Source organism: Hordeum vulgare, chromosome 5H, assembly GCF_904849725.1.
Source record: "Hordeum vulgare subsp. vulgare chromosome 5H, MorexV3_pseudomolecules_assembly, whole genome shotgun sequence".
Classification (NCBI taxonomy): Eukaryota; Viridiplantae; Streptophyta; class Magnoliopsida; order Poales; family Poaceae; genus Hordeum; species Hordeum vulgare.
The window spans coordinates 85,687,952-85,760,040 of record NC_058522.1 but is presented as its reverse complement, the minus strand read 5'-3'; the positions used below and the strand labels follow the sequence as shown (position 1 = coordinate 85,760,040).

Sequence of the window (72,089 nt, the reverse complement as noted above, 5' to 3'; positions counted from 1 at the left end):
AGTTCATTAAATAATTTGATTAGATGAACTTAATTATCATGAACTTAGTCTAAAATTGTCTTTACAAATATTGTAGATCCAATGGCCAACGCACATGTCCCATTCAACTTCAACGCGTTCCTAGAGAAAACCAAGCTGAAAGATGATGGGAGCAACTATGCGCACTGGGCTCGTAATTTAAAGCTCATCCTCATGGCTTCCAAGCAGGCCTATGTCCTTGATACTCCGCTAGGTGACCCTCCCATTCCCGCGGCAGCCCAGGACGTTCAAAACGCTTGGCACTCGCGGACTACTCTTTGGTTTAGTGTGGCATGCTTTACAGTTTAGAACCGGGGCTTCAAAAGCGTTTTGAGCAACATGGAGCATATGAGATGTTCGAGGAGCAGAAACTAATTTTCCAAGTGCATGCCCGGGTCGACAGATATGAAGTCTCCGACAAGTTCTTCAGTTGTAAGATCGAGGAGAATGGGTCTGTCAGTGAGCACATACTCAGAATGTCTGAGTTGCACAACCGCTTGTCTTAGCTGGGAGTTTAACTTCCGGATGACACGGTTATTGACAGAATCCTCCAGTCGCTTCCACCTAGCTATAAGGGCTTTGTGATGAAATACAACATGCAAGGGATGGAGAAGACCATTCCCGAGTTGTATTCAATGCTGAAATCAGCAGAGGTGGAAATCAAGAAAGAACATCAAGTGTTGATGGTGAATAAGACCACTAGTTTCAAGAAATGCAAGGGTAAAAAGAACTTCAAGAAGGACGGCAAAGCAGTTGCCGCGCCCGGTAAACCAGTTGCTAGGAAGAAGCCAAAGAAAGGACCCCCAAGCCTGAGACTGAGTGCTATTATTGCAAGGGAACTGGACACTGGAAGCGGAACTGCCCCAAGTACTTAGCAGACAAGAAGGCCGGCAACGTCAAAGGTATATATGATATACATGTTATTGATGCTCATGGGTATTTGATACCAGTGATGTTGCTCATATTTGCAACTCAAAACAGGAACTGCGGAATAAGCGGAGACTAGCAAAGGACGAGGTGACGATGCACGTCGGGAATGGTTCCAAGGTCGATGTGATCGCCGTCGGCAGGCTACCTCTACATCTACCTTTGGTATTAGTTTTAAACCTCAATAATTGTTATTCGGTACGCTTCGAGCATGAACATTGTATCGGGATCTTGCTTGATAGGAGATAGCTACTCGTTTAAATCTGAGAATAATGGTTGTTCCATTTATATGAGTGATATGTTTTATGGTCATGCCCTGCTGGTCAATGGTTTATTCTTGATAAATTTCGAACGTGATGTTACACATATTCATAGTGTGAGTACCAAAAGACGTAAGGTTGATAATGATAGTCCCACATACTTGTGGCACTGCCGCCTTGGTCATATCGGTGTCAAGCGCATGAAGAAACTCCATACAGATGGACTTTTGGAGTCTCTTGATTTTGAATCATTTTACACATGCGAACGGGCCTCATGGGCAAGATGACCAAGACTCTGTTCTCCGGAACAACGGAGCGAGCAACCAACTTGTTGGAAATAATACATGCCGATGTATGCGGTCCAATGAGCATTGAGGCTCGCGGTGGCTATCTTTATGTTCTCAACCTCACTGATGACTTAAGCAGATATGGGTATGTCCACTTCATGAAACACAAGTCTGAAACATTTGAAAGGTTCAAGGAATTTCAGAGTGAGGTAGAGAATCAACGTGACAAGAAAATAAAGTTCCTATGATCTGATCGTGGAAGAGAATATTTGAGTCACGAGTTTGGCACGCACTTAAGGAAATGTGGAATTGTTTCACAACTCACGCCGCCTAGCACATCACTGCGTAACGGTGTGTCTCAACGTCATAATCGCACTTTATTGGATATGGTGCAATCTATGATGTTTCTTACTGATTTACCGCTATCATTTTGGGGATATGCACTGGAAACTGTCAAATTCACTTTAAATAGGGCACCGTCTAAATCCGTTGAGATAACACCGTATGAATTATGGTTTGGCAAGAAACCTAAGCAGTCGTTTCTGAAAGTTTGGGGCTGTGATGCTTGTGTGAAGAAATTTCAACCTAAGAAGCTCGAACCCAAAGCGGAAAAATGCGTCTTTATAGGATACCCTAAGGAAACTATTGGGTATACCTTCTATCTTAGGTCTGAAGGCAAAATCTTTGTTGCCAAGAACGGATCCTTTCTAGAGAAAGAGTTTCTCTCGAAATAAGTAGTGGGAGGAATGTAGAACTTGATGAGGTAATCGTACCTCCTCTCAAAACAGATAGTAGCGCAGCACAAGAAAATGTTTTTGAGGTGACTGCACCGGCTAGAGAAGAAGTTAATGATGATGATCATGAAACTACACATCAAGTTGCTACTGAACCTCGAAAGTCCACAAGGACACGTTCCGCACCACAGTGGAACGGCAACCTTGTCATGGAAATCATGTTGTTAGACAGGAGTGAACCTTCGAACTATGAAGAAGCAATGGCGGGACCGGATTCCAACAAATGGCTTGAAGCCATGAAATCCGAGATAGGATCCATGTATGAGAGCAAAGTATGGACTTTGGTGGACTTGCCCGATGATCGGCGAGCCATAGAAAATAAATGGATTTTTAAGAAGAAGACTGACGCGGATGGTAATGTGACCATCTATAAGGCTCGACTTGTCGCTAAGGGTTATCGACAAGTTCAAGAAATTGACTAAGATGAGACTTTTTCACTCGTAGCGATGCTGAAGTAGGTCCGAATCATGTTAGCAGTTGTCGCATTTTATGATTATGAAATCTGGCAAATGGACTTCAAAACGGCATTCTGGAACGGCTTTCTTAAGGAAGAATTGTATATGATACAGCCGGAAGTTTTGTCGATCCTAATAATGCTCACAAGGTATGCAAGCTCCAGCGCTCCATCTATGGGCTGGTGCAAGCATCTCGGAATTGGAACATTCGCTTTGATGAGGTGATCAAAGCGTTTGGGTTTGTAGAGACTTATAGAGAAGCCTCTATTTACAAGAAAGTGAGTGGGAGCTCTGTAGCATTTCTCATATTATATGTGGATGACATATTGTTGATGGGAAATGATATAGAACTTTTGGAAAGCATAAATGCCTATTTGAATAAGAGTTTTTCAATGAATGACCTTGGAGAAGCTGCTTACATATTAGGCATCAAGATCTATAGAGATAGATCGAGACGCCCCATTGGTCTTTCACAAAGCACATACCTTGACAAGAGATTGAAGAAGTTCAATATAGAAAAGGCCAAGAAGGGTTCTTGCTTGTATTACAAGGTGTGAGGTTGAGCACAGCTCAACGCCCGGCCATGGCAGAAGATAGAGAAAAGATGAGTATTGTCCCCTATGCTTCAGCCATAGGCTCTATTATGTATTTAATGTTGTGTACCAGACCTGATGTGAACTTTGCCATAAGTTTCGTAGGGAGGTACCAAAGTGATCCAGGAGTGGATGACTGGACAGCGGTCAAGAATATCCTAAAGTACCTAAAAAGGACTAAAGATATGTTTCTCATTTATGGAGGTGTCGAAGAGCTCGTCGTAAAGGGTTACGTCGATGCTAGCTTCAACACAGATCCGGATGACTCCAAGTCACAAACCTGATACGTGTATATTTTGAATAGTGGGGCAGTCAGCTGGTGCAGTTGCAAGCAAAGCGTCGTGGCGGCATCTACATGTGAAGCGGAGTACATAGCTGCTTCGAAAGAAGCTCAGGAAGGAGTCTGGATGAAGGAGTTCATCACTGACCTAGGAGTGATTCCCAGTGTGTCGGGCCTGATGACTCTCTTTTGTGACAACACCGGTGATATTGCCATTGCCAAGGAGCCAAGGTTTCACAAGAAGACCAAGCACATCAAGCGCCGCTTCAACTCCATTCGTGGATATATCCAGGATGGTGATATAGATATTTGTAAAGTACATACGGATTTGAATGTTGCAGATCCGTTGACTAAACCTCTTCCACGAGCGAAACATGATCAGCACCGGAACTCTATGGGTGTTCCATTCATCACAATGTAACTAGATTATTGACTCTAGTGCAAGTGGGAGACTCTTGGAAATATGCCCTAGAGGCAAAAATAAAGTGGTTATTATTATATTTCCCAGTTCATGATAATTGTCTATTATTCACGCTATAATTGTATTAACCGGAAACTGTAATACATGTGTGAATATATAGACTACAATGTGTCCCTAGTGAGCCTCTAGTTGGCTAGCTCGTTTATCAATAGATGGTCATGGTTTCCTGATCATGGACATTGGATGACATTGATAACAAGATCACATCATTAGGAGAATGATGTGATGGACAAGAACCAATCCTAAGCATAGCACAAGATCGTATAGTTCGTATGCTAAAGCTTTTCTAATGTCTAGTATCATTTTCTTAGACCATGAGATTGTGCAACTCCCAGATACCGTAGGAGTGCTTTGGGTGTATCAAACGTCACAACGTAACTGGGTGATTATAAAGGAGCACTACAGGTATCTTCGAAAGTGTGTGTTGTGTTGGTACGAATCGAGACTGGGATTTGTCACTCCGTGTGATGGAGAGGTATCTCTGGGCCCACTCGGTAATGCGTCATCATACTGAGCTCAATGTGACTAAGGAGTTAGCCACGGGATGATGTGTTACAGAACGAGTAAAGAGACTTTCCGGTAACGAGATTGAACAAGTTATAGGGATACCAACGATCGAATTTCGGGCAAGTATCATACCGGTAGACAAAGGGAATTGCATACGGGATTGATTGAATCCTCGACATCGTGGTTCATACGATGAGATCATCGTGGAACATGTGGGAGCCAACATGGATATCCAGACCCCGCTGTTGGTTATTGACCGAAGAGGTGTCTCCGTCATGTGTGCATGTTTCCCGAACCCGTAGGGTCTACACACTTAAGGTTCGATGACGCTAGAGTTCTAATGGAAATAGTATGTGGTTACCGAAGGTTGTTCGGAGTCCCGGATGAGATCCTGGACATCACGAGGAGTTCTAGAATGTCTGGAGGTAAAGATTCATACATAGGAACTGGAGATTTGATCGCCGGAAATGTTTCGGGGGTCATCGGTATTGTACCGGGACCACAGGAAGGGTTTCGGGGGTCTACCGGAAGAGGCCACCAGCCCCGAAGGGCCACGTAGGCCAAAAGTGGAAAGGCACACAAGGGGGCTAAGGGGGGAAACTCTAGGGCGTGGGGGCTGCCTTGGGTGGCAAGCCACCCCTAGGGCGTCGCCCCTCCTCCTCTTGGGCCACCACCCCTCCCATCTAGGGTTGCACCCGCACCACCTCGGGAAACCCTAGGGATGGCACACCCTCCTCCTCCTCCTAGACACACAAGTTTCATCCTCCCTTGGCACAGCCCTACCTCTCCTCATCATCATCCTCCGTAGCACTTGGCGAAGCCCTGCCAGCATACCACGCAACTCCACCGTCACCATGTTGTTGTGTTGCCGGAGCTCTTCCTCAGCTTCTCCTCTCTCCTTGCTGGATCAAGGTGAAGGACACGTCATCGGGCTACACGTGTGCTGAACGCGGAGGCGCCGTTGTTCGGCGCTTAGATCGAAATCTTCCACTATATGAATCGCTACGAGTATGAATCCATCAAAAGCATTCTAGTAACGCTTCTGCTTAGCGATCTTCAAATGTATGAAGATGCTCTACCCCCTTGCTCGTTGGTGGTATCTCCTAGATAGATCTTGGTGTGACGTAGGAATTTTTTTGAATTACTACTATGTTCCCCAACATAAACTGGGTCAAGAAGAACTGAAAGAGTTGAAGAAGAAGCTTGATGAGCAAGAGCATTTGTGTCTGATCAGACCAAGCTCATCTCCTTGGGGTTGTGGAGTTCTTTTTGTCAAGAAGAAGGATGTCACAGACTTACTCTGTGTCGATTACCGTCCATTGAATTAGAAGACAATCATAAACAAGTATCCACTTCCCAACATCAATGAATTATTCGAGCTATTGAAAGGGGCCAAGATTTTCTCTAAGCTTGATCTCCGAATGGGCTATCATCAGATCCGCATTCATGAAGAAGACATTCCCAAGACTGCTTTCAGGACAAGCTTTGGCTCTTATGAGTACAGAGTGATGTCTTTTGGTCTCGCCAATGCTCCGCCGACCTTATGTCGGATGATGGATTATATCTTCTCCCCATTCAAGAATGAATTTGTCTTACTGTATCTTGATGACATTTTGGTCATTTCTGAAAGTGAGGAAGAGCATGAAGAACATCTCCGGCTTGTGCTTGATAAGCTAAGAGAGCATAAGTTCTATGCTAAATTTTCCAAATGTGGGTTCTGGTTGAAGGAAGTTGTGTACCTTGGGCACATCATCTCTGCTGAGGGCATCAAAGTTGATCCTAGAAAGGTGCAGGCCATTTTTGAGTAGGAACCTCCTCAGAATGTGAAGCAACTTCAAAGCTTTCTCAGTCTTGCAAGCTATTGCAGAAGGTTCGTTGAGAACTTCTCCAAGATTTCTAAGCCTCTGTCCAACCTTGTTCAGAAGAGTGTGAAGTTTGTCTAGTCTCCAAAGTGTCAGTTGGCCTTCGACAGACTCAAAGAAATGCTCACTTCAACTCCAGTCTTGACTCCTCTTGATGATTCCAAGCCTTATCAAATGTTATGGTATGCCTCTCTTCAAGGTCTTGGTGCAGTTCCGATGCAAGAGAAGAAAGTGGTAGCTTATACCTCCACGCAGTCGTAGCCAAGTGAGAAGAATTACCCCACTCATGATCTTGAGTTAGCGGCAGTGGTCCATGCTTTGATGACTTGGAGACATCTCTTGTTGGGCAGACAGGTTGAGGTCTACGCCGATCACAAGAGTCTAAAATACATCTCACCCAGCCTAGTATCAATCTTCGGCAAACTCGTTGGGTGGAAACGGTCCAAGATTATAATCAGAGCATTGACTTCACTCCACGAAAGCAAATGTCATTGCACATGCTTTGAGCAGAAAAGCTTACTGCAATAGTCTCATACTGAAGCATCTTGTAATGCCCCAAGTGTGTAACTTGCCATAATTGGAACCTTCTCTATGTGGGTCCACCTTGTCATTGCAATGAGAGCATGTGCATGTGTTATTTCATGTGTCACCTTGTTTTGTTCTTCCTTTGCATGCATGCATTCCATCCATTCCATGCTTTGTATTGTTGTTCTTGTGATGGATGTTTTGGGTGATGTCATGAGATGATATGTGGTATATGTGAAGGTGTGGAGTAGTGTTGTTGAAAGTAGGAAGCTTGTGGATTTCAACTAGGTTTTAAAACCTTCTTCCTCTCTTTTATCTCAAGCCCAATATTTACTTGCCCCATCCCTATTTCAAAAATGCCTATGTTTTAGTATGTATTGTGGTGATTGTGAGTATGTGAATTTGTTGTTTTAAAAATATGTTTCAAAGGGGCAAATATTCACAAAACAGGTCCAATAAATTCTGTTTTGTAAATATTTAATTCCTCCAAATATTTCTTTTTCCTTTTATTTAAATAGGTCATAATTCCTTATGACCAGGGGCATTTTAGTTTTGTTTTTAGTCTTAACAGATTTTCCTTTGCTTTATTTTCTTTCTCTAGTTTTTTGTAATTAGAAAACCCCAGGGGTTTTATTTTTCTTCTATCTGGCGCCAACTAGTGGGCCTCCTCCCACTAGCAGGCCCACCTCCCCTAGCGCGTGGCTTACTCCTGTAGACGTCGTTTCCCCTATCTCCTTCCTCCGTCAGGCTTCTTCAAAGAGACACAGGCAGAGCGACGGCAGCAGACGCCGTCACGGACGTCGAGGCGCGTCCCTCGCCTCCTCCTTATAAGTTCCCCCCTTGGCGTCCGTGCAGCCTAGGGTTCCTCCCCTTGCGTCGCCACCTCTCTCCCATCTCCTTCGTCCTCTCTGCGTTGACAATAGGTAAGGGGATCGAGCTCCTCCGCCATGGCCGTGAGCTGAGGAGGTCCTCGTCGTCGCGCCCGTACACCTGCGGCCTCCCCAACACCTCAGCGAGCACGCGGGATCTTCCAGGAGTCCATTCCCGCAGCTAATTCGACGAGATCAGCCCTGCTACAACTACCTCAACGACGACGGCCTTCCTCCCCGACGATCTCCCCCGAGCTGCTCCTTCCCCTTCTTCCTCTACTTCCTCTCTGGCCCACGCGACCACCTCGACCAGTAGGTGAGGTAGAACCTTCCCCTCTCTTCCCTGTCACCGGATCTAGCGCCTAGGGGCCGTAGCTTCATCGTCGTTCCTTTTCTATCGCAGGCGCCATCGTGCCTCGTCGAGCTGGTGCTGTCGGTCCTCTCGAGTAGGTTTAGTTAGGGAAATGGAACCGTGGGAGCATGGGCTTCTTTCCATCAACTAGTCGTAGCTTAATTTTGCGTGTAACGCCGGCAAGCACCTTCCCCTGTTCCAGCCACCGTCGGACAGAGGAGCTGCATGAGGGGGTTTCTCAAGAGGGTTAACTCCCCTCCTCTATTAAGTATCGATGCAGTAGCAGAATGGTAGTGGTCTTTTGGTGCAGTGGCTAGTCGGGGGTTCGAATCCCCTCGGCGCACCTTTTGGTTTTTGTGGATTTAATTGGCACAGTAGTACAGGGACTACTTACCTTGTTTGCACCCCCTGTACTGTCGAGCAAGTGGCATATAGCAGAGTGGTGCTAGCTGTAGTTGGTTGTGTGGTTGATCTAGGGGGTCCTGGGTTCGAAACCTACCCCAACCTTTTTTATTTTTCTTTTTCTTTTCTTGCTGTTTTTCTTTTGTTTGTTACGTGTGTTGCTATGGTGTGATTTACACCATGTGGGGATTTTATTCTCCTCACAAACAGCATGTGTTGCTAGTATTTTGCTAGCTTAGTAGATGTATGTTCATGCTTAGGAGTTATGCATATGTGCCATGTGAGCTAGATATCCTATGTGTGTATATGATACATGTGTGCAAGGCGTAGGGATGATGCACTAGCTTGTGCTAGTGTGTGATCTTGTGTGTGTGTGAGGGTTCACCCCTCCCCACATACTTTGTGGTGTAGGAATAGTGGCTCCTATGTGTGTGTGTAGATGTAGTGATCATATGATGTTGTGTGTGCTTGTGTGTGTGAGACACACACATGCCAAGGCATGAGTGCCTTGATGAGCTCAGGTGCAAGTTAGTGTGTGTATGTGTAGGAGGCATGATGTGAGTGTAAGTAGAGTGTGGTGATAACTAGCATGTGTAGGTGCTTCTTATGCATGTGTTTGATGTATGTGTGTGTGTGGTGGTGTGCTAAAGCACAGGAACATGAGGTCCACCCCTCATGTGCACCATTGGGCTTGTGAGAGTGTGCATATGCTTGTATAGGTGTCGTTCTAGTGAATAGCACATGTGATGATGCACTATTCACTCTATGTGATTCCATGTAGATTTTCCTTTCAAGTTTGTGCCCAATCATTCTATGCAAGTGCCTATGTATTATATATGTTTTTGGGGTAGAATCATCCAAGGAATCCAATGGTGGGTTCAGATTCCACTTTGGAACACTTTCTGGGAATGTCATATTTCAGTTTTGTTCCATGTTTATAGCTTGATTCCATGTGATGTGATGAGCCCAAGAGGTTGATTCTTTGTTGTGGCAGTAGAGGGTGAACCCCTCTACCACATGTTGGTTTTGTTCCATTCTTAGGAGTTCATGTGTGCAAGTTGTGCCTAGTCAAAGTAGGCATGTGGCTGAAATTCCAGTTTAGTGAAAATCACATCTGCTTATATTTTCTTCTCTTGTTGTTGTGCTTGTAGAAGTCCATGTGTTGGGAATCAGCCTTTTCTATCAACTGGAAAGTTGTAGCTTTTGTGTTTGTCTAGCTCTCTTTCAATTGACATTCCATTTGGACCCCTGTAGATATTGTTTTGGGTGCTGTCAAAATGCTTCAAAGCATAAACAGCTAGTGAGAAACTAAGATTTTCACGAAGTCCCTGAAAACTGATATTTTTGTCCAAGTTAGGAGTTGTGTAACTTTCTGTGTGAAACTCCTTTGTATTATATTTTTGCTTGTGCTTGTAGAGATTTTGAATAGATTCTGCCACATATCTTATTTGGCATATTTGGGTGGCTGTAGGTGTTTTGCATGTAGCCCTCAAACTGCTATGATGTTGTTTATGGGAGATTGTGTAGTTTTGATGTTTTGATGCTTGTGAGTGCATAGATGATGTTGTGGTGAAATTTCTTTGCACCACCCCATCCACTCTTGTTTGTTTTGTGATATGGAGACCTGGGAACACCAGGAGTATGCCATTGGAGTGTGGTGTGATGATTTTGATACGTAGGACTTCATTTCTTGTTTCGTTGTTTCCCGTTGATCCGTAGCTCCGATCATTACGTTCTTTATATATTTTTTGCATCGTTTTCGCGTGACGCATCTGTTCATGTCATCCTCATGAATGTCAAGATAGCTTAGAGTGCAGTTCTGTCCAGGAACTTGTATTTTCTTCTCATGCTTATGCTAGTGACTAGAATAGAGATGCATGTTCATTTTCATCTCATGCATCATGTGCTTGTTGCATCTTGTTGTGCTGTTGTTCGTTGGATGTTATTCTTATGTTCGGGAGCACCGGGATTGGAGAACGAGTACGTGGATCCGGGAGAGTACGTGCAGGACGAACAAGAGCAGTTCCAAGCTGAGGACATCACAAGCAAGATGATATGACCTTGATTCCATCTCTAGACTTGTTATGCTAGATTACGTTTCTTTCGTCATATGCTCGCTGCCTACCACTGAAATAATTGCCTCCTGAATTGCCATGAAACCCAAACACTTATACCTTCCTAGCAAATCTTGAATGGCTAAGTAGGTTTGCTAAGCTTCTAATGTTAGCGTTGCTAGTTGCAGGTGCCTTGTCTCATGTGATGACATGAGTTTGATATCATCATGTTAAATCTGTTATTTAATTAATGCACCTATATACTTGGTAAATAACGGAAGGTCTAGCCTGTTGCCGGGTGTTTTGTTCCGTTATTGCCACCATAGTTACCGGCTACCGGTGTTTGATTCCATAACTGATCGCTCCTAACACGTTCGGGGTTGTTATGGGGCCCCCTTGATAAATCGCGTAGTGTTAAGACTTGTCCGGCAGGACCCAACATTGGTGTTAATTTGCTAATCACTTAATAATAATCTGCATAGGGAATGGCCTCCCTGAAGAATTTAATCAACAACCCGGGTCGGTGCTCCTCATGAGTGTTGGTCCAAACTAGAGCACCATGCGGGGCCATCCCGGGGCAACTCGGGAGATTTCTCTGGCCACTGTACGCTTCGCTTATCCGGCGTGTCCTGAGACTAAGATACGCGGCTCTTATGAGGGTCGTCGACACGTCAGGAGGTCCTGCTAGTCTTGTCTTACCTTAGCAATATATCTTGCGTATAGGAATCTCGGTGAAGCTTTGGTTCTCCCGAGAGTTGAGGTTTTCCTCTAAGGAATCCGACGAGATCATGAGATTCGTGATAGAGGATTACTTTGCAGCCCGTGATAGTTTGTGATGGACTAGTTGGAGCACCCCTACAGGGTTAAATCTTTCAGAAAGCCGTGCCCGCGGTTATGTGGCAACTTAGAATATTTGTTAACATCCGATTATAGATAGCTTGAACCTAATCTAATAAAATTGCCAAATGAGTGCGTAACCGTGATTGTCCTCTTCGTAGACCTCTCTTCGGTCGGGAACACGTTGGGGTTATGATTGACGTAAGTAGGTGTTCAGGATCACTTAGTGATCAGCTAAACATCGACCGCTAGTATAGACCACCTTCAATACTTGCTCTACGTAAGTTAGCCACCATATATGCTTAGGATGCTGCAACCTAAATACTCCACCTTCCTTACCTAATAACTTGACTAGTTCTGTCACCGAGGTCATAGATTGTTGAGTCCCTGTGGCTCACAGATTCCTTCAACACACCAACAGGTACAGGTACCCCCAAGACAGGTGATCCCGACGGCACGCAGCTGGCGTGGCAGTGCGATGAGGAGAACGACTGCCTGTACGGAACTATCCAGAAGACTGAGGCGTGGTCGTGATCGTGGGCAAGCGTGCAGGGTAGCATAGCCATTCCTCATGTTTTGTAGTCCATAGCGGAACTACCTTATTTGGATGCATGATGTAAACTCTGATATTATGTATGAGATGGCAGTTGAATCCCTAATAGTCATTCTGTTATTATGTATGTGTTATGTTACTATGCTTGCGAAACGCTTAGATGCGCTTCTTTCCTCTTTGGGGCCTCGTTCCCCTAAACCAGAAAGGACCGCATCTTAGTCGTTACAAGTTGGTAATCAGAGCCTTACGTCCATAGGAACCTTTGTGTGATCGTACTTGGCCGAGTCGAGTCTAGTAAAATGTTTTGAGTCTTAGTTATATCGGAGAGTAGGATTCTTTTTTCTCCTCTTCCACGCTGTGGTAAGGTTCCCGACTTAGAAAATCTTTATTCTACTCCTCTTCTAGCTCAAAAAAAAATTAGGATCACGCGGGTATTTGTGAAATCTATATGATTTTGATGTGACGGAGTTCTGTCTTGGTGCCTCATGTCTGCCTTGATTTCTTTCGGGGAGTTGAGCTCCAGGGGATTCTTGCGCACATCGCCATCATTCATATTTCTGAGTATCTAAGAACGAAGGATGTTCGTAATTGCTTCAATACTAGTAGTGGCGACATAACCCCAATGTCCCTAGTACTCGTGCAGATTGTTTGGGAGTATTGCCATACTTTGTATCGTTGTGATCATGAGGGTCTGATGTAGATGAAGGTCCTAGATTCTGGTTATGTGTTGACGGATGTGATACAGGTGACTGGTTAGTATAGGAGTTGTGTGATTATTACTCCTTGTATCCGTGTACCAGATTGCATGACCAGATATTTCAGGAATTCATAGGTGGGATATCAAGTAGTAACTTATAGGACAATCTTCCTACAGATGCATGATGTGAGGTTGCGGTTTGATATTCAGTGGGTATGTTTGTTCACGGTCGTCTTACAGCAGCTCACGTTGTGTCTTAAAGAGTCCTTGTAGCTCGCTACGACTCGGGGATACTTCGTAAGTCGTGTGCACTACCTTGCACAGGATGGCTACTGTAAATTCGAGCTCGTGCGATCTTATCCACGAAGATATCGGATGAAATCTCGATCATATGTTTGTTCCGAGCAATTCTAGCTCATACTTGTTTGCAAGTGGTCTTAATCGGAATTTTTGTCGACCTTCACTTTGAGGAAGCATTCTTAATATTTTATTCGAGTGCAATTGCTATATTCCTGTTCAGATATTCCTGCCGTTTTTGATTCAGCTATACCTTCAATTTACTCTGTGGGCTAATGTGTTGTCCGTCTTCAGGATGGCTCCACCAACTCGTCACAATCCCGGGCGTGAGGATGTGCCGCCACCACCTCCTCCTTCGGAGAATCCTCCTCCGCCGCCGCCTCCCCCTGCAGAGGCTTGGCAATCGGTGATGGCTGCTACAAATGCAAACACTCAGATGCTGCTATAGTTGTTGCAAGAGATGGCTAATCAGCAACAAGGCAATTTCCAGCATGGTGGCAATCAGTTTGCTAATCTGAGTTAGTTCCTGTCAAATCAGCCGAAGACTTTCACTTCCTGTGACCAGCCGTTTGATGCTGAGAATTGGATCCGTGACATGAACAAGCACTTTGAATGTAGCAATGTTCGTCCTGAGGATTTCGTCAAGTTTGATACATTCCAGCTGAAGGGGCAAGCATCTATCTGGTGGCAACAGTTGAAGGATTCCAGGGGTGCTAGAGTGATCACTTGGGATGAGTTCTGTCGTGACTTCAGATCCCACTACATTCCGTCCAGCTTTGTGGAGGAAATGCGTGAGAAGTTCACGCGCTTGAAGCAAGGTGGTAACTCCATGTACAAGGACAACGTCGAGTTCTACGAGCTAGCCCGATACGCCTTGCAGGATATCCCTGATCAGAAGAGCAAGATTTATCAGTTCAGAGGTGGCTTGAAAGAAGATTTGCAGTTAGCTCTCCCTTTGCACGATCCTGAGGAGTTCGACAAGTTTTACAACTTAGCTCTCAGGGCTGAGGCAGCTTTGCTCAGGGTGGAGAATTCTAAGAAGCGCTTCAGAGATTCCAGCTCCTTTTCCTCTACTCAGGTGATTCAGAAGCAACAAAAGTATTGGGTGTCTCCTCCTCCTCCTCGGCACACGCAGCAGTTCAAGCATTCTGGTGGCCGTGGTTCTTCCCACCCACCCAACCCAGTCTTTCAGCAAAGATTCCAACAACAGAAGCAAGGGCCTCCTCAGACACAGTACCGTCAGCCAACACAGGTTACTTGTCACAAGTGTGGACAGAAAGGTCACTATGCCAACAAGTGCACTTCTCAGCTCCGTCTTCCGCCTCCTCCTCCAGGCAAACCTCCAAGCAATGCTCTCGTGAAGTTCAACCCCATGTCAGCTCGAGTCAATATGGTGAACGCAGCTGAAGCAGACAACTCCTCTGATGTGATCATGGGTAACCTTTCAGTCAATGATTTTCCTGCTAAAGTCTTTTTCGATTCTGGTGCTTCGCATTGCTTTATGTCAAAGTCATTTTTTCATCAAGCATGATTTCCCCTCGAGAAGTTTGCATAGACCTTTGGGTGTTGTTTCTCCAGGTGCACAGATGAGGTCAAATTCTAGAGTTCCTGATGTTTGTGTCAAGATAGGAAGTTATTCTTTTCTGGCTTCTCCGTATGTGTTGGGCAATTCCGACATTGATTTGATCCTTGGTATGGATTGGTTGGCCATGAACAAGGCATCGATTGATTGTGAAGCTAAAGAAGTGAAGCTTACTCACTCTTCGGAGGACGTGATTATATTCACGGCGTGCGATGATACAATCCGTCTGTTCTCTTTGAATGAAAAGGGTGAGATTAATCCTATTTCGCAAGTCCCGGTGGTGTGCGAATATGAAGATGTTTTTCCAGAAGAGCTGCCGGGAATGCCTCTGCACCGAGAAGTTGAATTTGTCATTGAGCTTGAACGAGGTACTGAGCCTGTGTGCAAACGGCCGTACAAATTGGGTCCAGAAAAGTTGAAGGAACTTAAGAGGCAACTCGATGAGCAGGAGCGTTTGGGTTTGATCAGACCGAGCTCGTCTCCGTGGGGATGTGGAGTTCTGTTTGTCAAGAAGAAGGATGGCACGGACCGATTGTGTGTCGATTACCGTCCATTGAACAAGAAGACAATCAGGAAAAAGTATCCACTTCCGAACATAACTGAATTGCTCGAACAGTTGAAAGGGGCTAAGATCTTCTCCAAGCTTGATCTCAGAATGGGCTATCATCAAATTCGCATTCGCGAAGAGGATATTCCAAAGACTGCTTTTAGGACTAGTTTTGGCTCGCATGAGTATACGGTCATGTCTTTTGGTCTAGCAAATGCTCCTCCGACATTTTGTCGATTGATGAACTACATATTCTATCCGTTCAAGAATGACTTCGTATTGCTTTATCTCGACGGTATTCTGGTCTTTTCTGAAACTGAGGAAGAACATGAAGAACATCTCAGATTGGTGCTTGATAAGCTGAGGGAGTACAAATTGTATGCCAAGTTTTCCAAGTGTGAGTTCTGGTTGAAAGAAGTCGTCTATCTTGGGCACATCATCTCTGCCGAGGGCATCAAAGTTGATCCGTCGAAGGTGCAGGCCATTGTTGAATGGGAGCCTTCGCAGAATGGGAAGCAGCTTCGAAGCTTTCTCGGGCTTGCAAGCTATTGTAGAAGGTTCGTTGAGAACTTCTCCAAGATTGCTCAGCCTCTCTCAAGTGTTCTTCAGAAAGGTGTGAAGTATGCTTGGTCTCCAGAGTGTCAGTTGGCCTTCGACACACTCAAAGAGAAGCTCACCTCTACTCCAGTCTTGGTTCCTCCGGATGATTCCGAACCCTACCAAGTGTTCTGCGACGCCTCTCTTCAAGGTCTTGGTGCAGTTCTGATGCAAGAGAAGAAAGTGGTTGCTTATACCTCCAGGCAGTTGAAGCCAGAGGAGAAGAATTATCATGTGCATGATCTTGAGCTAGCAGCTGTGGTACACGCTCTGATGACTTGGAGACACCTCTTGTTGGAACGTAAGGTTGAAGTGTTCACCGATCACATGAGTCTCAAGTACATCTTCACCCAGCCTAACCTGAATCTCCGGCAAACTCGTTGGGTGGAAATGCTCCAAGATTTCAATCCGAGTATTGAGTACACGCCAGGCAAAGCTAATGTCGTGGCAGATGCTTTGAGCAGGAAGGCTTACTGCAACAGTCTTATTTTGAAGCCTCTCCAGCCTGGCATGTGTGAGTCTTTCAGGCTCAACCTTCAGTTAGTACCTCAGGGATTTCATGCAAATCTTTAGATCTCTCCTACCTTGGAAGATCAGGTCCGAGCAGCACAGCTTCTTGATGCAATGGTGAAGAAAGTCAAGATTGGAGTGGCAAAGGGTCTTCCCAAGTATAAGTGCTTCAGTGTTGATGCTAGAGACACGTTGTTCTTTGAGGATCATCTTGTCATTCCGAAAGGTGATCTCAGAAAGGTAATCATGGAAGAAGCTCATAACTCCTTGCTCTCAATACATCCAGGAAGCTCCAAGATGTATCAGGACTTGAAACAGACCTTCTGGTGGACTCGCATGAAGCGTGAGATTGCTCAGTTCGTAAATGAATGTGATGTATGTCGAAGGGTGAAAGCAGAGCATCAACGTCCAGCAGGTCTTTTGCATCCATTGCCCCCCGAGTGGAAGTTCGACCATATTGAGATGGATTTCGTCACCGGGTTTCCGAAGTCCAAGAAGGGTAATGATGCCATCTTCGTCGTCATCGACAAGTTGAGTAAAGTGGCTCATTTTCTTCTAGTCAAGGAATCCATTTCGGCAGCTCAGCTTGCAGAGTTGTACATTTCCAGGATAGTGTCTTTGCACGGCGTGCCTATGATGATCTCTTTGGATCGCGGAAGTATCTTCACTTCCAAGTTCCGGGACTCTTTTCAGTCTGCAATGGGCACGAAGATACGCTTCAGTACAGCTTTTCATCCTCGGACTAGTGGTCAAGTGGAGCGAGTCAATCAAGTTCTTGAGGATATGCTGAGAGCATGTGTTATCTCTTTTGGCATGAAGTGGGAAGATTGCCTGCCTTTCGCTGAGTTCTCGTATAACACCAGTTATCAAGCTAGTTCGGGCAAAGCTCCGTTTGAAATTCTCTATGGCAGGAAGTGTCGTACCCCGCTCAACTGGTCCGAAACCGGCGTGCGTCAGATTCTTGGGAATGACTTAATAGAAGAAGCTGAGGAGATGTGTCGGGTCATTCGGAACAATCTCAGAGCAGCTCAGTCCCGTCAGAAGAGCTATTATGATAGCAAGCACCGTGACATGTCTTATGAGCTCGATGACTTCGTCTATCTCAAGGTGTCGCCTATAAAGGGTACGCAGCGCTTTGGCATCAAAGGCAAGCTTGCGCCTCGTTTTGTTGGCCCTTTCAGAGTGGTTGGCAAGAGAGGTGACCTTGCGTATCAGCTTGAGCTCCCGTCAAACTTTGCAAATGTGCATTACGTGTTCCGTGTCTCTCAGCTCCGGAGGTGCTTCAAGAACCCCGAGCGCACTGTTCATCTTCAAGACATCAACCTTCAACCCAACCGATCCTATCATGACCATCCAGTTGCGGTTCTCGAGGTGACTGAGCGCAAGACCCGCAACAAGACTGTCAAGTTTCTCAAGGTGCAGTGGTCACACCATTCCGATAAAGAGGCTACTTGGGAACGCGAGGATCACCTCTGTTCTGAATTTCCGGAGTTCTTTCAGTCTTAGATCTCGGGGTGAGATCTTTTTGTAGTGTGGGAGAGTTTGTAATGCCCCAAGTGTGTAACTTGCCATAATTGGAACCATCTCTATGTGGGTCCACCTTGTCATTGCAATGAGAGCCTATGCATGTGTTATTTCATGTGTCACCTTGTTTTGTTCTTCCTTTGCATGCATGCATTCCATCCATTCCATGCTTTGTATTGTTGTTCTTGTGATGGATGTTATGGTGTGATGTCATGAGATGATATGTGGTATATGTGAAGGTGTGGAGTAGTGTTGTTGAAAGTAGGAAGCTTGTGGATTTCTACTAGGTTTTAAAACCTTCTTCCTCTCTTTTATCTCAAGCCCAATATTTACGTGCCCCATCCCTATTTCAAAAATGCCTATGTTTTAGTATGTATTATGGTGATTGTGAGTACGTGAATTTGTTGTTTTAAAAATATGTTTCAAAGGGGCAAATATTCACAAAATAGGTCCAATAAATTCTGTTTTGTAAATATTTAATTGCTCCAAATATTTCTTTTCCATTTTATTTAAATAGGTCATAATTCCTTACGACCAGGGGAATTTTTGTTTTGTTTTTAGTCTTAACAGATTTGCCTTTGCTTTATTTTCTTTCTCTGGTTTTTTTATAATTAGAAAACCCGAGGGGTTTTATTTTTCTTCTATCTCGCGCCAACTAGTGGGCCTCCTCCCACTAGCAGGCCCAGCTCCCCTCGCGCGTGGCTTACTCCTGTAGACGTTGTTTCCCCTGTCTCCGTCCTGTGTCAGGCTTCTTCAGAGAGACAGAGGCACAGCAACGGCAACAGACGCCGTCACGGACGTCGAGGCACGTCCCTCGCCTCCTCCTCCTTATAAGTTCCCCCCTTGGCGTCCGTGCAGCCTAGGGTTCCTCCCCTTGCGCCGACACCTCTCTCCCATCTCCTTCTCCCTCTATGCGTCGACAACAGGTAAGGGGATCGAGCTCCTCCGCCATGGCCACGAGCTGAGGAGGTCCTCACCGTCGCGCCCGTACACCTACGGCCTCCCCAACACCTCGGCGAGCACGCGGGATCTTCCAGGAGTCCATTCCCGCAGGTACTTCGACGAGATCAGCCCAGCTACAACTACCTCGACGACGACGGCCTTCCTCCCCGACGATCTTCCCCGAGCGGCTCCTTCCCCTTCTTCCTCTACTTCCTCTCCGGCCCACGCGACCACCTCGACCAGTAGGTGAGGTAGAACCTTCCCCTCTCTTCCCTATCACCAGATCTAGCGCCTAGGGGTTGTAGCTTCGTCATCGTTCCTTCTCTGACGTCGGCGCCGCCGTGCCTCGTCGAGCTGGTGCTGTAGGTCCTCCCGAGTAGGTTTAGTTAGGAAAATGGAATCGTGGGAGCATGGACTTCCTTCCATCAACTAGTCGTAGCTTAATTTTGCGTGTAACGCCGGCGAGCACCTTCCCCTGTTCCGGCCACCGTCGGACAGAGGAGCTGCATGAGGGGGTTGCTCAAGAGGGTTAACTCCCCTCCTCTATTAAGTATTGATGCAGTAGCAGAGTGGTAGTGGTCTTTTGGTGCAGTGGCTAGTCGGGGGTTCTAATCCCCTCGGAGCACCTTTTGGTTTTTGTGGATTTAGTTGGCACAGTAGTAAAGGGACTACTTACCATGTTTGCACCCCCTTTACTATCGAGCAAGTGGCATATAGCAGAGTGGTGCTAGCTGTAGTTAGTTCTGTGGTTGATCCAGGGGGTCCTGGTCTCAAAACCTACCCCAACCTTTTTTATTTTCTTTTGCTTTTCTTGTTGTTTTTCTTTTGTTTGTTATGTGTGTTGCTATGGTGTGATTTACACCATGTGGGGATTTTATTCTCCTCACAAACAGCATGTGTTGCTAGTATTTTGCTAGCTTAGTAGATGTATGTTCATGCTTAGGAGTTATGCATATGTGCCATGTGAGCTAGATATCCTATGTGTGTATGTGATACATGTGTGCAAGATGTAGGGATGATGCACTAGCTTGTGCTAGTGTGTGATCTTGTGTGTGTGTGAGGGTTCACCCCTCCCCACATACTTTGTGGTGTAGGAATAGTGGCTCCTATGTGTGTGTGTGTAGATGTAGTGATCATATGATGTTGTGTGTGCTTGTGTGTGTGTGATAGACACATGCCAAGGCATGAGTGCCTTGATGAGCTCAGGTGCAAGTTAGTGTGTGTATGTGTAGGAGGCATGATGTGAGTGTAAGTAGAGTGTGGTGATAACTAGCATGTGTGGTGCTTCTTATGCATGTGTTTGATGTATGTGTGCGTGGCGGTGTGCTAAAGCACATGAACATGAGGTCCACCCCTCATGTGCACCATTGGGCTTGTGAGAGTGTGCATATGTTTGTGTAGGTGTTGTTCTAGTGAATAGCACATGTGATGATGCACTATTCACCCTATGTGATTCCATGTAGATTTTCCTTTCAAGTTTGTGCCCGATCATTCTACGCAAGTGCTTGTGTATTATATATGTTTTTGGGGTAGAATCATCCCAGGAATCCAATGGTGGGTTCAGATTCCACTTTGGAACACGTTCTGGGAATTTCATATTTCAGTTTTGTTCCATGTTTATAGCTTGGTTCCATGTGATGTGATGAGCCCAAGAGGTTGATTCTTTGTTGTGGCAGTAGAGGGTGAACCCCTCTACCACATGTTGGTTTTGTTCCATGCTTAGGAGTTCATGTGTGCAAGTTGTGCCTAGTCAAAGTAGGCATGTGGCTGAAATTCCAGTTTACTGAAAATCTGTGGTTTTCACTAAGTCTCAGAATGTGCTTATATCTTCTTCTCCTATTGTTGTGCTTGTAGAAGTCCATGTGTTGGGAATCAGCCTTTGCTATCAACTGGAAAGTTGTAGCTTTTGTGTTTGTCTAGCTCTCTGTCAATTTTCATTCCATTTGGACCACTGTAGATATTGTTTTGGGTGTTGTAAAAATGCTTGAGAGCATAAACAGCTAGTGAGAAACTGAGATTTTCACTAAGTCCCCTAAAACTGATATTTTTGTCCCAAGTTAGCAGCTTTGTAACTTTCTGTGTGAAACTCCTTTGTATTATCTTTTTGCTTGTGCTTGTAGAGATTTTGAATAGCTTCTGCCACATATCTTATTTGGCATATTTGGGTGGTTGTAGTTGCTTTGCATGTAGCCCTCAAACTGCTATTAGGGATGCAAGAAAAGCTCGAGGCTCGTGAGCAGCTCGAGATCGACTCGTGTTTTGGCTCGAGTCGAGATCGACTCGAAAAGGAACGACTCGTGTAGAGGAAGTTTAGGCCTTATGGTACGTGATCGTCTGTGTGTTAATATCCTGTTGTTTTTGGCCAGAACTCTCAAGCATATGCTCTTCCATTTTGTCTTTCTTTCACGAAGACCATCATCTGCTACAAGCTTGCAAGATGAGCTCTCCTGAGAACGATGAGATGGTTGTACAATCGACCAAAATAAGCCCCTTTTCTAAGATCCGAGTTATGGTTATATATTCACGTTGTAAAATACTCTTACGTGCACGTGATTCAGAGTACAACCCAAGGCCCTGCTTGGGATGTCGTTTCTATGTCAAATACACTTGTAAAAAAATACACACCTCTATCCGTCGGTTTAGTTTAGCTGGTTTTATACTTATAACCGGTATAATACCTCTGTAAACTATTACACCTGTAAAAACAAAACGGCATCCCAAGCAAGGCCCAAGTGACAATCTTGTACTAGTATAGTCACCGCTCCACAGATTCAGAACACATCCTCATCCATCAGTCCAACACACATCCGCCTCTGATCCTTCGCCTTGTTCCCCACCATGACCATGCCTCACCATCAACCGACGGCGTGAACTTGCGACCTCTTCTTTGCCCCAAGACCAGCAGTCCGGCACTCCGCGCGCCCACGCCCGAGGCTGCTCCTCATCTTCTTGGTGGCTGGAGCGGAAGCTTGCACGCCGCCACATCCACGCGGCACTTCCACACTGCCATGCCGGCAGCCCGACACCCGCGTCCGATGTTGTCGCCCTGGTCGCTGGATGGGCGGATTCCCTGCTTTTGGTTAGGTGTGTGTATGCACTGTCAACTGTTGGTTGAATCTCTTTGATTATGCGTGGGTTTTCAAGCAGGTATGTTGGTTGCGATGCGATTGTTCTTCATCTATTGTTTGACATACTGCAGATTTTCCAATATGTCCAATAGTTTAGATGTTCTTCTAATCTTCTAGTAATTTAGATGTCCATACAATCACTTAATTTATACTTACTAGAAAATGCAATCTGTTTTTAAAAGAATAGAGGATGAGGACATTGCCGAATGTCCATTAGCTCCTGATCTTGATGCCCAGTTATCAGAAGACATCAAGAGCCACCATCAGAAATGATTGTTTGCAATTTTTTAAGTCCCGAAAGGAAACACTGAAGAAGGAACTTAAGAATATTCGCAAAATTAGCCTCACGTGTGATCTATGGACCTCGAACCAAAGTCTCTGTTATATGAGCTTGGTGGAACACTATATTGATTCAGAATGAAATATGCAGTACCGTGTGATTAGTTTTCTTGAAATGGAGCCACCACACACATGTATGGTGATATCTCAGGCTATATTTGAGTGCCTTTCTGATTGGAAGATTGAAGACAAAATTGCAACTATAACTCTTGGTAATGCTTATTCCAATGACGTGGCTGCTCGTCAACTCATGTCCAAGTTTAAGGCCACAGGAAATGTGTTTTTCCATGGTAAATTTTTTCACGTCAGATGCTTTGCTCATATACTCAACATTTTAGTATCAGATGGCCTAAAAGCTATAGAACCACTCATTGAAAACATCAGGCAAACTGTCAAGTATTTGAAGAAGTCGCCATCTCGGCTCTACAAATTTGCTGAGATTGTCAAGTCACTTAACATGTCAACCAAGATGGGGTTGTGTCTTGATGTTCCAACTAGATGGGGATCCACATACAAGATGCTTGAGCGTTCCTTTGCTTTCAAAAATGCATTCTTACATTATGCAGATTTGGCTGCCAATTATAAGTGGGAGCCATCTAGTGAAGAGTGGAGGTTGTATGCTAAAATAAGGGATATTTTAGCAGTGTTGAGCATGGCAACCACTGTGTTTTCTGGATCAACCTATCCTGCAGCTAAGGAGTTCTTTCTTCTCATTGTGAATATTAAGAAGGTCCTCGATGATGCATTTATCTCTACCGATAAATTCTTGCATGATATGAGAAATGCTATGCTTCAGAAATTTGAGAAGTATTGGAAAGAGTGTAGTACTTTGCTGGAAATAGCATCAATTTTGGATCCAAGGTACAAGATGGATCTAATTAATTTTTGTTTTCCCAAGATATATGTTGCTAGTGATATTGAACACATCATTGACTCAGTAAGTTTGGCGCTGAAGGAGTTGTATGAAATTTATGATAGTGACCACACAACCAATTTAGTTGCAGCAGAAAAGGAAGCGGATAATCACGTCCTGGTTTCAGAAAATGGGACATCAAGCAATACTCTTATGGCAATTTCAACTCAGTTTCGTACCTTCATGAAAGCTACTGCTAAAAAGATTTCCAAGTCAGATCTAGTTGCGTACTTGGATGAGGATGCACTTACTGATCATTCAGAAGTCTTTGATGTGCTACTTTGGTGGAAGCAAAATTCAGCAAGGTATCCAATACTATCCAAGGTTGCGAAGGATATACTTAGTGTGCCAGTCAGTATTGTTTCTTCGGAATCATCATTTAGTACTGGAGGTAGAGTGCTTGATAATTTTCAAAGCTCTTTACTTCCAAATACTATTGAGGCTTTGGTGTGTTCATCTAGTTCGATTAGGGGCTCCCAAAAGAAGAAGAAAGCTAACAATGTGAGTTCCTAAATACTCTGTTTATGCCATATATTTCAAATAGTCTAGCATGTATATATGTACATCTTACGATTTTGTTGTGCACAAATACTCTCAGGATAAAGAACACCAGGATGACTTACTTGAACTTCCTTTTCTAGATAAAGATCCTTCAATCGTTTCTGTGGACTAGTAAGAAACTAATATAATATGCTGAACATTCATTTAAATTGTTACATAGTTTGTATTATCTTGCAAACTAATAAATTGTAATATGCAGGCCAGTTGCGCTTCTTGGTATGTTGATGGAGAACTACTTCAAGTCCTACGAACTCCAAGACCATCTACGGCCTACACTATACAACAACTTTTTATGATCTTCGATGAATAATTTGTTTTCCCAATTATATATTGGTCATGAATTGTCATCTTATGTTGATGCTAGACTGTTGGTTATTAGAGAATAAGTCGAACTACTTTGAATAAGCTACATTATCATCGTATTGATTGGAATAATATTTGTAGTGCTTTCTTATGTCGTGATGTGCCTTATCTAGTTGGAATCATCCTCGAAGATTTATATTTTTTACTGTCTCATTTAGCTCGAAACTAACTCGAGACCGACTCGAGATCGTTACAAGCTGAGCATGAATCATGTTTTAGAGCTCGACATTGAGCTTCACTCAATTTGAGCTCGCTCGGATTTTAATATGAGCTGAACTGAGCCAAGTACAACTCGCTCGAACTCGACTCGTTTGCAGCCCTGACTGTTATGATGTTTTTTATGGCAGATTGTGTAGTTTTGATGTTTTGATGCTTGTGAGTGCATAGATGATGTTGTGGTGAAATTTCTTTGCACCACCCCATCCATTCTTGTTTGTTTTGTGATATGGCAACCTGGGAACACCAGGAGTATGCCATTGGAGTGTGCTGTGATGATTTTGATACGTAGGACTTCATTTCTTGTTTCGTTGTTTCCCGTTGATCTGTAGCTCCGATCGTTACGTTCTTTATATGTTTTTGCATCGTTTTCACGTGACGCGTCTGTTAATGTCATCCTCATGCATGTCAAGACAGATTAGAGTGCAGTTCTGTCCAGGAACTTGTATTTTCTTCTCATGCTTGTGCTAGTGACTAGAATAGAAATGCATGTTCATTTTCATCTCATGCATCATGTGCTTGTTACATCTTGTTGTGATGTTGTTCATTAGATGTTATTCTTATGTTGGGGAGCACCAAGATCGGAGAACGAGTACGTGGATCCGGGAGAGTACGTGCAGGACGAATAAGAGCAGTTCCAAGCTGAGGACATCACAGGCAAGATGATATGACCTTGATTCCATCTCTAGACTTGTTATGCTAGATTACGTTTCTTTCGTCATATGCTCGCTGCCTACCACTGAAATAATTGCCTCCTGAATTGCCATGAAACCCAAACACTTATCCCTTCCTAGCAAATCTTGAATGGCTAAGTAGGCTTTGCTAAGCTTCTAATGTTAGCGTTGCTAGTTGCAGGTGCCTTGTCTCATGTGATAACATGAGTTTGATATCATTATGTTAAATCTGCTATTTAATTAATGCACCTATATACTTGGTAAATAACGGAAGGCCTAGCCTGTTGCCGGGTGTTTTGTTCCGTTATTGTCGCCATAGTTACCGGCTACCGGTGTTTGATTCCATAACTGATCGCTCCTAACACGTTCGGGGTTGTTATGGGGACCCCCTTGATAAATCGCGTAGTGTTAAGACTTGTCCGGCAGGACCCAACATTGGTGTTAATTTGCTAATCACTTAATAATAATCTGCATAGGGAATGGCCTCCCCGAGGAATTTAATCAACAACCCGGGCCAGTGCTCCTCATGAGTGTTGGTCCAAACTAGAGCATCGTGCGGGGCCATCCCGGGGCAACTCGGGAGATTTCTCTGGCCACTGTACGCTTGCTTATCCGGCGTGTCCTGAGACTGAGATACACGGCTCTTATCAGGGTCGTCGACACGTCGGGAGGTCCTGCTAGTCTTGTCTTACCTCAGCGATATATCTTGCGTATAGGAATCCCGGTGAAGCTTTGGTTCTCCCCAGAGTTGAGGTTTTCCTCTAAGGAATCCGACGAGAACACAAGATTCGTGATAGAGGATTACTTTGCAGCCCGTGACCTTTTGTGATGGACTAGTTGGAGCACCCCTACAGGGTTAAATCTTTCGGAAAGTCGTGCCCGCGGTTATGTGGCAACTTGGAATATTTGTTAACATCCGATTATAGATAACTTGAACCTAATCTAATAAAATTGCCAACTGAGTGCGTAACCGTGACTGCCCCCTTCGTAGACCTCTCTTCGGTCGGGAACACGGTGGGGTTATGATTGACGTAAGTAGGTGTTCAGGATCACTTAGTGATCAGCTAAACATCGACCGCTAGTATAGACCACCTTCAATACTTGCTCTACGTAAGTTAGCCACCATATATGCTTAGGATGCTGCAACCTAAATACTCCACCTTCGTTACCTAATAACTTGACTAGTTCTGGCACCGAGGTCATAGATTGTTGAGTCCCTGTGGCTCACAGATTCCTGCAACACACCAACGGGTACAGGTACCCCCGAGACAGGTGATACCGACGGCACGCAGCTGGCATGGCAGTATGATGAGGAGAACGACCGCCTATACGTGAACTATCCAGAAGACTGAGGCGTGGTCGTGATCGTGGGCAAGCGTGCAGGGTAGCATAGCCATTTCTCATGTTTTGTAGTCCGTAGCGGAACTACCTTGTTTGGATGCGTGATGTAAACTCTGATATTATGTATGAGATGGCAGTTGAATCCCTAATTGTCATTATGTTATTATGTATGTGCTATGTTACCGTGCTTGCGAAACACTTAGATGCGCTTCTTTCCTCTTTGGGGCCTCCTTCCCCTAAATCGGAAAGGACTGCATCTTAGTCGTTACACATCTCCAGCATAATCTTTGTGAATCTTTCAGGAAGCTCAACCTTCAGATGGTACCTCAGGGATTTCTTTCTAATCTCCAGATTTCTCCTACCTTGGAAGACCAAGTTCGACAAGCTCAACTTCTTGATGCGATGGCGAAGAAAGTTAAGATTAGCTTGGCAAAGAGCATTCCGAAATATAAGTGCTTCCGTGTTGCTGACAGAGATACCTTGTTCTTTGAGGACCGCCTTGTCGTTCCGAAAGGGGAGCTCAGGAAAGTTATCATGGATGAAGCCAATAATTCCCTCCTCTCGATACATCCAGGAAGCTCCAAAATGTATCAGGATCTAAAGCAGACCTTTTGGTGGACTCGCATGAAACATGAGATTGCTCAGTTTATGAATGAGTGTGATGTGTGTCACGGAGTGAAGGCGGAGCATCAACGTCCAGCAGGTCTCCTGCATCCCTTGCCTATACCCGAGTGGAAATTCGATCATGTGGAAATGGATTTTGTCACTGGGTTTCCGAAGTCCAAGAAAGGCAACAATGCCATCTTCGTCCTCATCGACAAGTTGACCAAAGTTGCTCATTTCCTACCAGTCAAAGAGTCTATCTCGACAGCTCAGCTTGCAGAGTTGTATACGTCAAGGATAGTCTCGTTGCACGGTGTTCCTATGCTCATTTCTTCAGATCGTGGAAGCATCTTTACTTCCAAGTTCTGGGTTTCCTTTCAGACTGCGATGGGTACTAAGATCCGTTTCAGTACAGCTTTCCATTCTCAGACAGGTGGGCAAGTTGAGAAAGTCAATCAGATCCTTGAAGATATGCTTGGAGCTTGTGTGATTTATTTTGGCATGAAGTGGGAAGATTGCCTACTGTTTGCCGAGTTCTCATACAACAACAGCTTTCAAGCAAGCTCAGGCAAGGCCCCATTCGAGATTCTATATGGCAGGAAGTGCCATACCCCGCTCAATTGGTCAGATACTGGTGAGTATCAGATTCTTGGGAATGACATGATTGCTGAAGCAGAAGAAATGTGTCGTGTCATTCGGAATAATCTCAAAGCAGCTCGGTCCCGTCAGAAGAGCTACTACGATAGCAAGCATCGTGACATGACTTTTCAGCTTGATGATTCTGTGTACCTCAAAGTGTCTCCCATGAAGGGCACTCAGTGCTTCGGCATCAAAGGAAATCTCGCTCCTCGCTTTGTTGGTCCTTTCAAAATTGTTGGCAAGAGAGGCGATCTTGCATATCAGTTAGAGCTTCCATCCAACTTTTCCAATGTGCATGATGTGTTCCACGTCTCTCAACTCCGGAGATGCTTCAAGACTCCCGAGCGCACAGTTGATCTCGAGGATATCAATCTCCAACCCGACCTATCCTACCATGAGCATCCGATAGCAATACTTGAAGAGACTGAGCGCAAGACCCGCAATAAGTCAATCAAGTTCCTCAAAGTGAAATGGTCACATCATTCAGATAAAGAAGACACTTGGGAGCGCGAGGACCACCTCCGTTCCGAGTACCCAGAGTTCTTTCAGTCATAGATCTCGGATCGAGATCCTCTTGTAGTGTCGAAGAGTTGTGACAGCCCCAATGTAATCCCCCCCCCTTTGTACCTTTGTATGGCAACCTTGGCATGTTAATGAGATGTGGTGTGAGCCCAACATTGTGTCATCATTTCATGTGCATCATGCCTTCATGCATTGCATTTTATTTCTTGTGTTGTTGTTGTGTTGATGTGGGTGAACTTATTGTGACGTGCAAGTGTTAGGTGGTTGTGCCTTTGTGTTGTCGAGGTGTGGGTGCAACAAGTGCATGTCAAAAACCACAAATTGCACCATAGGATAAAACCCCTTCTCTCCTCTCTATTTTATTTTTGTGGCAGATTTAAAAGCTCTGTTTTTCCCCAACAAAAATGTTCTTCTTTTCCTAAAAATCTTCTTATTAAATGTGGAGGCAACCTCTGTGACTTTCTTTATTTTTGCTTCTGTTTTTATTTAAAACAGAACCTCATTTTAGAATAAAAGGTATTTAATTTTTTATTCTTTTAGCCTCTAGGTTTACTTTTCACTTTTGTTTTCTCTTTTTTTTAGCCTCTGGGTTTATTTCAAACCTGAGTATTTTCTTATTTGCGAAGGGGTTTTCTTTAATCATAGGGAGAGGAAAGAGGCCCACCAGGTTAGTTTCGGTCCACGCCCAGCCAACGACCCCTTCTTCCTCCTCGCATGCGTCATCTCTGTACGAACAGAGCTCCACCACCAAATCCCTTCTCTCCTCCATCAGACAGCCACTAGGGTCGTCAGGGCGAGCCACCTGGCGTCGCCAACGCCATGAACAGAACCTGGTGAGCTCGTTAGCAGCAGCAGATCGAAGGCCGTCTTCTTCTCGATCTTGACTAGGAGCTTGTGGAGGGTAGTGGGGTTCCATTCCCGCGGCAACTAGACGTCAAGGTCGACGCCACGTCCCCCGACGATGAGCGGCAGCCTTCTTTCCCTCCGGTTACCTCCTCTACAGCAGATCGTTGCCGCCGTACGTCTCTATCACGCGACCACCTCTCCTCTGCCCCCACTGAGCCGCATCACCTCCCCCGCATCTCCGTTTTCCCCTTTCCTTATGCATCCTCGCGAGACGCCGTGTAGCCCAGCCGTCGCTGCCGTGGCTCTGTCTCGAGCAGAGCATCAGCAGTTTTAGTTCGGGCAGCAGTAGCAGCATGCAGTTTAGTAGCGCGATAGCAGCAGCAGCCGTGCGTGGCAGTGAAGCGAGTAGTAGCAGCAGATGCGCATGGCATAAGTAGCTAGCAGGCAGCTTCAGCTCGCGCAGTAGCTTCAGTGCAACCCAGCTCTCCCTCACGGTGTGGTGCAAGAGCTGCACCAGCAGGGCCGTCTCCGGCGCTTCTCTCAAGATCAAAGTAATTTCCCCCTCCGTTTACTTACCTAGAGTGGATCCCCCTTGCAGAGCAGAACCATCCCTCCTAGCCCACTTGCAACCGAGCCGGCCACGCAACGCCGCGACCTGGGTTCGAGTCCCAACGCGCCCTTTTTATTCGGTGTTTGGGATTTTTCCCCTCTGTTGCACCTACAGTTGATAGATTAGGGAGATTTCTTCCCCTAGTAGAGCAGCTAACCGAGCCTAGCCCAGTGGATGTCGACTGCTTGAGGTAGTAGGAGGAGGAAGGTTCGATTCCCTTCTCTCCCCATTTTATTTTAGCTGCAGGTGTTGTTGTGAGTGCCACTAACAGTGGGTCCAGGGCCCACCTATCATGGAGTAGGGACCCTAGTGAGTATGACCAGTGGGACCCTCCCCTGTAGATGCATGTGTGATTGTTTTTTTTGATGAATTTCCAAATCTGGAATGTTCCTAGAATGGAACTGCCTATTCTGGCATATGCCAAATAGGGCAGGCTCAAGAACAGCTCATTTCTTGACTATAGGTAGTTTGATTCTGTGCAACTTTTATTTTACTATTTGTGGTGTTTTCTGCATGCAAGCATGCTAGTATGGTATATGGATTTGGGGTAAAAAAATCCCAAGGAATCCAATGGTGGTACTGGAATTCAGTTTTGAGCATTCCTATAGAAAAGTCTCCTTGTGGTGAGGTGGCACTAGTTTTTATCTGTGTAGGGTGGTTTATGTGCATGATCAGAGGTTGTGCATGCATACATCATTTTGTATGTTGCATCATCATTTGCTAGTGTTTATTAGTTGTTGTTTCTTTTGGGTAGCTACTGGGGCCGGAAACGAGTTCGAAGAGTCCGGTGAGTTCGTGCAGGAAGATCAGGAACAGTTCCACTCTGAAGAAATCACAGGCAAGATGATCGTAACCTTGACACCGTTTCTATCTTTGTTATGCTTAGTGATTCGTTTTTATCGGTACATCTCCGCTGCCTACCACATGATATATAGGCCATCAAACAATGCCATGAAACCTCTTACACATCCCCTCCTAGCAAATATTGTTTGGCTAAGTTAGGCTTGCTCAACCACTAATTTATTAGTGTTGCTAGTTGCAGGTGCCAGCTGATCCATGTGATAACATGGGCATTTGATATCATCCTATTTATTTCTATTTAATTAATGCACCTATATACTTGGTAAATAGCGGAAGGCATAGCCTTTTGCTGGGTGATTTGTTCCGCTGTTGTCGCCTTAGTTTTGACTACCGGTGCTTTATTCCATAACTGAGCACTCCTAACACGTTCGGGGTTGTTATGGGGACCCCCTTGATAAATCGTTTAGTGTTAAGGCTTGTCTGGCAAGACCCAACTTTGGTTTTAATTTGCTAACAACTTAATAAAAAGCATAGGGAAAAGCTACCCCAAGGAATTAATCTACAACCCGGGACAGTGCTCCTCATGAGTGTTGGTCCAAGACAGAGCAGCTTATTAACACTCCCCGGGGCAACTCGGGTTTTGGCGTGGTAACCATAGATCATCTGCCGTGTCCTGAGAACGAGATATGCGGCTCCTATCAGGTTCGTCGACACGTCGGGAGGTCTTGCTGGACTTGTCTTACCTTAGCGATATATCTTGCGCATTGGGATTCCGATGAGACTTTGTGTCTTCTCAGAGTTGAGGTTTTCCTCTAAGAAATCCTACAAGACCGCGAGTTTCGTGGTTGAGGATTACTATGCGGTATGTGGTAATTTGTGATGGACTAGTTGGAGCACCCCTGTAAGGTTAAATCTTTCGGAAAGCCGTGCCCGTGGTTATGTGGCAAACATGGATATTTTTTTTAACATCCGGTTCTAGATAACTCAAATTAACTTAAATAAAAATTGCCAACTGTGTGCGTAACCGTGACTGTTTCTTTCAGAGCTCCTTCTCTGATCGAGAACACGGTGGGGTTACGAATGACGTAAGTGGGTGTTCAGGACCACTTTGTGGTCATTCGTTGATCTCGTCGTCTTACGTAGACTACCATAGCTTATTTCTGTTCTTCGTAAGTTAGCCACCATATATGCTTAGGATGTTGCAAACTCAAATACTTAACCCTACCTCACCCATTAACTTAGTTAGACTCGATACGAAGGTCATGAGATTGCTGAGTCATCATGGCTCATAGTTTACTACAACCACCCACAGGTACAGGTACTCCAGATGCAGACGTCCCTGAGGATACCCAGCTGAGGTGGGAGTTCGACGAAGACAGTGGCAGACTGTATGTGACGTATCCCGAGGATTAGAGGCACTTGGTCGTGATCGTGGGCATCGCAGAGCGGGATAGCATGATTTGAATTCAAGTGTTGGCCATGCTAGTCTCAGAAACCGAATATGCAAGGTAAATCATGAATGCATATGCTTCTAGTTTCACATCCATAATTTAGGAAAATTTGGGTTGTGACAAATACTACTCCCTCCGTCTGAAAATACTTGTCCGGGGAATGAATGTATCTAGATGTATTTTAGCTCTAAATACATCATTTTTATGACAAGTAATTCCGAATAGAGGAATATAATTTTAGGCTACACTAAAGAGACAATAAAATCCAAAATACAACACAAAAGACTCATTTTTATCTATTTATTTGCCTTTCTTGCATACACCACATATGTGTTGAATTATACACGGGCCTAGGGCGGCCATGTATGAAATAATTCCTAAAATCCCAAAGGACCATGTGGGATGTCATGACAAAATGGTGAAAAGTTTAGTCTCCATCTCGTGAGTGGAGGAGGGTGGAGACAGGACGATGGCATTATTGTACTTTAAAATATATTTTCAAATTGCAAAAAATATCAAAAAAAATTGTACATGCACAAATATATATATTACACGTTCACGAAAATTTTCAGACAATATACTTTCATAGGTGGTATAGACAAAAGAAAACAAATACATACATGAAAATGGGCCATTTTCATTTATCTTTTGTTTGTGCAACTTGCAAATCAAAAAAAAATCTGAAGGAAATTTTATAGATCCTCATGTTCCACAATTCCATCATGTAACTCCGTGCATGTCGTACGGGGGAGCAGACCAGAACCCTGTCCTCTCTGATCCTGCACCAGTAGAAGGGGCGATTATGTTTTTTCAGAGCGTCTCCAATACAACTGTGTGCTACTATTCTTCGATTTTATTAGGCCACTTTCAATGCATCGGTGCTATGATGAGGTGCTAAACACATTAAATAATTTAGCAACTAAAGTCCTCAATGCATAGTTGCTTAGTTTATTATAGCTAAGCCTCCTTATTTAATGTTTTTGCAATTAAAGTTATGCATGCATTGATGCATTTCTTTCATTTAATTGTTTTAACTAGGTTCACGCGCTTAGCATTGTTTCTTTATAGGATCATCACACTCATCTCTTTCCTATTAATTAGCTTGTCACATCAGATTTTTTACCTATATGGCAGCCTTAACACATGTATATGGTGGAGCACGCTCGTAGCTGGACACCACCAAATTCAAGAAGAGGTCTCTAATACGACTGTGTGCTACTGTTCTTCGACTTTACTACATCCTGGACACCACCGAATTCAAGCTAGTTTTTTTTAATATTGCATTTTTTTATTTATTTTTTTGAAAAATAATGCACCGAATTCAAAATTTCCAAAAGTATACCTGCCTCGGCCACCCTGTAGCCGACTGGAGGCTGTCGGCTTTGCTGCGGCCGACACGAGGCTGTCGGCTTTGGCGAGGCCGACAGGGGGCTCTCGGCCACGTGGGAGCCGACTAGTGGCCGACCACTGCCACTCGGCCTTGGGGAAGCCGATAGGGCATTCGGCCTAGCCGTGGTCGACTAGTGGCCACGAGCCAGCCCCAGCCCTGCCCTCCCCCCCCCCCCCCCCTCTCTCTTTGTTATTCCTTCCTTGTAGCTCCTTTCTCTATTTCTTATCTCCCTCCTTCTCCCATTCTACCTTATCTCCTTTCTCTATTTCTTCTCCTTCTTTCTCTCCCCCCACACAAAAAATATTCCATTTCCACGTTTATGTAAAAAACTTATGTGTATTTTGAACGTCTCACTCGCGATGATATTTTATGTTGTGTAAGGAGGAGGGCATCCAAACTATCCGTCTCACTCGCGATGATATTTTAGGTAAGAAACTTATGTGTATTTTGAACGTTAGCTATTTTGCCTACTCCATTTCCCGCCCATATTCCCCCAATCGGCCACGCCATTTTGTTCCCTCCTCCGTTCCGACTAAACATCGCGCAAGCCATTCTGTCAACTGACTAACAGACCATGTTTTAGGGGAGGACACCTGCACCTCTGTGTACTGAAATTCACTAAGATCAGCTCCCATCTCATTTGTTTGAACGGTACCACGACCATAGTGCAAACATAACGTCACTAAATCAGACATCTCTGCTGACCTAACATATTATTCAACAAGGAAAAAAAATAGAAGAACGACAAACCGAAATATATTTTTCAAATCTATCGGAGAACCTAAAAACATTTAAACTACTTCATTTACTAAACTAAATTTATACTAATCTACGGGAGCACCTAAGACTAGTTAAACAACTAAATTTATACTAATCTACCGGAGCACCTAAAACTAGTTAAACAACTAAATTGATACTAATCTACCGGAGCACCTACAACCAGTTAAACAGCTTAATTTATACTAATCTACCGGAGCATCTAAAACTATTTAAACAACAAAAATATTTTACCCTTAAAGCGTGCGCAGAAACGATGAACGGCGAACGACTCTTGACGAACACCGAGATTTATCCCACACCACCACCTCCAACTCCACCAAAACAACCAACTTCACCCACACCACCACCATCACTACAACCTCCACCTCAACCTCCACCACCACCACCAAAAATAGCTTCAAAACAAGCACCACAAACTACCCCATCGCGAGTGAGACGGATAGTTCGGATGCCCTCCTCCTTACACAGCAAATGTACGGTTCAAAACGTGGAAATGGAAGATTTTTTGTGTGTGGGGAGAAGGTAGGAGGAGAAAGAGAGAAAGGAGGTAAGGTAGAATGGGAAAAGGGAGAAGGAAGAAAGAGGAAGGGGGGAGAAAGGAGGAAGAGAGGGAAGGGCTGCCTCGGCTGGCTGTGGCCACTAGTCGGCCTCCCCCAGGCCGATAGCCTTATCGGCTACGCCAGGGCCGACAGGCAGAGCCGACTGGGCTATCGACGTGACCTGACCACTAGTCGGCCGCCACATGGCCGAGAGCCACTAATCGGCCGGACCTAGGCCGACTGGCCTCCTGTCGGCCACACCGACGCCGACAGCCTCATGTCGGTCACGCCAAGGCCGAGGCAGGCATACTTTTGAAAATATTCAAATCGGTGCATTATTTTTCAAAAAGAATTAAAAAAATACAATATTAAAAAAAAAAAAGCCGAATTCAAGAAGGACGCCACCACCGCTATGTCTTCTTCTTCTTCTTCTTTTTTTGACTTGGCTAACGGGAGGGTACAATCCATTTATCCCTCTCATCTTTATTCTTATGTTAGCTATATTAATTGTTTACATGGATGTTTCTACTCTATGCATAGTATGTGTTTTGCATGGTTAAATATGAGTTTGAGATTAATATTACTTGTATCATCATCATATTTTACTTTGATTAAGTCAATCAAAAATTTGATAATATATTCAACAATGTGAAACTATATACCGACAATAAAATTCATACTCAAGGCCAGATTAGATTTAAGACAAACACCTGCCCGACCAACAAATTGGAGATGCCTGCGTCACGCGCATCTACTTGGATGAGCTAATTATTTGGCGTGCAGGGGTACATCTGCTGTTGCAATTTATTTGTTTGGAAGAAACAGTAGATTTGTCATGGCTAGCAGCGGAATAATCTACACACATATACTTTGAATATATATTTTTGACGTGTGGGAAAAGGTATATATACTTTTCAAGAACTTTTTTAGGTGCAGAAAAAAAATTGACATAAAAAAGGATAGCAACCGTGCATTCTTCCAAGAATCCCTTCTCTCGTTATAACACAACCCTTTTTTCCGTCATTACACGACGTTGCTCGGCGTGGTGGCTGAATTAGGAGTCAATTTAAGAATAAAGAGAGAAGAGATATAAGTCACAACACAGTAGCACCTCCAGATTATATACAACAATAAGCAGGCAATTGCATGCACAAAAACCAAACTAAAGAACCTACTACTAGTTCGCTTGTACCCATTTCTCTCCATGACAGCCCATCATAATGAACCGCACCCACTTGGCCGGTAAAGGAGGATTAGCACCGAGAGCATATATGTTGCAAGCAGCCATCATCAGTCAAATATCTCTTGGGCTTCTATTTTGCTGTGTTGTCTGCAGGGTCCAGTCAAAGGTAATATTAGCACCGAAAAACATAATACTTAAAAGTATCATTGCACAAATTTATGAATATTATGCAAGAAACCAAATAATATCAGCAGGTATGCACGCACTCCAGACAACTTCAACATGCCTCTTAGGCCCACACGATTCTGAACAAAAACGCAAGAACCATAGAATTGCAATATAATGAAATACAGAACTGAATTTGCAGGAATGCTTGTTTTGATTGCACCAAAGAGAGGGGGAAATGATTCTTCCCAATGGATTTTTTCCTATAAAAAATGTAATGCGGTAGAATTCTTAGGAAAAATTCAATGCGGTATACAATCCTGGAAATCTAACAACCCTCATAAGGCCTTGTTTGGCACAAGTGGTTTTCAAACCCCAAAGGGGGTGAGGATTTCAAGGGATTTGGTGAATCCCCCGCTTTCACTCAATCCCCTCAAATCCCCTTGAATCCCCGGTTCGGAGGGGTTTGTCCATTCGCAAACCCTGTGTACCAAATGAACTCATGGGGAATTTTGGAGGTTTCTGTCCCCACAGGGATAATCCCCTCTGAACCCCTCCAACCCCCTTGTGCCAAACGAGGCCTGGAGATTTTCAACCGTCCAGAATTCCTATGAACACCCTTTGAAATTTGAATCAAAGAGGCCTTACACCGACGGAAGTGCAAACACTGGAAGCTCAGAAAAATATGCAATAGACAACACTGGATGAACTTACTGCTCATCCTTGGAGATCCGGTAATACTTCTCCGCAAGCTGCCTCTGACCGATAAGCTGAGCAAACCGCTCATCATGGGTGATTATGATCAGCTGGAAGTTCTCCTGGCCTTTTCTGCTCTCCATTATTCTATGGCACACACAAGAGACTGTTACTGGTAAAGCTCCAAATAATAATAAATCGGCATGCCTGAAAGTTTACCTCAATAGAGCAGCAGCTAGGCTCTCAGCATTGGGTCCATCAAGATTGGTGGTTGGCTCATCCAGAGCTAATATGCCACAATTCAGACAGAATGTCTCTGCCAGTGCCAGTCTGATTATAAGAGAAGCAAGCACCTGAAAAGCAGTGGAGACAACCATGAGATATGATTCTGCGTGCTTAACGGATTCATATGATCATGCTAGCTGAAGTTTATGACGACAGAGGAAACAAAACAAGTTTACCTTCTGACCAGCACTGCATCGCCCTCGCATTTCCAGCTCCGCACCACCATTTTGCATGACAACCTACAATGTGGTTCAAACAGCCAAATGAAACAGCTGTCCAAGCTAATCAATTAGTAAACATGTAGCTAATTTAACTTACACGGTAGCTATATGATCGAGTGCCTGCACCCTCAGAATCAGAATTGATGCTTATGCAATCAATATCTTGGCCTCTGTATGTCTGCTGCCACAATTCCTTAATTATTTTATTTATCTCCTCCATTTTCATGGTATGGAACCGCATAAGGGCCCTACAGAAATACAAGTGTGCCATCATAAAGAAAGTTACGGAGCATCCATATACTTTATGGATAATTTTTCTTGTCAACAAAGTTCCACAAAAAACAGAGTTTTCTTATATCACGGAATTCGGAATGTGACCATGGCCCACCATCAATGCAATATCCATTTCCAGAATTTAAGAAAATCAGAATCTTTCTCTTGTTGACCTCTGAAGGTGGGCCACAACTCAGTTCTTAAAAAGTGTGATGGTTTTCTGACATAATAATATAAAAGAAGTTGTAATTTGAAAAACTATTCAGAAGTGTAGTTCAGTGACAGTTTGGCAAAAAAGGAAAAGTTTTAAGAAAAATACTCTATGTTGTATGTACTACTCCCTCCACCTTGCCGTATTTACCATGGTTTCACAATTTCTTAATCTATTCAGAAAGAAAAATGAGGACTTAAATTTTGAAATTAGTGAAAGTAAAGTAAGAGACGATATTGGACAAGTGAAATGCCCACCTTCAACAGATACAACACAGTTTCAAGCTCACATGTCCGTAGTTACTACTGTTTATGACTACTGACTGGTGACTACTAGGGTTAAGCCCTATTACCTCAAATTCAACGCTGGTAAACGTCCAGAACTAGTCATGTGGCAGTGTGATGGGTATTATGGTCCAGTTTTATGGACTCAACGCTGATGCCCAAACTGAAATAACCGGCACCGAAACCGAGTACTTCGGTAGTATGTTCGGTTTGCATTTGTTGAAAACCGGACTTAGCTCGGTGAATTCGGGTTTATCCCTCTAATACCCAAGTGGACCGAAAACCGAGTAAACACACAGGTCCGACCTGCGTGCCTGTTGCTACTCAGGTAGTATTTCTGTCCGCTATCTGCCCAAGTGCACGAGCCTACAGCCGCATTGGGAAGATGTGAACCTGATCCAGTGAACCGTCCCCACTATAAATTTTGTGTAAAAAAGAGTAGTCCACTACCTGTTTGCTTAAATTCGTTTCTACATGGAGTACTTTACCTAGTGAGCGGCCACCCCTAATTATACAGAGTAATAAAGTTTCGCTCGGAAGAATCAATAGGACGGAGTAGCCAAGGAGACTAGCCTTTAGTAGCTAGCTAGTAGGCAGAGCTACACGCACTGTACATCAGAATAAAGTAGCTATTGCTGCTACTAGTACTGGCAACAGGTAGCAATTCCGGAGTAGTATATCTCGGTGCTGTTCGGTAGAACCGAAGACCGAAGCGAAATTTCGGTACAGAATCTTCGATTAGCTAATTTTCTATTGAGCGATCGTTGGTATTTAGACAAAACTGAAATCTTAAATAGGCCGAAGGACCGACCCAAACGGTTCGGGGGAACCGAACGCCCAGACTAACATATTAGGTTGCATGAACCAACCCAAAAGCAAGTTCTTTTATACTGCAGGGTACAAGCTCATTTGTTAGTGTTAATCCAGTATTGTGTTTCCTTTATTTATGAGTCACACATACTTCTATAGAGAATAGCCCAATGGTAACATCAGTAATATTACATCAAACGTCTAACCCATTTCCATAACAGGAAGTATGTTTGAATTTGAAAATTGGGTCCATAAAGGCAGGAGCACAATTTACATGAAAATATGGAAACTTGCAATGTTTTGAGTTCACGAGGTGTTCGACATGTTAAGAATAATGGTGTAACCCGCCATGTTTTCAGCCTATCACTACACTGAAGGGAAGCAAGTCTATCATTAAGGCAAAGAACAGAAAAATTACTCCCCCGTTCCAATCTGAACTCAAACCACGACAAGTATTTGCACGCTACGTTTTGCTCAAAAAGTCACTAGTTTTTTAGCAACGCCATTGACCATGGCATTTACCCATCAAAGCTAAACATCATATCATGCTAAAATTTCTAGGAGGGGTCATTTTTGCCTCAATATCACTGGAAGGTCAGATTTGACGTTTTTGCTGTGAAAGAACACTCACTTGTCCAAAGCAGCATAGTATCGGTCCAAGTCCTTATTGGCCATCTCAGTTGTCTGCAACCCATAAGTTTTCTCATCAAGTAATAAGATCACAAAGCTGGAGAAACTGAACCTGGGAGATCATGCCAAATACCTTAAGTTGAAGAAGTTGATTAAAATATCTCTTCTCAATATCCTTGTATTGTGTCTGTTTAAGCTCAAGTTTGTGCTTTGAAATATTACTTTGGTAAACAGAAATTGTTCCTTGACACCTATTATACTGCAGGGATTGCCAAGAAAATCAAAGATCAAAGGTGTCAGCCATATTTGACAAAGTTTCATACTAAGAAATAGAGTAAAATGTATGGTGTGCCATTGAACTTCCAAAGTTGTGTCACTTAGATACTTGCTCTATGAAATTGCTCATTTTAGACTTCTGTGCATTACGCAAATCAATTAGGCCAGGACATCTGATGACTCACTAATTTACCATAAGGACAAACACATGCATTTCATATTACCAGGACCTGGGTGACATGCCTCTGAAAAGTTGAAGGACGGGCGTACATTTTTACTCTTGTAAGAAATATGTAATATATGTACTATCCGGCCAAGTGCATGTTCATGATTCCCAAAATAGGTATGAAAAAAGAATGGCATCTTATTAGAGACAAGTTTGCCAATTATTAGGAATGAGAGGATCACAATACCTCTGAAAGAAGCCTCTCCTTTTCTTGAGCATGCCGCTTAAGATCAGCTTCTATAGTAGACATGCTGCCGATGGAAAGCACATTATCTTCAAGTAACTCGATATCATGAGTAAGTCGATCCACTTCGGCCTTTGTTTTCCTGTAGTTCAGATTGTCATCAATGTTTCTTTTCAATTGATCTTGGCTCCGTAATAGCTGTTTGCTCTTGTCAAGCTCAACCGATATGTCTTGCTTTCTTGCCTCACATTTCTGTAACTGAGACAGGGATAGGGTATGCCTTTCCTGAAATTCATTAAGCTTCTCTACTTTCTTTGAATCCAGGTACCTAAGAGGAAAAAAAATTAGACAAAGTAGTTAGTACAGGGGGACAAATTGAAAGAGCTGGAGTGGGAAATTATACCCTTTGATGCGTGTGTTAAGGGTTCCAAGTATATCGATTTCTTGCTGGAATCCCCTTTTTCTTTCTGCCAGCTGATCATACTCCTGATCAAACCTTTCCTTCAAAGCTTTATACTCTTGCAACAAGCTTTCTCTCTCTTTTGACAATGGAACAAGAGCTTCTTCTAAATGCTGGTCCATAAGAAATAAACATTTAGCATGTATTAGATCATCATGCACTGGATGGCAATGGGTAGGGTATGGGTGGGTACAACCCCTTCCCCTACCCAAACCCATACCCGCAGAAACTTTCTATACCCACCCATTTCAATACCCATGGGCACAAATTGACACCCGTGCACAGACCCATTGGCTATCCTATACCCAATGGAGGCGGCTGTGGAAACTACGGATCGCTGGTCCGAGAGTTGGACAAGACTCCGTTGTGATGACTCAAGATTTCATCGTTTCTAGGGGTCACACAGGACATAAGAGTGGCAAGCTTGTGGCTACGGGCCTATGAGCTATGGTTGGTTGAGGAAATAAGGTATTGTGGGTTGGGCCATATGAGTTGGATGTTGATCTCACATCTCAGAGGAGTTATTTTCATTTATTAAATTTTCTGGGTATCCATGGGTTATCCATGGGTGTAATTTCATACCCATGCCCTACCCATATATTTTTGGGTATGGGTAGTCATTACCCATGGGTACAAAATCTTGTCAAGTCTTGCCCAGGCCCACTGTTTTCGGGTAGGGTACCCAACTACCCATACCCATGGGCAAAACTGCCATCCCTACATGCACAAGTGCAAGAGTTGGAGTGTCATTGATGCACAAAACTACATAGGAATACAACAAAAAGAATAATGAGATCATGCCTTCAGGGTTAAAATCTAGGCCAACAGTCACAAGTTAATTTGCATGCACCCAGTACTTCCCAAAGTTGGTGTCACACCCGCATCCCCCTGATGCGGTGGACAGTGACGTGCGGGCCAGGGTGTGGCCCCACTGGTCAGAAATGGGAGCCTCTTCCCTCACCTAACTTCTCTGTATCCTCATCTACCTCTGCAATAAAGCAAATCTGAACTCATCCCCAATTCCCCTTGTACCGATCCTAGATCTCTGGGTTCGTTACAGTTGGTCAAGTGAGCTATAAGCCCATGACATTAAACTGATCAAACTAGTGTGTGGCGAGACCTGACTGTTAACTAACAGTAGGTTAATGACCAGCACCAGCCAGTTAATATTACCCTGTTCCATACAAAACAGTGACCTACAACTGCACAAGTTTTTTTTCGAGAAAACGCAGAGAGTGCGTTTCTTTGTATTGAAAAGGTAGAAAGTCGGTCTCAGAGGAGACGGTTACAACAGATTACACGCAATTCAGTGGACATCCCAGGATGGGGGCAAAACTACCCTAAGCCCCTTGTCCCCAGCTCTAGCCCAACATCTCATCTCATCTTTGATCCCCTCCGCGAGCTCGGGGAGCGACGGAGTGGCATGATCAAATACACACGCATTCCTATGTTTCCAGATCATCCATGGGACTAGCAGTGTGGTGGACCTCAGCGCCTAGGGCAGGTTTCTGACGTCACTACAGTAGCTTACTTGTGGTTTTGCAATGCTAAATAAATATAATACATAACTTGTGCAGTTGTATTATATTTATTTAGCATTGCAAAACCACAAGTAAGCTACTGTAGTGACGTCAGAAACCTACTTTCGAGGTCACCAGACATGGGGTTTAGCTATTATAAGTTTTTCAGGTTGGCCTGTGTTATGAGCTCAACTGTAGGGCAAATGGGCAATGGAGAATGGGGGTGAGTCATGGTTTAGGGTTTGAACGCATGCAGTAGTGAGACTCGTTCCATGAGCATGGTTAGGTTCCTCACTGACCATGAGGCGCAAGAGTCTGAGCAACTCTGAATTGGGACAACTGCCCTAGGTTACTTCATGATGGTTATAATGATTGAGCCTCCTCAATTTATAGAACCTCCTTGACAATTTTAGCCAAGATACAAGGAGCCCAAACAACTAATCTGATACGAATCAAAACAATGGAACATATAAAAAGAACACTACAAAATACTCTCTCCGTCCCAAAATAAGTGTCGCTGATTTAGTACAAAGTTAGTACGTATAAAGTTGTACTAAACCAGCAACACTTATTTTGGGACGGAGGGAGTAGGAAACTAGAGACAGCTTGGGATATGGACAACTAGTGCCTCGTCGGTCATGCATGGCCTGCGGTGCTTATGCAAAGGTGGTTAATGTGTGTACAACAACTGGATGCTCTAACCAAGAGTCAAAATAGTAGGCTGAAAGCACCTAGCAGGTGGCTTGCCTAATCATTCTGTCAAAGAAACAAGATATGAAAAAGGTACTGCTCGCCTCGGTAACATAGACACTCCGTTCGTATGTCAGAATTAGACATACAACTGAGGAATTGGTATTGTGATTTCAATTCAAAGACTGGGTGTTTTGGAATTCAACCTGGGTATTTGACTCCAGTTCCACGGGACATCGTCATAGCTGCAAAATGGGCTCTCCGAATAGACTCAACAAGCTCTGTATTGGATGGAATTGATCACCAGACTACCATTCGGAATGAATCTTACTCAGGATGAACACGATTAATAGTACCACCTCGATTCTTCACACCTAATGCCATCAATTTATATACATATGCAAATTGCCTGGAATATCAGCAAGCCTTCTCATGATCCAAGAAACAGAGAGAACGGAGAGAAAGACTCGATAAAGGAGGGAACATGCATGACTTCACCAAACTAGATCATGGCCCGGAAGGAATTAACTCCCGAAGATTGTGTGGGGCTGCCATGAATATCAAGGGAGGACGTTGCACCATCAAAGGCATTAATTGCTGTAATCAAAGGCGGGATTGTGCGACACGATGATACACACGGGAAACAAGGAGAGACAAGGTCACCTAAACCTCTATACGTGCTATGATGGTTAGATCCCTAATTAAACAGATTGGAGGATAATTAAACTGGATCCATGAGACATGTGGGTGCATAATCAAAGAAGAATGCACTTTTTTTTTAAATCAGGAACACGTTGCATGATGCAATTCCATCTGTTGTGGTTTCCTAGGATTGTGAGGGCCTGTATGGATACATATGGTGTTTAGCCCGTAATTAAACGGATTGAGGGCCTGCATGGATCAACTAAATCCCCTTGATCAATGATTAATTGTTTCATGATTATACTGTAAAACTGATATGAACTTATGGGCCATTGTGTCGCGCTGGCGGGTGTTTCGGTGGATGAAGAAATTAGTGTTCTCTTTTTAACGAAACATATGATGGTGTGCTTACACATATAATTCTCACTGTTGTACACCACAATTTTCTCTCCCATTGCAAAGCACAGGCATATGTACTAGTCACTAAGGAAAATATTAACTGGACCCACAATGCAGAGAAATGGAAGTTCAATGAATACCTTCTGATCTAGGATCAGTTGCTCCTTTTCCTCGGCAAAATGTACTAAATCTTCTTCAGCCTTTTTGAACTTCAGCAATACACTTGAGGCTCTTAGTTTTTCTTCCCTAAGAGCATGCCAACGCATCTGAGCATTTGATAGATCCTCGCTAAGCATTTTTTGCTGATCCCTGAGATCGTCTACTTCACCAGTCAATGTGTCCCTGCCAGCAGAAGTAGACAAACCAGTATAGTTGAGCCTCCAAGAGCAAGTCATAAAAGAAGTAAGACTAAACTAATTCAAATGTTTCATGGGTGACAGATTGAATATTCAACATTTGAACGCACTTAGCATATGTTTGGTTGATCACCAAAACCAACCCTACCAATATTTCGTCAATGACTAATGTTTTGGCTCTTTCTTGCATAATGTCAAACATACATGCCGGCTCATTGGCCAACTCTAGTTCATATTTCTTGCCAGCATTGGCCAAAAAATGGGCCCAAAAACCATTTTTTTTTGTGAGACTAGCAAAAGGGCCCGTGCTTTGCACCGGGTGTACAAAAAATATATATACTTAGACAGTTGAAAAAAAATATGCTTAGTCAATATGAAAATCAGAAGTTAAGCCATTATATATTTTTATATTTACATGTTTAATATTTTCCAATTTCATGGTCAAAATTTATCAAACCATATTTAGTTTTTTATACACATTCTATATTTTTTCATATACATCAGGAATATTTTTTATATGTGTTTGATATTTCCCAAGTACATGATTAGCATTTTTTTTTCATATTAATTTGTTATGTCTAATTTTTTACATATACATTATATTTTTTTGTGTATGTTTTTTATACATTGGAAACATTTTTATATGCACATTTAATATTTTTTAAATGCATGATCGAAAAATTCAAAAAGAATTAAAAATTATATAGTTATTTTTCATTACGCATTGTACCTTTTTCTATATAATGATTTTTTTATTCAATTTTGGCATTCCTTCAGTGCATGATTAACATTTTATCAAAGTTTGCATATATAGGTGATTTTTATAAATAAAATATTCAGAATATATCCAAATAAAAAAAAATTAAGAAAAATAAGTGCTCAAGGCCATACTGGACCGGCCCAGTCTCGCAGTTGGCGACAGAGAAAATAGGGGGACAAAAGTGTGATGGAGAGGGATCGAACCGGCATCTCCAGGTTTTAAGCGCGCAGCTCCAACCACTTGGGATGGCCGTGCTGTTGTGATATCTTTGTGGATCTGTTCTTGTTGAAGGAGAGGAACGGCCGATTTATTAGAAGCAGACAACGAATCGTTTTTTAACTTACGGATGGCATTGGTGGGTAATTTTTACCGATTTTAAGGGCAATATTAATGACGGACGACAGAAGCATTAATAGCTTTATTAGTAGGTAAAGATAAAGATAAAGATTGGCTTGGGCTCAAACCAAACACACCCTGCGAACACTATGGATGCAAGTAAACCTGTTTCATGTGCAAATCCGGTTGAGTCTGATCATTGAGTTGTTTGATGTTGGCAGTACATTTTGAACTAACATCTACATTTTGCAGGCCTGGCGGGACCAACTCCTGCAGGCCTAGTGCACATAGTTGCAGAATGTGTACACCAAAAACATTTAAACATTCCTAATAACATGTCTTTGTGTGCTTAGTTGTATCGGTAGCCAGTAGAATATGGACCTCCACATACAAATATGAGACAGATAGTTATCTCTGTAGAAAAAGGCAGTATCAATGAGAATGCAGCATGAATCCTTCACCAAATTCAATTGATAGCTATATAGCAAATTAATCAGGGTAAAAGTGTATCCATAAAAAAATGTGTGTCGCAAACGGAATACCCTACTCCATTGGCAAATCAGAAAATCTTAAGCACTTGTTTTCATTTCAGAGGCCAACAAAAAAGGAATAGTCTATGAACATGATAGAAGCACATAAAGAAAAGGTGGCCGAGCTGCTGCACACTTCCCTCGCCCTGCACCCCGGCGACTTCTCCGTGCACCTCCACCGCCCGGAGGACTTCCTCATCGTCCTCGCCTCCCGTGAGCTCAAGGACCGCCTCGCCGGCGACCACTTCATCTCCGGCCCTCGCTTCTCCCTCTCGCTGCGTCCATGGTGCAAGCTCGCGCACGCTGGTTCCGGCAGGTTGGACTACCGCGTTGAGCTTGAGCTCCGCGGGATCCCCGCCCAGGCCTGGCACCTCTCCACGGCGGAGCACATCCTGGGCAGCAGCTGCTGGATCGAGAGGCTGCACCCGAGCAGGCGCTCCCGCGCCGACCTCGCCACGTTCCGGCTCTCTGCCCGCACCGCAGACCCGGCTCGCATTCGCCGCCATGCCATCTTGGAGATTGTCGAGTCGCATCCCTCGCGCCACCAGTCGGACGCCCCTGCCATCTCCACCCTCACGTTCCGGTGTCCATCACGCTCGCCCGTGCCGAGCTCGACACCCCAGCGCCGTGCAGCCCCGCCCCTGCGGACGACCCCGACGACGGCCAGGGCGGCGACCAGGGGCGCCGCGACGACGACCCCGCCAGGCGCGCCCGCCAACGTCGTCGTGGTCGCAAGAGGCGCCGCACCGGCTCCACCCCTGCTGGTCGCGCCGACGGCATGCAGATGGGCGACCTCCCCTGGCCGCGCAACCTGCGCCCGCAGCGTGCTGACAGCATCTCCATTGTTGATGGTTGGGCCTCGACCTGTGAAGTGCGACGTACGGTCGCGCGGATGGCGGCGCCCCGCCCGTTCCGCATCATCCGGCCATGGCCTGGCCTACGCGGGGCCGTCGCCCACGCCAGCCCCCTGAAAAAGTGCAGGACAAAGCGGTCAAACCTGCTGCGCCTATGATCCCTAGGCCGACAGGATCAGAAGCCGCAGAGGTGGAGCCCACCCCTGTGACCCCCGTGGCCCAGGATCGCTCGCAAGGCCCCGTCATTGGCAAGGGCCCCAGCACGGATTCGAACCCACAGCTGCCCGACGCGGTAGTGGAGGACATCGGAACACGGTAGTGGGGTCCCTCTCTTTGCCGCTGGGCCCCGAGGCAGATCCACTGTCCCAACAAAGTGACGCTTCCCCTGCTTCCCCTCCATCAGCTTCTGCCACGGTGAGGGCCCACCCCTGACCAGCCCACGACGCCAACTGGCCCTCCGGGGGGAAAATCGCGGGAAGAAGCGGACGGATTTCAAACGACGGGTCCCACCCCACCACGCGAGGAGCTCCTGGATGCTTCCACTGGGAAGGATCTGAGCACGGGCAGCCCCACCACTGCCCAACTAGCAGCCCAGAGCGGCCCAAGCGCCAGGCCCACAACGCCGCCTCCACTGGATGACCCACATGCAGGCCCCACCAATGGAAGGCCCACTCTGGGATCTCCTACACGCTTTGTATCGCCAACGATCACCATGCGCCGCTCCCGCCCACGCGCTGCGCCAATCGCGGCATTGACGCTCGGCGACTTCTTGGCTGCAGATTCCAGGCAGCTCTGCGCAGCCCTGCCGACCCCAGGAGCGAGGGCGCCCGCCAAGCTTCTCCACCCCTAGGCGCGGGCACTCTGCTTCATCAGTGCCATGCAAGGCCGCCGGTCCACCCACGGCCGAGCAGCGTGCGCAAGTCCACATCCTGCGTGCATTGGGAATCGTCGGGATCCACCAGCGGATCACCGATGCCGAGATGCAAACCTACGACGGGCTCTTCGCCACCCCGCTCCCCACAACCGTCCTCGCCGCCATCGCCGCGCTGGTTGATCGTGAGCTCCCCTCCGATCCCACAACGGCGCCGATCACAACGGTGATCGCGAGCAGCCCGATCGAGGCATAGCTGCACTTTGCGCCCCTCCGTCGATACATGTCCCATGAATTACGGCCCCAAGATCCTTGTGTGGAACGTGCGCGGACTGAACATGCGCACCCGTCGTCTCGCCATTAGATCACTGATTGTAACCACTAGTGCCTCGATCGCTTGCTTTCAAGAAACAAAGATGGAATTGATCTGCTCGTCAATTGTCCTCGAGACCCTAGGCTCGGAATTCGACGACTATGTGTACCTCCCCGCGACTGGGAGCCGTGGCGGCATCCTGCTGGCATGGAAAAGTAGAGAGGTGGCCATCACTGAACCTTCTTTCACTGCCAATATCCTATCTGCTAGGGTCTCCACTCCGGCCGGAGCAAGTGCTCCCTGGTGGATCACTGTCGTCTACGGCCCACAAGAAGATGCTGGCAAGATCGCCTTCTTACAGGAACTCCGCGACGCTCGCGTCGAGTGCCCCCGGTCGTGGATGTTGTGTGGTGACTTCAACCTTATCTACCGAGACGAAGACAAAAACAATGGCAATGTCAACCGCCGGATGATGGGTCGATTTCGACGCGTGCTCAACGACCTTGCGCTCAAAGAGGTTTACCTCAATGGACGCCGCTACACATGGTCGAACGGGCAATCGCCCCCGACGCTTGTCCATCTGGACCGGGTCCTCTGCGCTGCGGATTGGGAGGAGCTCCACGGCGAGTGCCACCTGCGTTGCCTCGCCTCGGTCGTCTCCGACCATAGCCCTCTCCTGCTCGGCTGCTCCCCGGTAGCGCCAACCCATCGACGATTCCACTTCAAGGACTTCTAGACACGTCTCGATGGCTTCCAAGACATGGTTACGGAAGCGTGGGTCTCCATCCATGACGACGATCCCTTCCGACGCCTCATGCTCCGCATGCAGGCCACTGCACGCAAGTTAACGAGCTGGAGCTCCAAGACAGTGGGCAACGTGCGCCTCAAGCTCGCAGTCTCCAGGGAGATCCTCCTCAAGCTCGACACTGCGCAGGAGAGCAGGATGCTATCCCCGCATGAGGATTGGCTCCGCCGTCAGATTAAAGCATCCTACCTTGGCCTCGCCTCCCTCGAGCGCTCCATCGCCCGACAGCGAGCCCGCGTCGCGTTTCTCAAGGATGGCGACGCCAATACATCCTTCTTCCACCGCCAATGCACGTACCGGCGGCAGAAGAACAGGATTCACAGCCTCGCCGTGGGCTACGACGTGGTTACCGACCCCAGCGACATGGCTGCTACGGCCTTCGCACATTTCGACGACCTGCTTGGCTCCACGGTGTCTCGAGAGTGCACCCTCGACCTCTCAGACCTCATCACGCCGACCAGCCTAGATGACCTCGATGCGCCCTTTTGCGCCGAGGAGATTTGGCAGGCGGTGAAGCGGTTGCCAGCGCGCAAGGCACCAGGACCGGATGGCTACACCACCGAATTCCTGCACGCCTGCTGGCCCATTGTTCGACAGGACTTCCTCGACGTGTTCCAGCAGTTGTACGTGCTAAGGGGACGAGGTTTCAGCTCCCTGAACCAGGCCCTCCTCATGCTGATCCCCAAGCGCGCGGACGCGACTGGCCTCGCTGATTATAGGCCCATAAGCCTGATCCATCTCGTGGCCAAGGTCTTCGCGAAGGTCCTCTCGCTACGCCTCGCCCCCAAGCTCAATGACCTCGTTAGCGCAAACCAGAACGCGTTCATCCCAGGGCGCAGCCTACACGACAACTTCGTCCTCGTGCAGCAATCTACGCGCCTACTACACCAACTTGGAGCCCCTCGCGTGCTTCTGAAGCTGGACCTAGCACGCGCCTTCGACTCGATCAGCTGGGCGTTCCTCTTCGAAGTCTTGCGCCAATACGGCTTTGGCGATCGCTTCCTGGACTGGCTGGCGATTCTTCTCTCAACAGCCAGCACCAAGGTGCTCTTAAACGGCGCGCCTGGCCCCACCATCTGGCACCGCCGCGGTCTACGACAAGGCGACCCCCTGTCACCCCAGCTCTTCGTGCTCGCGGTGGACACCCTAGGGCGCCTGCTGCACCACGCCACCGAGCTCGGCATCCTGCAGCAACTGCACCCCCGCCGCTCGATTCCTGTTGTCTCGCTCTACGCCGACGACGTGATTCTCTTCTGCCACCCCTCGCACGGCGACATCGAGGCGGTAAAGAGCATTCTGCAACTCTTCGGGCGCGCCTCTGGACTCCAGGTGAACTTCCTGAAGAGCTCTGCCATGTTGATTCGCTGCGACCCTGTCGCGGCCGCGGCCGTTGTCGACCTGCTTGGGTGCCCCAATGTGGACCTGCCCATCACCTATCTGGGCATCCCATTGACAATCCGGCGCCCAACTGCAGCCCAGCTACAGCCCGTCGTCGACAGGACCGCCGGCATGCTCCCGTGCTGGAAGGCGCGCCTCATGAACAAGGCTGGTCGCCTCGCATTTGTTAAAGCAGTCCTGAGCGCGATCCCTATTCACCAGCTACTCATGCTCGCGCCGTCAAAAAAGACAGTCAAAGCGCTGGTGAAGATCCAGCGGGGATTCCTATGGGCAGGGCGCACGGATGCCAATGGCGGCATCTGCCATGTCAACTGGCAGGAGTCGCGCGCCCAATCTCATTGGGTGGCCTCGATGTCCGCGACCTGGAGCGCTCCGGCCTTGCGTTGCGCATGCGCTGGCTGTGGTTCAGCCGCACTGATAACACCAGAGGGGCTCCACCACCATGCAGCCCGGCAACGGCCAGCAGGCACTTTTCTGGGAAGACAGATGGATTGAGGGACGTGCCATCCGCGAAATCGCGCCCCTGCTGCATGCATGCATCCCCAAGCACCGGCGCAAGCTACGGACCGTGGCCGACGGGCTGCAAGCTCACAAATGGGCACGGGATATCCATGGCGTGCTCGGGATCCAAGAGGTTGGCCAATACCTACAGCTCTGGCACAAGATCGAACCCACGACGCTCTCCAATGAGCCTGATCACCTGCTATGGAAGTGGACCGCAAGCGACACTTATACCGCGCAATCGGCCTACAAAGCTACCTTCCACGGCTCCATCTCATGCGATGCCTGGAAGCTCACCTGGAAATGTTGGGCGCCGCCACGCGTCCGATTCTTCCACTGGCTCGCCCAGCTCGATCGCTGTTGGACGGCTGACCGGCTAGCCAAAAGAGGGCTACAGCATCCCCCACGGTGCCCCCTATGCGACCACGAACCAGAAACCATGCACCACCTACTCGCCTGCCCATTCTCCCGGCAAGTTTGGCACGAGGCCCTGGCCTGGCTGAGGATGCCCTGTCGCCCACCCGATGGCGAGGAATCACTCAATGCTTGGTGGACCACCGCGAGGCGGACTACGCCGAAGCTGATGCGCAAAGGCCTCGCATCCATGACCCTGCTCGTGCCTTGGATGACATGGAAGCACAGGAATGACTGCGTGTTTGACAGAGGTCGCCCCTCGACCACCAGCCTGATAGCGAAGATCAAGGAGGAAGCAGCGCTTTGGGCCAGAGCCGGCGCACAAGGCCTCAAAGCCGCGATCCCACAGACCTGGGACGTCCACTGATTTTCTTTCTAGCCCTGTAACTACCTCCTAGGAGGATTGTAACTCAAACCCCTATCTTTTCAATGAAATGAAACGCAAAAGTCTTTTGCGTTTTCTCGAAAAAGAAACTATTCTCAGTCTTTCACTTATGTGAGAACATGCTTTCTTTAATTCCCATCCGGAGAACCAAAGGATAATGACTGATAAACTACAAAACTAAAGCAACACTGACGGCACACATGCATCATGAAAGTAAAGAAATGGAGGAGCTGCAAGCTCTTCTCAAAGCTTCGCCTAGACTTCCATGTATAGATCACTGCATAGCCATGTCTCCTCTGCCCCCTACCTTTGTAAAATTCTCTCCTCTCGTAAACATTTTTATGTTTCTATCTCTATTTTCTTTCGTAAAATTTACTGTCAAGGCCTCCCATACAGTTTTCAGTTGAGAAAAAAAGGAAACAAATGGAGAAGAGAACACAAAAGGGCAACAAAAAAGGGTAAGTTTGGTTGGATGATGATGTGGATCATGGGTGCGAAAATAAGAAGAAAATGAAGGAGCTACACAGGAACGCTGAGATTAATTCTTGCATGCAACACACCAAAAGGAAAACCCAGAAGAAATCTCCTATGTTCTGTTCCGTAAATCAAAAATGAGTCACTGGAGCTAGAAGGGTCTCAAATGGTGGGGGTGGGGGAGGGTCATTTTCTAATCCCCTGTGATACTAAAACTGGAATTTAGTTGCCTGAAAAACTACTTTCTCAATTACCCAACATAGGGTCTTATAATTCTAGGCCATGGAAAGTGCATCTGAGTATTATAGCAAGTTTGCTCCCCATCGAAAATCATTACCTTGCCCTCTGCACAGAGATCAGCTCCAACTGAATTTCGTCGACAGATCTAACGCCTTGGCCACGAGAATCAAGCTTATATTCAAGATCTTTGACTTGTGGTTCTAACTCCTGTATTTCTTGCACATGCCTGTCGATAGTATCAACTGGATGTAACAAGACTTCCACTCCATCCCTGTCCATTTTAACTTGAGCAAGAACACTCACAAGCTGCAACACATCAATCATACAAGTCAAAGCAAAATAGGAAAGACATCATCAATTATGTTTATAACAGATGCTACCTTTTACTGCTTGGTAACTAAAAGTAAAACCCATGTTCCTCCTGAGGCAGTGCACCTGAAGTGCATTTGCAAAAGGTTCAAGTGAAGTTTCTCAAACGACAGTGCGCCTATCTAAATACCAGCAGACCATTATATTAATCACCCAAAGTACAGAAACTATCCAACACCACACGTTGTCGAAGTGATTAAGCTTAAGAACAGCCCAAACAACCATCATATGGATGTGACCTAGGAGATTTACAAACAAAATAATCTACCAACCCTCTGAAGAGGATAAAACATTACATCGCCTAGTCCCAGAGAGCGTAATATCTACACAAGTAGACTTCTACATCTGTATTATAGACTGATTTACTACAACTTGACACTAGATGTGGAGAAAGGGTCGCTAGAATTATGACTCAGGAGTGGAGAATCTTCATTAGGACACATAGTAGACCTAAGAAATATACTAGTTTGGGAGTGTTTGGTTAAAGAGAAACACAGGTCATCTAAGGTATTATGTTCGACTGTGTCTTATCTTTATTTTGCGTATGAGAATAGAAAATAAAATGGTGTCAATAGTGAGGACTAACATCATCAGATATCTGTGCCTTCTCACATTCATCTGCCAAAAGTTGTTCCAAATCCTTCTGTGCTAAAGGTATAGTCTCTTTCTCCAGTTTCACATATTCATCATAAATCACACGGAGATTATCCAATTGATTGAATAAGTCTTCAGCAATTGATAAGTTCTCTGCCAGCACTTTCAAGCGCTCTGCGGTACTTATACCTGTTGTCCTTTGCTAAAAGATGCAGCAAACAGCAACAGAAAGAAATCATCCATCACAAAGTAACTATAATCAAACGAAAAATGCAGCACTCTGATGTTTACTAGATCACCCACCTTCTTTACAAAGAGGTCCTCTTCATCAGGTGTGAAAGCACGATCACAGCAAGGACACTTGTGATGCTGACGGGCCACTTTTTCAAAAGGTTCATACATTTGCCGCATTCCCTTAGCATAACTGAAATTGCTGCAAATAGGAAGAAAGCATTGAATTTGGGCATCAAAATGAGGTGTGGCTTAAAGAGAAAGCTACAGTTAGGATACCTACTTTGTCTGTTTATCTCTCTCGTCCATGGCATCTTTCAGAATCTTAGGGTAGGCGTTGATGTCAACAGATACCTTAGCAATGGTTTGAAGTTTCGAGTTTACATGATTTCTTTTTCCTGCACGAAAGATAAGATTTACCTATAAAACTGCAGAGTATTGGCAGAATAAATAACTAAAGCCTATGGAGTTTTTGCTTAGAACTTTCATATCAATAAATTATTTCTCTTAGCGAGACACTTCGATGTTGACCTAGGTGGGCAAGCCAATTAGTGCTTCAGTTTGACTTGGTGAAACCGAACAAATTGCATTCATCAAATTGCAACACTAGTTACCCTTGATCCCTATGTAGTGACAGTTGGAACCACTACAAGGTTTATATTACACTATGAGATAGAAATTAAGCATGCACAATAGTGCAATGTGGTGCATTGTCCAAGACATTCCTTCAACATGATAGTCAAAATGGATCTTTAACATACTTCGATTACCCTCACTTTATTCTGGATAAAAATGTAACTGTAGGTCAGGGAAATTATGTCCAAGGAACACTACTTAGCAGTGACTCTGTTTTCGTCCCAACATAGCAACTCAAAGTGATGGAATGATAATACGTCTTAAAAGGCAAAAGAGAGATGTAGTGTGATGTGTGCACCTCTCGGATTTTGATTTTCCAAATTTCATACATAGTGGAGTTTTTACATGTCAAAGAAGCATCATCAACTTTGTACGAAATAAGTAAGTGTGCAATGATCAAATCTGAATGTACCATCCAAAACTTTTTGGAGCTTTGACAAGTGGCTTTTAGCAGCATCGATTTTCATTCGCACCAATTTCAACTGTTGGTCCGCTTCCTGAGATTTTGAGTTCAAATCGTTGTATTCTGCGTCTACAGACCTGCGTCAAGCAGAGTTTAGTGGCAAGATTAGCAAATAGCACCAGAAAATATAAAGTGCCACATGTAGTATAATCCGTAAGGAAGGATGAAAGAATAATAAATTAAGTGTGTCAGAGTCACATGCATCATTTCTTTTCCTGTGTCAGGATGGAAGCTAAACAGATTACTAGTTCAAAAATAGAATGGAACGTGGAGGCATAGACGCCGCATTAACAGACTAGACCATTGAAATACACATCCATGTGAATGTTTACAACTAACATGGTACGCTAACTGGATATATACTCATTACGCACATGATTGATCAAACTGTACCTGATTAGAGATACTACTACTGTCTGTCCAGTAACCACCAATGGCATGAACAGAAAAGATGAATTGCATCAAAGGAACTCAATATATTACGCGTTAGAAAAAGTCAACATATTACAGCTTTACATAGGTAAATTCAGTTTGATCATATGAGCCAAAATAGGACATATTATGCACCAGAAAATCACTAAGAGAGACGATTAAATATATCAATAAAGCACTGCAACACAAACCCGAAAGCTTGAGTAATCTCCTTCTTGGCATCCTTCTCACGAGGAAGCCTTCCCTTAAGAACACTCCTAAATTTGTCCTTATGTTCATCATATCTGCATTTTAGATCGTGCTATTTCAATCTTCATAACTAAAAAATTGGTATTGGAATATAACTAACAATAAAATCATAGCACAGATAGAAATTAAAAGGAAAAAGAAAGAAGTACATCTTTTTAAGTTTCTTCTGGCACTTCTCCAACTCATCCTTCTTGAGTTCTAATTTTACTCTGTCATCAGCATCAGTGTTTATGTTATCTTTCTCTCGGTGAAGTGCTTTTATCTTGTGATCCAAGGTATATATCTCTGAGCGCTTCTGACTTATAATCAAATCATAGTCTCTTTCTCCCAGGGCAATTGTCTTCCTCTCAACGTCAGTTTGCTATTCAAATCACAATGGGACAGTTACTTATTTAGAATTAAGGGTGTTAAACTTAAGAGAGATAACAACTTACTTACAGATGTAAGTAAAGTGAAAAGAAATTAACCTAGCAGACCAGCCAAGTACAGGTATATATCAGTGAATAGATCCAATGGGCAATGATAGTTAGGTTAAATAAATACCAGATGCCGCTCTCTTTCATCAATACGGGCCAGATTATGCTTTGAAAGTTCCGTCTCTGAAGCATCTCGCTCATTCTCCTTATCTTTTATGCGCCTTAAAACACCAATCTGGAAAGTGTTCGATATATTACATATTAAGGAATGGTATCTGATGTATCAGTTACGGAACATCATGCGTGTGCAAGTCCAGTGTTGTTTCCATTACTAACCTTAGATTCTTTCTTTGATTGTATCTGGCCATCAACTTCAGAGTAGCGAGCATTTACTTTAAGATACCGTCCCCAAAGAAACTCTAACTGTGTCTCATTAGTTTTCTGCTTAAGAAAAGGAATTTGATTAAAAAGGAGCATACTTGATAAGAATGCAGGTCTTCAGCATTGACCCATTCCTAATTAATTGCACTTGCACAGATGCTTTGAATAAAGTATGGTAAAGCAAGAAACCTTGCATGACCATATCAGAGGGTCATGGAACCACTGAGATTGCAAACAAAAATAGGCAGAAAAATGACTGCCTAGAAAACATTGGGTGCGATTCAAAAAAAAGTTCAAATGGAAGTGTTTAATTTTGCAACTAAATTCCAAAATAAGAAGAATAGGTATTATAACCTTCTTTTCCTGCAAATCGTCCTCGAGATTCGATAGTCTTGCTTTAGTTCTGTTTGTAAGGTTCATGGCAATATCATTAGTAAAAGGAGCATCAGGAACTGGCCCGAGATTATGTTTAGTGAATATCTTTCTGATGGCTGAATCTCGTTCATGCTTCACGGACATGTGAGCCTGAAAACAAGATACTTGTATTTAACCTTGTGTCACAATGTCCACTGTTATTTACGAATGGTCAAACCAGTCAGAAGAAAGAATAAAGGATTACAGCATTACATCAGCTTCGGCCTGGAGCTTTCCTATTTCACGTGTTGAATCATTGATGGTCTCAGATAGCAGAGAGCTTTTTGCATATTCATCATTCATCTCTCGTTCAAGTTTAGCGATTTTCGTTTCCAGTAACGCAATTTTTTCTTGAAATTTTGTTTGCCACTCCTTCAGTTCCTCATCAGTATCTAAATGAAGCAAGGTAAACCGTCATTATGCTGAGAAGGAACCATTTGAGTGACGGGTATATGAGGAATTGTTTACCTTCATTTTCCTCGGAAAGAGCATTATACTGTTGGTGCTGAAGTGAAAAATGTGTACTTCTAGCAGTTGCTTTGATGCTAATTTGCTCCTGAAGTTTCCTCAACTCCACCATACTTGTTTCAGTACGAAGAATTTTGTTTTCCACAGCTTGGATGTTTGTTTTCAGGTCCTCCATTTGAGTTTTTAAGGCATCTGACTTCTCTTGATCTTGTGCAATACTGTCACGAAGCTGTGGAAGTAAGGAAATTAAACTAATATTAAAAGCAGCATACCCTTCAAAAAATTAAACTAAACTGCAGCAGAAGTGTAGAACAGATAGATTTTCAGTGCACGTTCAAGTAGTCTACTAGTTTAATGTGAATTGTTAAGTGTTAGAATGAATCGTCGTCACCTATTATAGGGAGGTCATTTGTATATCACCTCCATTTATTTTCTATACATATATATCCCCCATGGTGATAACACAACACAAAGTAGGATTCTAACAACATGTCAATAGTTGTGAAAATAAATGAAAACATATAAATAGAAGATACAAATTACCCTGCATGCTTGATCTTTAAGAGTCTGAAGGTTCTCCAGCTTTAACCTAAAAGTCTTGATTTCTTGTGCTTGGTCCTTGTGAAGTTTCTTTATGACTTCAAGAGCTTTGGTATAGCTGTACATTATGAAATTAAGGCAGTGAGATGCTAGTTTTGACATCAGCTCCCCACTTTCAAAGAAACATTAACCTCCAGAAAAGTGGAGACTACACCATCTTAAACAGATTGCAACAATCAAATAAGAAAATTTATGGCCTTGATAGGAGCTTCTAAATTATGAAGTAAATATGAATGCATTCATGTACCGGGTAGCAGAAAAGATGTCGTCAAACTTTTTCTTAAGTGTAGAAGGGTCCTGTAATGGCCAATTGGATTCGTCTTGGTGCACAAATATAACATTCTCCAATATAGCCTTCGAAACACCCATTAGGGCTGGAATCTCCCTATCCATATCAGCGCATCTGTAGCTGAGACAAACCTTCTGAGCTCAGCAATAAAAAAACAATCAGTGAGGATATGATTTTATAGAACATTTTCAGCAGTATTCCATAAAAGCTAATAGGCTTCTAGTGCTACACAACTCAAGTATCCTACTATAATGGTATCACTTGGAATCAATCAAAAAACGTTTGTGAAAAATCTATTGTCCAGATTCAAAATTTCCATTGTCTTGATTCACATGAATTAAATTTTCCTATGTGCCGCAAAAGAAGGACCTGCATATGGTGTTCATTGACTTGGAGAAGGCCTATGATAAGATATCACGGAATGTTATGTGGTGGGCCTTGGAGAAACACAAAGTCCCAGCAAAGCACATTCCCTCGTCAAGGACATGTACGACAATGTTGTGACAAGTGTTCGAACAAGTGATGGCGACACTGATGACTTCCTGATTAAGATAGGACTGCATCAGGGGTCAGCTTTGAGCCCTTATCTTTTTGCCTTGGTGATGGATGAGGTCACAAGGGATATACAAGGAGATATCCCATGGTGTATGCTCTTTGCGGACGATGCGGTGCTAATCGATGATAGTCGGACGGGGGTCAACGGGAAGTTGGAGTTATGGAGACAAACCTTGGAATCGAAAGGTTTTAGACTTAGTAGGACCAAAACCGAGTACATGAGGTGCGCTTTCAGTACTACTAGGCACGAGGAGGAGGATGTTAGCCTTGATGGGCAGGTGGTGCCTCAGAAGGACACCTTTCGATATTTGGGGGTCAATGTTGCAGAAGGATGGGGATATCGTTGAAGATGTGAACCATTGAATTAAAGCCGGAAGGATGAAGTGGCGCCAAGCTTCTGGCATTCTCTGTGACAAGAGAGTGCCACAAAAGCTATAAGGCAAGTTCTATAGGACGGCAGTTCGACCCGCAATGTTGTATGATGGCGCTGAGTGTTGGCTGACTAAAAGGCGACATGTGCAACATTTAGGTGTGGCGGAGATGTGCATATTGAGATGGATGTGTGGCCACACAAGGAAGGACCGAATCCGAATGATGATATACGAGATAGAGTTGGGGTATCACCGATTGAAGAGAAGCTTGTCCGACATCGTCTGAGATGGTTTGGGCATATTCAGCGCAGGCCTCCAGAAGCCCCAGTGCATAGTGGACGGCTAAATCATGCTGCTAATGTCAAAAGAGGTCGGGGTAGACCAAACTTGACATGGGAAGGGTCCGTAAAGAGAAATCTGAAGGATTGGAGCATCACCAAAGAACTAGCCATGAATAGGGGAGCGTGGAAGCTTGCTATCCATACACCAGAACCATGAGTTGGTCGCGAGATCTTATGGGTTTCACCTCTAGCCTACCCCAACTTGTTTGGGACTAAAGGCTTTGTTGTTGTTGTTGTTGTTTTTCGAGAAAACGCAAAGGACCTTCGCGCTTCATTGCATTGAAAAGATAGAATGCCAGTACATCCTCCTGGGAGGCTAGGTTACAGAGCTATCAAAGGGATCAATGGACATCCCAGGATGCTGGCAAAGCGACTCTAAGCCCTTGAGCCCCGGCCTTTGCCCAACATCTGGCCTCGTCTTTGATCTTGTCGACAAGCTCATCACTCGATGGGTTTACATGGTCAAACACGCACGCATTTCTGTGCTTCCAAAGCATCCAAGGAACAAGTAATGCAACGGATTGCAAGGCCTTGCGTTGTGCTGGCGGTGTAGCTTCCTTTGCGCATAACCACCAGTCCATGAGAGAGGCGTCGTACTCGGGCACCGAAGCCAGCAAGCGCAGCCAAGAGAGGATCATGTGCCATGTTTGCTTCGTGAAGGGGCATGTGAGCAGCAGGTGCCGAATCATCTCGGGTTCTTGGTCACAAAGGAGGCATCGAGGGTGGTGTTGCAGACCGCGACGGGCAAGTCTCTCAGCGGTCCAACATCGGTCTTGGCTTGCCAGCCAATGGAAGAATTTCACCCTTGGTGGCACCAAGCTTTGCCATGTAAGTTTCCAGGATTGGCAGATCGTCGATCCCTGGAAGGTGGCCTGATAACACGACTGCGCTGATTAGACTCCGTGGTTGTCCACCTACAGTAGAGCTTGCCTGGTTCACCAAAGAGCGCAGTGTGTTGCACGACGTGCCAAAGTCTGAGGTATTGCCCGATCTCGTGGAGGTCAAGGACGTCGTGGATATTACACGCCCATCTATTTCCAGTGATGCCTTCCAGCGCTTGGGGATGCACTCGTAGAGCATAGGCACGAACTCTCGGACGGATTGGCCGTTGAACCAACGATCTTCCCAAAAGAGGGCAGGCACGCCATCCCTGATGGCCATGGTCGTGGAGGCGTAGAATACCGTCCGCTCCTTTATGGTGAACTGTAGGTCCAGGCCCTGCCAACCGCGGTCGTTGTCCGTGCGGGCGAGCCAAAGCCGACGTAGCCGCAGCACAAGCCCGGTAAGCTTGAGGTCACGAATGACGAGGCCACCATATTCAATCGAGCGGTAGACGCAACGCCTATTCACGTGACAAAGCCGCGCAGCCTGCCCAAAGAAATCCTCGCTGAATCTTCTCAAGTTGTTTCAGAGTCTTCTTTGGGGGTGCAAGCGCGAGCATCTGGTGCACGGGGATCGCGTTGAGCACAGACTTGACCAATGCCAGCCGCCCGACCTTGTTCATCAACCATGCCTTCCGGGTTGGTAGTCGGCCAGCCACAGAATCAACGAGTGGCTACAGTTGTTTCAAAGTCTTCTTTGGGGGCGCGAGCGCGAGCATCTGGTGCACGGGGATCGCGTTGAGCACAGACTTGACCAATGCCAGCCGCCCGGCCTTGTTCATCAACCATGCCTTCCAGGTTGGTAGTTGGCCAGCCACAAAATCAACGAGTGGCTACAACTGCACAGCCGAAGGACGGCGAGTCGTGAGCGGGATGCCTAGATATGTGACGAGCAGGTCTACCGCCGGGCATCCCACTGTAGTCGTCGTCGTGTAGAACGGTGGCTGAGCTCTTGGTGTAGTTCACCTGGATGTCGGAAGCCGTAGCAAACACAGCAAGAATGCCTTGGGCAGCGGCAACATCCCCTGGCGTGGCGTGGCAGAAGAGCATCATGTCGTCGCCGTAGAGGGATATTGTCGGGGTGGAGCAGCGAGGGTGGAGTCGTTGCAGTATACCAGTCTGAAGGGCGCGTTGCATCAGCCTCCCGAGTGTGTCCACGGCTAGCACGAAAAGTTGTGGGGAGGTGGAGTCGCCTTGGCGCAGCCCGCGACGGTACCATATGCGTGGGCCGGGCACACCATTCATCAAGACGTGTGTGTTGGCCGTCGACAATAGGATAGCGATCCACTCCCTGAAGCAATCGCCGAACCCATACTGGCCCAGTACCTCGAACAAGAAGGACCATGAGATGGAGTCTAAGGCGCGCGTAAGGTCGAGCACTTGAGCTTGAGCATAATTCTGGGCGCGCCCAATTGGTGCAGCAGCTTGAGCGATTGTCGGACGAGCATGAAGTTGTCGTGTAGACTGCATCCGGCGATGAATGTATTCTGATTGCTACTGACAAGACCATCGAGTTTGGGGGCGAGGCGCAACGACAAGACCTTGGCGAAGAGCTTGGCCACGATGTGTATCACACAAATTGGACGATAGTCGCCAAGCTGGTGGGCGTTCAGGCGTTTGGGCAGCAAGGTGAGCAAGGCCTGGTTGAGCTTGCTAAACCGCCTTCCGCAGAGCGCGAAGAGCAGCTCAAACACGTCCAAGATGTCCTGCCTAATGATACTCCAGCACACGCGCAAAAAATTCCATGGTGAAGCCATCGGGCCCAGGTGCCTTGCGTGCCGACAACCGCTTGACTGCATCCCATATCTCCTCAGGGCTGAACGATACTTCTAGGCTCCCAAGGTCGCACGGCTCGATAAGATGAGCGAGGTCCAGCGTGTGCGCCCGATCCACGGCTGTGCCTAGCAGGCCGTCGAAGTGCGAGAAGGCCACGTGCGCCATCTCCTCGTGATTCATGAGAACATGTCCGCCCACACTAAGGTTGTGCACATGATTCTTCTACCGACGGAAGGAGCATTGCCGGTGGAAGAAATTGGTGTTGGCATCGCCGTCCTTGAGGTTCGCAATGCGTGGTCGCTGTCTAGCAATGGTGCGCTCCATGGAAGCCATGCTGAGGTAAGCGAGCTTGAGCTGTTTGTGTAGCCAATCCTCGGGGGTGAGAGCGCGCGGTCCTCCTGAGCCATGTCGAAGCGCGAGATCAACTCGCGGGAGATGGCTAGCTTGTCCCAGATGTTGCCCGTGGACTTGGCAGTCCAACTCGTGAGGCGTCAGGCCATGGCCTGGAGGCGCTTCGCTAGGCACCAGAATGGGTCGACATCGTGTACTGAGCCCCACGCCGCCGCCGCCGTATGTTGAAAACCGTCTAGGCGCAGCCAATAGTCCTCGAAGTGGAAGCGCTTGCAGGTGGATGGCATGGGGAGCAGTCCAACAACAATAGACAGTGACCGGACACGACCGAAGCGAGGCAACAGAGGTCCGACGCGAGGCAATGGAGGTGGCACTCGCCGTGCGCATTCTCCCAATCCGACATGCATAACACGCGGTCTAGGTGCACGAGCGTCGGCGGTGATTGCTCATTCGACCATGTGAAGCGGCGCCCGTTGAGGTGTATCTCCTTCAAAGCTAGGTCGTTGATGGCCCGACAGAATCTGCCCATCATGCGCCTATTGAGGCCACCATTGTTTTTGTCTTCGGCGCGGTAGATCAAGTTGAAGTCCCACGGATCATCCACGGGCCGGGGCAACCAGCACGTATGTCACGTAACTCTTGCAGGAACAGGATCTTGTCTGCATCCTCCTAAGGCCCGTAGACCATCATGAGCCACCACGGTTGCGCATTAGCCACTGTCACCCTGGCTGTGATCGCGTTCTCGGTGTACAAAGGGTCCGAGATCGTCACAGCTCTACTCTTCCAAGCGAGGGGGATGCCATCCCGAGTGCCGAGCGTCTGGAGGTAAGTGTAGTCGTCAAACTCAGACCCTAGGATGTCGAGGATAGTGTGCGAGTAGATGAACTCCATCTTAGTTTCCTACGGGCATAGAGTGGAGGCGCCGATAGTACATAGCAGCGACCTAATCGCATTGCGCCTGGCGTGCACGTTGAGGCCGTGAACATTCCACACTGCTATTTTGAGGCCGTGATCCATGGACAAGGATTCGACGGAAAACGGGCCCTCGGACCTAACACTCGCAGGCGGCAACGCCGCGCGCCGTGGGGTCTAAGCACGCCGGGAGCTCGCGATCGACCAGGGCAGCTATGGCTTTGAGCACAGCGAGAGGGATGGGCGTCGCGAACAGGTCGCCGTATGCCTTCATCTCGACAGGAGTAATCTTCTGGTTGGTATCCACGATCCCCAAAGTGCGCAGGACCTGCACCTTTGCCCTTCGCTCGGCTGTGGGAGGCGTTGTTGACTTGTTGTTGTTGTTGTTGTTGTTGCCCTACTTGTAGTTGGGAATATAATGTATAAAAAACAAAGGAGTGTTCTAGAGAATATTTTCTATGGCCAGACGCAAACATAACGAGTAACAAAGTAAATCATATGCCCTTTCAGGTATTAGAAAAACTACATGGTTCACAACACATGTTAATTGCCAATCTTTTTGATATGCTTCCATCCAAATGGGGTAAAATAGCATTTAGTTTCTCTTTCAGTATATAAAGTGAGAGAAAGTTCCAAGCGAGTGGAAGTTATAAAGGCATTTGAAACCACAATAAATCGCAGTCAGCTCCAAAAGGCTGAAGTAAGATGTAGAACTCTTGACCATCGGGGTGGATGGAAATATATCATAAGGATTTAAAAACAATTGACCATGGGAGCAGCAGTACTGCAGGATAGTTCTATAACAAAGATGCATACAGCACCCGCAAGTACCAAAAATGAGAGCCGAGAGGTGGTTGGTATGTTCAATCACTCACATCACTCAAGTTTTAAACAGCAACAGATGCGACATTTTGTGTGTGTGTGGGGGGGGGGGGGGGGGGGGTTGCACTTGGTACCATGAGACGAATGCAAGTACATTATATAAATAACAGAAAGTTAAATAGTAGGTATGGAAACGCATTGCTTTTTCCAGAACAAAAGTTTAAACAACCTTCTGCGCTGAGTTCTGGCATAACACAGGAATTGCATGAATAACCGAAACATCAATACAACAGAATTGACATATCTGATTGCAAGGCACATATGAAGCAACTTGAAAGCCAAAGGAGAAAAAGAGGGACCTCGCCCGTGTGTGGATTTATAGTCTGAAGGACACTCTCGATTGCCTTAAACTCCATCTTTGATGCCTTCTGGGTAAGCTGGAAAGAGCGGATGCACACCACATCCTTTCCTGCTGCTGTCTTAAACCGCAGCTTAATCTGCCCTTTCGTTTCGGTTTCACCTGCTACCTAAATCCCACACAAACATGTATAACAGTAAGAATCGAAAGGAGAATGAGTACAGCATAGGAAAAGAACAACCTTAAGATAGTATTGATCCAAACAACACCGGGTAGAAATTCGACTAATCTCATAGCACACCACAAGTCAGAGGCATCAAATTTTCCCATGTACAAGCAAGTGTTAGAGCACACACCAATTCGACAGACCTTAGAATACATAAAGCCCAGAGACCATCTCTAATTTGACCACATTAAACCTATAGAGCAGGACAACCCAATGCACTCGGCCACACACATACTTGCACGCGCACACACTACCATCGCCGCCATTCCCAAATCAGCAAAACCTCTCCTAGTCCAGGCCAGCAGCAAAACGAGCATAAGGCCTTACAGACAGCACTGAGACCCCGAACAGTGAATGGTGAGACCAATGAGAACGGCGCATTACCTTGGGGTCATGGACGAAGGTGTGGCCGGAGCGGGAGTTGGGGGGCAACTCGCCGGTGCAGGACAGCTTCAGGCACTCGATGATGGTCTGCGGAAATCCAAAAGAACTCAGGCCATGAATGAATCGGCGCATACACACGACATATAGTGGAACAGGATGTAGATTGGATTGGTGGGCATTACGGTTTTGCCGGCCCCGTTGGAGCCGACGATGAGGGTGAGGGGCTTGAAGAAGGTGATGACGTTCTTGTTCTCCGGGTCGAAGCTCCGGATTCCCTTGATCAGCATCTTGTCCACCGTGCTCATCTTGGCCCCCAAAACTCTATCCCCCCTCCAACTCCTCCCCTCCTGTCCCCCCCCCCCCCCCCCCCCCCGCCCCCCTCCTCTCTTGCTTCGGCTCCTTCGGATTCCCTCACACGCCGGCGCCGTCTCCGGCGTTGTTGCTTTGTGTTGGCGTGTTAAAATAATCTACCCTCTGGGCGTGTGGAGGAATCCACCTATTGCTCCGCCACGGACGGGGGAGACGGGCGAAGGAAGGAGGCGGAGAAAATGGTGGGGAAGAGGCGTTCTATTTGGAATTTTGGGATTTTGGCCTCTGGGGGTTAGGGTTTGGAATTTGGACCGGGGGCGACAGGATAGAAACTGGACCTCCGGTGAAAAAAACAGAAAACCTCACCTGGACCGTTAGATCGGAGTTGGATGGCACAGGTCTTGGTGGACGAATCTGTAGGAACAAGTACAGGATTATGTGTAAAAAGTACCCTCATTTAATTATTTTGCCTTTGATGCCCTTCTCCTTGGAGTCCTCTCCGCACGTCGCGAGATTCCCTAACCCTAATGGCGTAAGAGCAACTCCGATGGGACGATCCATTTCGTGCGTCGCCGTTCGTTTGGATGTACGCGGATATAAAAGACGGTCCACCGCGCCGACCCAAACGGACACGTGTCCGCTTTTCGTTCGCCCGTCGATCCATTTTTGGCCCAATTTTAAGCCTGATTTGGGTCGACGCGGACGCGGACGACGCACGTTCCCATCATTCCTTGGCCCTCCAGTCGGTGGCATATTGGTCGTTCTCCACCCCCCATCTAGCCCTCGCCTCGCCTCGCCCCCAGCCCCCTCGCCGTCGCCGCCGCCCAGTTCTGGCGGCCTCCTCCCCTGTCGCAACGCCTAACCACGCCGTCGGGCACATCGCCACCGAGGCACCGCAGCTTCCCCGACCCCAATCTGTCGTAGCTAGTCAGCTTCGTCGTCCACGTCCGCAAGTTGTTCAACAGTTTGCCTCAAGGTACAAACGGATTGCGCCGACGAGTTCTATTTCCATAATGTTTTGTGCGACACCGACGGTTCCTCATCCGACAATGAGGAGATGTTGCTTGTCGTGTTGGTCCATGACCACTTTAATAGGCAGTGGTCGTTGTTCTGGGGCTCGACTCCGGGGCATGTTCCGGCGTTGAATCGCAACCGAGAGAGCGACCATTTCCTTTTAGTGAAGGACTAATTTGACACAAGCAGTCCCACCATTCTGGAGCTCCTCGTGACGTATGGATCTCATCCAGGACTCCGAACAACATTCGGTCACCAACGTACATATCCCAATACTACTCTAGCGTCACCGAACGTTAAGTGTGCAGACCCTGCGGGTTCGAGAACTATCCAGGCATGACCGAGACACATCTACAGTCAAGAATCAATAGCGGGACCTGGATGCCCATATTAGTTCCTATATATTCTACTAAGATCTTTATCGCTCGAACCACGGTGTCAAGGATTCAATCAATCCCGTATACTCTTCCCTTTGTCCATCGGTATGTTACTTGCCCGAGATTCGATCGTCGGTATCTCCATGCCTAGTTCAATCTCATTACCGGTAAGTCTCTTTACTCGTTCCGTAATACAAGATCTGGTGACTAACTCCTTAGTCACATTGCTTGCAAGCTCATTGTGATGTTGTATTACCGAGTGGGCCCAGAGATACCTCTCCGTCATACAGAGTGACAAATCCCAGTCTCGATTCATGCCAACCCAACAAACACCTTCGGAGATACCTGTAGAGCACTAATGACGAGATGATGTATATACTTCTCGCACCTTGTTGGTTACCCCAAGTGGAAGGTTGATATGTACTCAGCAGCAAGTTTTCCCTCACACGAAGACTGTAAGGTTTATTGAACCAGTAGGACTCCTAGGATCAACAAGTAGGTGTCTCCCACCCTGACGCTAGCAGAAGACGTGGATCTGCACACACAACAAATAACTTTGCTCTCAACGAGTACGGAGAGGTTGTCAATCTCTCCGGCCTTGTAGTTTGCAAAGGATCAAAACACAAATGGGAAAGTAATAGTGATTGCAACGGAAAAGTAAATGAAAACGGTAAATGATGGAGGAGTAAAGAATAATTATGATATGGACCGGAGTCACATGATGTTCACTAGTGATGTCTCTCTCCGAAAAGACGATAAACAACTATGCTTGGGTAAACAAATTACATTTAAGCAATTGACAGAATTATGAACGCACCGCAATGCTAATTATGCTACTTGATAGTTAGAGGTTCAATAGTAATGGGCAATACGCCAAGACAAGTAGACCGTTTATTCATCAGCATCTACTTACTAATCATCCACCTTGAGATATCTATCCAGAACATCTTGTCGGTATTAAGTTGCGAGCCCCACCCAAAGTGTAAACTCAAAGCAACGGACAACTCCATTAACGAACTATGCGTAAGGTAAACAATCCCTGCAACCATGGTCACAAGCACCGTTGTTTTCTCCCTGGTGGCAACAACACATACCCTAGTCTCATGTTTCTGTCACTCAAGCTAGACATCGAGGGGCACGAACCCACAATCATGCATAACGCTCCCTCTTGGAGTTACAATCTACTACTCGGTCAAAGCAATAAATAGCAACAGAGAACATGCATGAATCACTAAGGAACATAATATAAAAGGATAATCAAATATATAACTCATAACAATCTGAACATAATCTCATAATCCATCGGATCCCAACTAACCGAGCATAGCAATAGCAAGAGAATTACATAGATGCCTTGATCATGTATGGAAGCTCACAAAGACTAACCATTAAAGCACAAGATTGGAGAGAAGACATCACATAGCTACTGGTCATGGACCCATGGTCCACGGAGGACTACTCACGGCACGTCCGGAAAGCGTCCATGGCGGTGGAGAACCTCCTGGAGGTCAATCCTCCCTTCGGGAGGGTGCCGGGAAGAGGTCTCCTGACGCTCCCGATCTCGGAAGCGCTGCGGCGGCGGAACGATGGAGAAATTCGCGATTCTGGATCCTCTATAGGGTTTTTCTTGTCAAGGGGTAAATATAGGCGAAAGGAGGGCACCGGAGGGCGTGGGACCCACCCAGGCGGCCTGTGAGCACGGCCAGGGGGTAGGCCGCGCCAGAAGGTCGCCTAGACGGCCCCTGGCCCCCCTCTGGCCCATCTTCGGTGATCTGGAAGCTTCCGGTACGCTGATTTTTATATATTTTTTCTCAGGATTTTTCGGGCTTCGGAAAATTGGGTAAAAGCTCTTGCAAAAAAGACACGAGCACACAGAAACTCGCAGTGGGTGCACTGAGTTAGTAGGTTAGTCCAAATATGTGGAAATGATATAAAAGTGTAGCAAAACATATAACAATGTCACCCAAAAGATCATGGAACAAGCTGAAATTATAGATACGTTTGGGACGTATCAACATCCCCAAGCTTAATTTTTGCTCGTCCTCGAGTAGGTAAATGATAACACAATAGTTTCTGTGGTGACATGCTAACACACATATAAGAACTTCAAAGTAAAGCAAGTAATATATGCAACTCAAGTCAAGACAATAACAAGCAAGAGTTTATATCTAGTATTGAAGTTAGCAAAGTACGAACATAAAGGTGCAAGAGCTCTCACTGTCCGTGACTCGAATGTCTCCAGATGATGTTTGCGTGCAAGAAGTTGGAGATGGGTTGAGATCATAAAATATATATTTTAATTGAGAACTCAATCTACTAAAATTTCACACTTGGTCTCCTTCGAAATAATATTTTGACTCATCCCCACACCACTAGTCAGGCGCAAGTCAAAATGATCCTCTCCCTTTCGACTTTGAGCACTCATGCAATGGATGAGCGTAAGCAAGATATGTTGGCACTTAGGATGGCAAATAGAATAATGATGGGAAGGAAGACAAAAAGGTGTGAAAGTCTCACATAAATGAGGACAACCATATGCGAGAGAAAGCCAAATGATAGATATGATGTGAGGAGTAGGGATTGCCATGTAACAGATGCACATATGAGCTAAGGTAAGCTCTCCAATGGAACTAGTGGGGGTGCATCCAACTTGTTTGCTCATGAAGACATAGAGCTCATTTGAGCAGGCTCGTCATTGAAATATGGAAACCAAGTTCTATAGTGTAAGGGTCCCCACATAGTTATCCATGAATGATAATCTCTATGTAGTACAAATATAGCAATGGAGTACGAGTGTGGATCTTTCAAAAGGAATAGTAGTGTTGCCCCCTTCTCTCTTTTTTCTCTCTCTTTTTATTTTTTGTTGCCTCTTTAGATCTTTCTTTTTATCTCTCATTTGTCCTCTTTGGGATCTTTTGTTTTGTCCTCTTTGGGATCTTTCCCTCACTTAAGGGCAACACTCTGTGTTTTACATGAATAAAAAGAAGATCATCACACTTTATAGGAAGTACTCAACATAAAGACAAGTATGTGTTTTACGGCATCCTTGAATCTCTTGGGGTGCCTTGGGCATCCCCAAGCTTGAGCTCTTTCCACTCTTTATCTTTTTGCCCATAAGAACTTCACCCAAAACTTGAAAACTTCACAACACGAAACTTAAACAGAAACTCGTGATAACATTAGTACAAGAAAGCAAACCACCACTTTCTTAGGTACTGTAGAAAACTTAAATTCTACTTGTGCTGATGTTGGGTTACTGTACTTTCAATCTTCCATAGCTAATACCCCCCGATACTATCCATAGTTTCATCAAAATAAGCAACCAACACAACAAAAACAGAATCTGTTAACAGCAGACTAGTCTGTAGCAATCTATATGTTTCGTTTACCTGTGGTACTTCAAAAGTTCTGAAAAATTAAGACAGTCTAAAGAATTTGCGTAGAAATCAGAAGCAAAAAGAATCAACTCAAAATATCTTATAGAAAAAAAAATGAAAATTCTTTTCGTGAGCAGAAATTTTTTGTCTTTCCCAGCATGACCAAACGATCATCCTCAAGAGTAATCATAACGGTTTTTCTTAGCACAAACGCAAAAATAAACACAAAAAACACAATCATAACAGAATTATGAAAGTGTGAAAAACACAAAACAGAAAGAAAAAGGATAGATTCGTTGGGTTGCCTCCCAACAAGCGCTTTTGTTTAACGCCCTTAGCTAGGCGAAAGTGATGGAATCACGTATAGTCATCTTTGGTGCTCAAACCATAAGTAGCCCTCATCATAGATTCATAAGGCAATCTTATTTTCTTTCTAGGAAAGTGCTCCATGCCCTTCTTTAAGGGAAATTGAAATCTAATATTCCCTTCCTTCATATCGATGATAGCACCAATAGTCCTTAGGAAAGGTCTACCAAGTATAATGGGACGTGAAGGATTGGAATCTATGTCAAGTACAATGAAATCCACGGGTACATAGTTCTTATTTGCAACAATAAGAACATCATCGATCCTCCCCATGGGATTCTTGACGGTAGAATCCGCAAGATGCAAATGAAGAGAACACTCTTCAATCTCATGAAAACCAAGAATATCACATAAAGACTTTGGAATCGCGGAAACACTAGCACCCAAATCACACAAAGCATTGCACTCATAGTTTTTGATCTTGATTTTGGTAGTGGGTTCCCACTCATCATGAAGTTTTCTAGTTATCGAGACTTCTAGTTCGAGCTTCTCTTCAAGAGATTTCATCATAGCATCTACGATATGTGCGGTAAAGGCTTTACTTTGGCTATAAGCATGTGGAGAGTTTGCAATGGATTGCATCAAAGAAATGCATTCAAACAAGGAGCAATTATCATAATTGAATTCCTTGAAATCCAAAGTGGGAGTTTCATTACTACCCAAAATTTTGACTTCTTCTACTCCACTCTCCACACCTTTATCACCAAGATAGGTGGTCTCCGAATCATCGGGGCGTTTTTCAACCAAAGTGGATTCATATCCAGCCCCTCCATAAGTAGGTTTGACACGCGAAAACAAAGATTCAAGAGGAGACACACCAAGCACTTTAAGATCTTCGTGATTTGCATCACTAGAACGCACCCTTTTAAACCATTCATGTCTAGCGCGAATTTGGGCGGTTCTTTCTTTGCTCCCATTCATGGAGATACACATAGCTTTCAAAGTTTCATCCAAGTTGATCTTGGGAGGAGCGCATCTAACTTTCAAAGCATCAATATCACAAGACATCCTATCAACGCTCTTAGCCAAATCGTCTATTTTGAGTAGTTTTTCCTCTATGGACGCATTGAAAATCTTTTGAGAGTTGATGAACTCTTTGATATTACTCTCTAGATCATAGGGTAATTTGTTGTGATTTCCATAAGTGTTGCCGTAGGAATTGCCATAATTGTTAGAGGAGTTACTAGGAAAAGGCCTAGGAACATAGTTTCCTCTAAAAGCATTGTTGTTGCCAAAATTGTTCCTACCAACAAAATTCACGTCCAAACTAGCGTTGCTACTCTCAATCAAAGAAGATAGTGGCATGTCATTAGGATCTACGGTAGCGTTTCTACTAGCAACCAAATTCATCAACTCGTCCATCTTAGCACTAAGCGAGTTAATCTCTTCTATAGCGTGCACCTTTTTGCTAGCAGGCGACCTTTCAGTGTGCCACTCAGAGTAGTTGGTCATGATATTGTCTAGGAGTTTTGTAGCGTCTCCTAACGTGATTTCCATGAACGTTCCACCTGAGGCGGAGTCCAAGATATTGCGAGAAGCGAAATTCAAGCCAGTGTAAAAGATTTGTATAATCATCCACAAACTCAAGCCATGAGCGGGACAATTTTTAATCATAAGCTTCAGCCTCTCCCAAGATTGTGCAACGTGTTCATGATCAAGTTGCTTGAAATTCATGATATCTACGTAAGGAGATGATCTTAGCTGGCGAAAAATACTTGGATATGTAAGCATCTTTGCACCTATCCCAAGAATCGATACTATTTTTGGCAAAGAGGAAAACCAAGTTTTTGTGCGATCTCGCAACGAGAAAGGAAAAAGTTTCAACTTAATCACGTCATTATCCACATCTCTTTTCTTTTGCATATCACAAAGCTCAATGAAGGTATTGAGATGGGATGCGGCATCTTCACTAGGAAGGTCAGATAATTGCTCTTTCATAACAAGATTCAACAAAGCTGCCTTGATTTCATACGATTCCGCACTAGTGGCGGGAGCAATCGGAGTACAAATAAAATCATTATTATTAGTGCTCGAGAAGTTGCAAAGTTTGGTGTTTTCACACATGATTTCTTCAACAAACAAACAAGCACACAAGCAAGCAAGAAACCAGCGAAGGAAAACGACAAAGGCAAAGTAAAACGGCGAAGGAAAAAGGCGAATGAAAACGGCAAATGTGAAGTGGGGGAGAGGAAAACGAGAGGCAACTGGCAACAAAAGTAAATGCAAGAGAAGAGTTTGTGAGACCTACTTGGATAGATCTTGATTTC

The 72,089-nt window shown here is 45.4% G+C and overlaps 1 protein-coding gene across 1 annotated transcript; it reads right to left on the bottom strand.

Annotated features, from left to right (window-relative positions):
• Window positions 1-35,444: 35,444 nt before the first annotated feature.
• Window positions 35,445-64,713, bottom strand: LOC123399737 (DNA repair protein RAD50). The gene is made up of 27 exons (XM_045094122.1): window positions 64,562-64,713; window positions 64,380-64,466; window positions 63,771-63,938; window positions 57,361-57,536; window positions 57,057-57,171; window positions 56,514-56,742; window positions 56,259-56,437; window positions 55,986-56,156; window positions 55,587-55,691; window positions 55,378-55,485; window positions 54,984-55,195; window positions 54,777-54,869; window positions 54,103-54,230; window positions 53,338-53,452; window positions 53,127-53,256; window positions 52,816-53,025; window positions 51,958-52,166; window positions 43,764-43,965; window positions 40,316-40,485; window positions 39,916-40,240; window positions 39,360-39,485; window positions 39,228-39,280; window positions 37,116-37,266; window positions 36,974-37,036; window positions 36,732-36,865; window positions 36,531-36,659; window positions 35,445-35,798 (listed from the first exon to the last, which is right to left on the bottom strand). Exons 1-27 carry the CDS (start codon window positions 64,682-64,684, stop codon window positions 35,759-35,761), a joined length of 3,951 nt encoding a protein of 1,316 aa, XP_044950057.1. The 5' UTR covers window positions 64,685-64,713; the 3' UTR covers window positions 35,445-35,758.
• Between the last annotated feature and the right edge of the window lie 7,376 nt (window positions 64,714-72,089).

Coding starts and splice junctions, on each gene's coding strand:
- LOC123399737 (XM_045094122.1), bottom strand. CDS start 64,684: ATGAGCACGGTGGACAAGATGCTGATCAAGGGAATCCGGAGCTTCGAC. Junction 40,486..43,763: donor AACTGATCCTAGATCAGAAG/GTATTCATTGAA, acceptor CTTATGGACCAG/CATTTAGAAGAAGCTCTTGT. Junction 37,267..39,227: donor TACTATGCTGCTTTGGACAA/GTGAGTGTTCTT, acceptor GTATTTCTGTAG/GGCCCTTATGCGGTTCCATA.